Source organism: Rhinoderma darwinii, chromosome 3, assembly GCF_050947455.1.
Source record: "Rhinoderma darwinii isolate aRhiDar2 chromosome 3, aRhiDar2.hap1, whole genome shotgun sequence".
In the NCBI taxonomy this organism is placed as follows: Eukaryota; Metazoa; Chordata; class Amphibia; order Anura; family Rhinodermatidae; genus Rhinoderma; species Rhinoderma darwinii.
In genome coordinates, this window is record NC_134689.1 from 16,249,990 (window position 1) to 16,322,078 (window position 72,089).

General features: G+C 41.7%; 1 protein-coding gene and 2 long non-coding RNA genes across 8 annotated transcripts; all 3 read right to left on the reverse strand.

Moving 5' to 3' along the window:
- Positions 1-4,741: 4,741 nt before the first annotated feature.
- Positions 4,742-10,184, reverse strand: LOC142750857 (uncharacterized). Its single transcript, XR_012882619.1, has 3 exons — positions 10,056-10,184; positions 8,101-8,187; positions 4,742-5,491 (listed from the first exon to the last, which is right to left on the reverse strand). It is a non-coding gene; the product is annotated as an uncharacterized LOC142750857 (long non-coding RNA).
- Positions 10,185-16,060: 5,876 nt separating this feature from the next.
- Positions 16,061-55,815, reverse strand: LOC142750858 (uncharacterized). The gene is made up of 4 exons (XR_012882620.1): positions 55,736-55,815; positions 45,716-45,835; positions 17,323-17,466; positions 16,061-16,336 (listed from the first exon to the last, which is right to left on the reverse strand). It is a non-coding gene; the product is annotated as an uncharacterized LOC142750858 (long non-coding RNA).
- Positions 55,816-62,369: 6,554 nt separating this feature from the next.
- On the reverse strand, positions 62,370-70,397 carry LOC142748776 (potassium voltage-gated channel subfamily A member 1). 6 transcript variants are annotated; one of them, XM_075856022.1, is made up of 3 exons: positions 69,792-70,044; positions 68,100-68,598; positions 62,370-67,844 (listed from the first exon to the last, which is right to left on the reverse strand). In XM_075856022.1, exon 3 carries the CDS (start codon positions 67,382-67,384, stop codon positions 65,915-65,917), a length of 1,470 nt encoding a protein of 489 aa, XP_075712137.1. In that variant the 5' UTR covers positions 67,385-67,844; positions 68,100-68,598; positions 69,792-70,044; the 3' UTR covers positions 62,370-65,914. The 6 variants fall into 6 exon arrangements, with proteins under 6 accessions (XP_075712137.1, XP_075712140.1, XP_075712141.1 ...); XM_075856025.1 differs by lacking the exons at positions 68,100-68,598; positions 69,792-70,044 and adding an exon at positions 70,053-70,397; XM_075856026.1 differs by lacking the exon at positions 68,100-68,598.
- Positions 70,398-72,089: the final 1,692 nt, after the last annotated feature.

Consider the following 72,089-nt stretch of genomic DNA (forward strand, 5'->3'; position numbering starts at 1 on the left):
ACTATTACTGTATATTGTGTATACTATTACTGTATATTGTATATACTATTACTGTATATTGTGTATAATAATAACATTACTGTACATTGCATATAACATTACTGTATATTGTGTATACTATTACTGTATATTGTGTATACTATTACTGTATATTGTGTATACTATTACTGTATAGTGTGTATACTATTACTGTATATTGTGTATACTATTACTGTATATTGTGTATACTAATACTGTATATTGTGTATACTATTACTGTATATTGTGTATACTATTACTGTATATTGTGTATACTATTACTGTATATTGTGTATATTATTACTGTATATTGTGTATACTATTACTGTATATTGTGTATACTAATACTGTATATTGTGTATACTATTACTGTATATTGTGTATACTATTACTGTATATTGTGTATACTATTACTTTATATTGTGTATATTATTACTGTATATTGTGTATACTATTACTGTATATTGTGTATACTATTACTGTATATTGTGTATACTAATAACATTACTGTACATTGTATATAACATTACTGTATATTGTGTATACTATTACTGTATATTGTGTATACTATTACTGTATATTGTGTATACTATTACTGTATAGTGTGTATACTATTACTGTATATTGTGTATACTATTACTGTATATTGTGTATACTATTACTGTATAGTGTGTATACTATTACTGTATATTGTGTATACTATTACTGTATATTGTGTATACTATTACTTTATATTGTGTATATTATTACTGTATATTGTGTATACTATTACTGTATATTGTGTATACTATTACTGTATATTGTGTATACTATTACTGTATATTGTGTATACTATTACTGTATATTGTGTATACTATTACTGTATATTGTGTATACTAATAACATTACTGTATCTATAAATATGATAAAGGTCGAGTTTAAAGTAAATAAAGTATAATAAGCAACCATCATAAAGATTTGTTTTTTTTAAAACGTACTAATATGTATCGTTACAGATCTGCAGGGTTCTTCACTCCGGGCCGGCACCAGGAGATGTAAACAAACAATGCTGTCCAAGAGAGACGTCCATGTATATACATACACGAGGGTGAGTCTCCGGTGGTGGTGCTCTTGTGTGTGTATCTTGTGTTGATGGCGATCACTGTCAACCACACACTATCTATCTATCTATCTATCTATCTATCTATCTATCTATCTATCTATCTATCTATCTATCTATCTATCTATCTATCTATCTATCTATCTATCTATCTCATATCTATCTATCTCATATCTATCTATCTCATATCTATCTATCTATCTATCTATCTCATATCTATCTATCTATCTCATATCTATCTATCTATCTATCTCATATCTATCTATCTATCTATCTATCTATCTCATATCTATCTATCTATCTATCTCATATCTATCTATCTCATATCTATCTATCTATCTATCTATCTATCTATCTATCTATCTATCTATCTATCTATCTATCTATCTATCTATCTATCTATCTATCTCATATCTATCTATCTATCTCATATCTATCTATCTATCTATCTATCTCATATCTATCTATCTCATATCTATCTATCTCATATCTATCTATCTATCTATCTATCTATCTATCTATCTATCTATCTATCTATCTATCTATCTATCTATCTATCTATCTATCTCATATCTATCTATCTCATATCTATCTATCTCATATCTATCTATCTATCTCATATCTATCTATCTATCTATCTATCTATCTATCTATCTATCTATCTATCTATCTATCTATCTATCTATCTATCTATCTATCTATCTATCTCATATCTATCTCATATCTATCTCATATCTATCTCATATCTATCTCATATCTATCTATCTATCTATCTATCTATCTATCTATCTATCTATCTATCTATCTATCTATCTATCTATCTATCTATCTATCTATCTATCTATCTCATATCTATCTATCTATCTATCTATCTCATATCTATCTATCTATCTATCTATCTCATATCTATCTATCTATCTCATATCTATCTATCTATCTCATATCTATCTATCTATCTCATATCTATCTATCTATCTCATATCTATCTATCTATCTCATATCTATCTATCTATCTCATATCTATCTATCTATCTCATATCTATCTATCTATCTCATATCTATCTATCTATCTCATATCTATCTATCTATCTCATATCTATCTATCTATCTATCTATCTATCTATCTATCTATCTATCTATCTATCTATCTATCTATCTATCTATCTATCTATCTATCTATCTATCTATCTATCTCATATCTATCTATCTCATATCTATCTATCTATCTATCTATCTCATATCTATCTATCTATCTATCTCATATCTATCTCATATCTATCTCATATCTATCTCATATCTATCTCATATCTATCTATCTATCTATCTATCTATCTATCTATCTATCTATCTATCTATCTATCTCATATCTATCTCATATCTATCTCATATCTATCTCATCTATCTATCTCATATCTATCTATCTATCTATCTATCTATCTATCTATCTATCTATCTATCTATCTATCTATCTATCTATCTATCTATCTATCTATCTATCTATCTATCTATCTATCTATCATCGACACAATGTACATTGCAGGTTCCCGGTACCTGGATAAAAGAGGTGGGTATGTTACTCAAAGCTCCTAGTCGCCAATGCAAAATCTGTAGTAGGCCCCCACTTACCGTGTGCCACTTCCTTTGGCCCATTCAAGGGACCAGGACCCGGGTGCGACTGCTATCTTTGCACCCCATATGCCACTGAAAATAGGTATGTCCCCGTTAATAATGCTAAATTTGCTGTATCTTCCTGTATGTAAGCTCTGTAATCCCCACTAAAGGTGAACAGTCCATACATTCTCCATGCAGAGGGCCCTGCCTTTCACTCTATTCTAGGCCTTGTATGCCTGGGGAGGTTTTACCACCATTAAAATAGTTTTTATAATCCTGTTTACCCTCAAACACGGAGTTAAAAACAAATCTGTGTTGTTTCCGGTGTCGTAAGTCAGTATCAAATTATGTTATGACTGATGTATTTTTGGAATCAAAGCACCGCTACATAGAACGTGCTGGCAGCCAAATAGAATAGTACAGAATATCTTGTGTTCTAACTGGACAACGGGAAACAGTCTAACATGAATTACATAATTGCCAAAATGACACCAAAAACTTCCAAAAAGACGTAGGAATGGGATCAGACATCACTAGTGGCAAATTTATGTTCTAGTCTGAAAATCCACAAGATATAGGCCACACCTCCAAAATCATATATATATATGTAAATGTTTGTTGGCTGAATAAACCACTTTATTTTCACAAATTTTGAGTGCTGCAAGATTTCTATTTTTATACACTACCTAGTCCTTGGATCTGGACGGCTTGCTTGGCACCTGTACATTTTTTCTGGTGAGTGCTGCTGTTCTCTTTTGCTATATATATATATATATATATAAAATAAAATACAAAATATATCCTGAAATACAGTGCAATGTCCATATGATTTACATTTTTATTTTATCTTAGGCACGTGCACTTAAAATCTATGTGCACCTCCGAAAGCAATTTTTTTTTAAATAAAAAGGTAATTCACTGTGTTTTGTGCAACTCTAATTAGTTATTAAAAAGTATTTTTACTTTTTGAGATACAGCTGCTTTGTATCCTGTATACAGAGCAGCACTCCGTCAGATCCGCAGGACTGACGGGTTCAGTGTCAGCGGGTCCTGCGTGTCTCTGACACGCAGGATCGAGCTGTTACCGATCACATCTAAGTTATGGACTTAGATGTCTTGGATAACAGGTGGATCCTGCGTGTCAGAGACACGCAGGACCCGCTGATACTGAACCCGTCAGTGCCGCGGACCTGATGGTTTCAGATCTTAGCGAACGATACAGCTGCTGTGTATACAGAATACAGAGAAGCTGTATCTAAAAAATTAGAAATAATTTTTAATAAAAAACAATTATAAAGTTGCACAAAACACACTGATTGACCTTTTTATAATACTAATAATAATAATAATTCTAAAAAAATCACTTTCAAAAGCTGTACATAGACTTTAATATTAGCCACACAACTACAATGACTCTTGTATTATAAATATACTACATGGAGTACTCACATAGCTGCCACAAAGTGCCCACATAAGCGCTATACACTGTCCAGAACAATTGTGACATACAGCAGCCAAATAGTGCCATGCAGTGCCTAGATCAGAAGTCTCATTCGGTTTTTATATTAGTGCCATACAGTGCCCAATTAGTGCCATACAGCGACAACATAGTGCCATACAGTACAGAAATGTCGTGTCATAGAGTGCCTATATTAATGCTATACTCTGCCCACAGTAGTGTCATAAAGTGCCTATATCTGTAGTCTTATACAGTGTCTGTATTAGTGCCATACAGTGCCCAAATAGAGCCATACAGCACCCAGATCAGTAGTGCCATGCAGTGCCTATTTTAATGCCATACTATGCCCATAGTAGTGGCATACAGTGCATCGATCAGTAGTACCATGCAGTGCCTAGATCAGTAGTCTCATTCAGTTTTTATATTAGTGCCATACAGTGCCCAATTAGTGCCATACAGTGCCCAATTAGTGCCATACAGCGCTCAAATAAAGCCATACAGCACGAGATCAGTAGTGTCACCCAGTGCAAATTTTAATGCCATACTGTGCCCATAGTAGTTCCATACAGTGCCTAGATCCATAGTCTTATACAGTGTCTGTATTAGTGCCATACAGTGACCAAATGGAGCCATACAGCACCCAGATCAGTAGTGCCATGCAGTGCCTATTTTAATACCATACTGTGCCCATAGTAGTGCCCTGCGTGGCATTTAAAGACCTTTTTCAGCCACGGCAGCTCACAACCAGGCATTGGGCATTTCATACACAGCATCTGGTCTTTGGGCTTTACCTGGCACTGTGGCCCCTTCGTTCTTGACATTGGTAGTGTTCCCAGCAGGTAGACCCCCACCAGCCGGACATGATGGCAAATCATCTGTTAGTTAAGCAAAACCGCAACACAAACTTCTCTTCTGTTCCAGACTCCGGGCTGATACATCGTAGTAAACTACACGAAGTCCCGTATATTAGGAAGCGCCTGAAAGAACTGGGAGGTCTCTGGGAAGAAGTATGAATGCTATACATGCACCTGCTTCAATAAAATAGTGGAGATGTTTGTCGATTTCTTCTAGCGGAGTTGGGCATCCATGGAGGAAGACTTCGCTCTAAGAAGAAGTTGAGTTGAAGTCCATCCTCCTTCCATGTCACTTCACTGTGGTATCTGATGCGGTCTTACCTTTGGGTAGTACGCTTATTATCCTCAGTGTTTGACTGATGTGGGCTGCAGATTATATACATTGTCTATTGTAGCCTGAGGTAGTCTGAAATCCTGCTCTGTCTCTCCACCATGCTTCACACTGCAGCTCTGCTCAATCAATGAAAAAAAAAAACCCAGGAAGAAAAAGTAGATTATCAGGTAATGGCTGCACATATACTGGGACAAATGAGTCTGAATGAGGATGGGATCTAGGGATCCTTCATTCATTAGTTATTACACCTGTTCATATACAGTACTACAAACATTATATATATATATATATATATATATATATATATTGTGGGGAACTATATACTGTCGCTTCAGCTGCATATGATGGCAAGATGGTCCACTGACATGGTGGGGTAAATGCACCCACTGAAATGTCCTCCAATAGCTGATTGCAAAGGAAGGAATCAAAATATTCCCTGCATGACCATGTGTATACATCTGTGCTTATGTGCATACACATGTTGTAACATGTATATACACCTGGGAGGGGGAGGGCACTGTTCTGGGGCAAGAATTTGACATTGCTGGCACCCTAAAGGGGTTATCCCGCAATCATTAATTATCACCTATCCACAAGATAATATCTGTCTGGTGGTGGTCCGCCCACAGGCTTATCTTGCCGTTCCTGGCAGTCCTGGCATGGAGCGGTACTGCGCATGCTCGACCATCGCTCCATTAATTTTTATGGAGTTGTTGAAGATTTTGCTCAGCAGCACCATAGAAATGAATGGAGCGGTGGCCGAGCATGCGCAGTACCGCTCCATTCCTATGGCACTCACAGGAACGGCAAGGTAAGACCGTTCTCGAAATCAGTGGGGGTGTCACCGGTCGGACCCCCACCAATCACATATTTATCACCTATCCTACAGGTAGGTGATAAATCTTGATAATTGGAAAAACCCTTTAAGTGGCCATCTTCCTAGGAAGACAGGCATTGTCTGGCACTTATTAATTAAGATGCGGCTGGCTGTGTTAAGGGGGTTGTGGCAGTAAAATGTAACCCCTTAATACACCACGCCATACATGTATGCCATGGTGATCACACATGCACAGAAGCGGTAGGATGGCAGTGGTTGCCGGCCGGGCTCCCACTGTAACGGCTGGGATCAGAGTAACCTCTGATCCCAGCCGTTTAACCACTTACATGCCACGGTCAATAGTGATTTGAGCATCTATGGTGTAGGACATAGGGAGGGGTGCGGGTTGCCGATGGGTTACCATGGCAGCGGAGCTCCTGACAAGCCCTGAGGTCTGCTTTTGACATCTGCTAACTAGGACACGTGTTACACTGACATTTGACGGGCAGTAATGCTTTCTAATATGATGTATTCCAAAACATTATGTTTTCAATGAAGCGATCGCTGCTTCAAGTCCCCTAAGGGCACAAAAAAACAAAAGGTTTAACAAAATAAACTCTCTAAAAATAAATTTGTAAAAAAGTTCACCATAAAAAAAATGCATATTTGGTGCCAGCAGAACGACCCGTACAATAAGGCCTCAGGCACACTTCCGCCGGCCGTTGTACAGCCGCTAATGACGGTTCTGTCAAACACGGGCCGCACACGGATGGCTTCTGTGGGTTGTCCGTTGTTTTACGGACCAAATTCAATGAAAAGGCCGAGACTGTTCCGTCAAAGACGGGCAGGAGTAGGACTTCCAATATTTTTGACGGAACAGTCGCACGGTTCCGTTAAAACAATGGAAGTGTGTATGGCCCCAATTAAAATGAATGTGTCAGGGTGCTATAAGTTGAAAAAAACGGATAGCACCCTGACGAAAATAACTGAGGTGGGCATGAGGCCTAAAAATACTTATTTTTATTTCTACTACATGGAGCATGATTTGCTGTTTTGTTTCATATCCCCCTTCCCAAATTATTTTTTTTCTCTAAAAATTTGTCAAATAACGTACCCCAAAATGCTAGCAATAGAACCTACAGCCCATCCCGCACAAGAGGTCGAAAAACGTAACAAAAGTGTATTATTTTTACATTTACACCCCAATTTGTTTTCTTATAAAAGCAACAAATTATATATTCCCCATAATAGTGCCAAAGCAAAATATAACTGTTTTTTGCATGACATCATACGGATACACTGACGGAAAGTTAAAAAAAGTTGTGGTTCTTGGAATGCGATGATGAAAAAAACTAAAACCCCAAGATCAAAAATAGCACAAGGGGTTAAGGTGGCTGCAATTTAATACGGCTTTAGGGCTTATTCAGACGAACGTGATATACGTTCGTGCAACGCGCGTGATTTTCACGCGCCCCGCACGGACCTATATTAGTCTATGAGGCCGTGCAGACAGTCCGTGAGTTTCACGCAGCGTGTGTCCGCTGCGTAAAACTCTCGACATGTCCGATATTTGTGCGTTGTTCGCACATCACGCACTCATTGAAGTCAATGGGTGCGTGAAAATCACGCGTACCACACGGAAGCACTTCCGTGTGACGCTCGTGATTCGCGCAACAGCTGTAAAACTATGAATGAAAACAGAAAAGCACCACGTGCTACAAACATACAAACAGAGTGTCATAATGATGGCGGCTGCGCGAAAATCACGCAGCCGCGCATCATACGGGGCTGACACACGGAGCTGTTAAGTACCTTTTGCGGGCGCAAAACGCACACGCTCGTGTAAATCCGGCCTTATTGTGAGGGTACTAACTGTGAGTGAAAGCCATACAAAGTTTCAATACTTACATTTTAGTAGCTCGTCTTATACTTTGACTTTATGTCTAAAATCATAGGGGAGCAGGTAATAGAATTATCTGAAACTGACATTTTTTCCTGTAGAGATAAACAAGTAAAATTAATCAAATCTCTCTTCTGCCCTCTGCTGGGGACTACTGGTATTAATTCAAATCTAATTGACAAACACAATGTAGATTTAAAGGGGAACTCCAGTAAAAGTAAAGCTCCCTATGGCCAGTAAGAGAGGGAAAGTGGCGAACGTCTGAACACATTTATAGCTCAGAGAACTGTTTTTTCGCGTTAGACTGGTCCCGTTTAATCAGATTTAAAGACTGACCTGACAAACTAAGCAGCACTTACTGCATACTGCCCCCTATGGACAAGTATATGGACCTGAATGGTTCAGAGAATTTTCATATCTAAGTTGATTTTGTCCTGTAGTGGGACCTTTATTAGTTTGTTAACAAATCCCTTACCCTTCTTTTTGTACCGTTATGTCTGCCAGCTCTATTGATTTCTAGCAGGAGGAGGAGAAGCTAGCTACTTCCTCCCTCACCGATATAAATAAATTACACATCTTAGCAATCTTTGTGTTTTAAATAAAAATGAAAATTTGTGATCTTATAAGCCATAAGTAGGGGCTAACATTCTCGGTCTGACACTTAAAACCTGAAGGATAAATACCCCTCCTTGGTTCCCTCTGCGTCCTCATCCCCATTTTGTTGCCTCCCTGCTCTTGAGCAGCTGCAATTTCGGCGCAATTTTGTGACATTTAAATCACGTCCCCTTTCTGCTAGACCATGCCCCCTTTTTAACTAAACCACATCCCTTGTCAGGCAAGGCGCAAAAAGTGTCCAAAACAGTTAATAAATGTGGCACATGTACAGAATTCTGAATCAATTTGAGGAGTAAATCTGCCCCTCAGGGTATGTTCACACGGCTTATTTTCAGCCGTTTTGGGGGCGTAAACACCTGGAAAAATGTCTGGAAAAAAAACGGGAGCTGAACGTCTCCAAACACCTGCCCATTGATTTCAATGGGAAAAATTGCATTTCGTTCTGAAGGGGCGTTTTTTATGCAGCCGTTTAAAAAAAAACGGCGCTTAGAAAATGGCCCCGTAAAAAGAAGTGCATGTCACTTATTGAGCTGTGTTTGGAGCCATTTTTCATTGTGTCAATAGAAAAACAGCTCCAAAAACGGCCGCCAAAAACGCCTCAAAAGACGTTTGTGGTTTCAAAAACGGCTGAAAATCAGAGCCGGTTTTCCCTTGAAAACATCTGCGTATTTGACAGCCGTTTTTCGTTTTGCGTGTGAACATATGTACCCTGAGTGTTATTTATGTGCTTTATATAGATTTACTATAGGGTTGACGTTATACTTTTAAATCAGTGGTATTAATCTTGTGACTCTGAACTACAAGTACCAGCATTCCATGACAATCGGCAGCTTTCATGTCATGCAGCAACTTTTACTTTCATAACATCCGCTGAGCCATAAGGCCGGGTTCCCTTGGGACGGATACGCTACATAAAAGCCGCACAGCGTATCCGACCTGGAACCCGCAGTACATTTGGTCCGAAAACCGCACCACGGACAGTAGCGGTAAAAACCGCTCATACTTACGTAGGTCATTGTTATGGCGACGCCAGTGGCGGATTAGGTAGACCATGGGCCCTGGGCTGTTACCCAAACTTGGGCCCCCCTTCCTCACCGCCGCCCTGCCGCGCCGTAACTATTTTTAACACTACCTTTTTGGGCAAGCATTAACAGTGTTACGATTTCCCTTGTCACAGCGCGGTGTCCCTACATACTGACAGGATCACACTGTGCAGGGACACAACCTCCTGACAAGGGGAATTGTCTATCAGTCCTGGACTGCAGAAAGACTTTTTGTTAAATACAAGGATTCCTATAATAAACATGTCAGGAAAGGTGACAGATTCTCTTTAAATCTAGTGACTCACAGGTGACGACGTCTCAGATTCTAGTAGTTTTTTTCCTCTTTTCTTCTCCATCCGGTCCAGCGCTCATGACGACTTCTCCCGGCCATGACTCATTTCTGCAGAATTTGCCACTCAGACGTCTCCTCACTTTTCCAACATTTCCACACCTATAAACGAAAATAAAGTTATCATGGTGTCACATACTGTGCCCCTAAATATAATAGCACCAAACACTGCGTGCCTGAATATAATACCACACACTGTAAAACACCACATACACACAGCCCCCTGTACATAGTGCCACACACAGCCCCTGTAGATATTACACACCCCCATAGATATCGCCATACACAGCCCCCTCTATATATCACACATCCCCCTCGTAGAGAGCGTTACACACAGCCCCCTATAGATAGTGCCGTACAGCCCCCCTGTAGAGAGCGCCACACAGCCCTCCCCCTCTTGTAAATAGCACCAAAAAGCCCCCCCTATAAAGAGCGCCACACACATACCACTGTGGATAGCACTACACAGCCCCCCTTGTATATAGTGCCACACAGCTCTCCCCCTTGTATATAGTGCCACACAGCGCTCCCCCTTGTATATAGTGCCTCACAGCGCTCCCCCTTGTATATAGTGCCTCACAGCGCTCCCCCTTGTATATAGTGCCTCCCAGCGCTCCCACTTGTATATAGTGCCTCACAGCGCTCCTCCTTGTATATAGTACCTCACAGCGCTCACTCTTGTATATAGTGCCTCACAGCGCTCCCCCTTGTATATAGTGCCTCACAGCGCTCCCCCTTGTATATAGTGCCTCCCAGCGCTCCCACTTGTATATAGTGCCTCACAGCGCTCCTCCTTGTATATAGTACCTCACAGCGCTCACTCTTGTATATAGTGCCTCACAGCGCTCCCCCTTGTATATAGTGCCTCACAGCGCTCCCCCTTGTATATAGTGCCACAAGGTTATGTACACATTTAAAAACTTTATATTATAATTATATATATATATATATATATATATATATATATATATATATATATATAGTGTATGTGTGTGTATCAGTGTGATTTATGAAAAAATATTTTTACTTTTTGAGATACAGCTGCTTTGTATCCGTCAGGTCAGCAGGACTGACAGGATCAGTGACACTCAGGATCCACCTCAAATCTATCACATTTAAGATTATAATTTAGCGCAGGGCCCGTTTCACTGATCCCGTCAGTCCTGCTGACCTGACGGATACAGGATAAAAAGCAGCTGTATCTCGAAAAGTTTAAATATTTTTTAATAAAACGTAATTACAAAGTTGCCCCAAACACACATTTTTATTAAAAAAAAATAAAACCGACGTGATTTTTGCGACGTTTTTTCCGTAGATAATGCAGGTTTCGTTTTTTTAGCGTTTTTATACACACCTTTTTTGCTATTTTAGAATTTTTATTCATAAAGTTTGAAAATAATAGTAAAAAAATAAGCTTTTTTACGTTTCAGCTATTTTTTTTTTTGGTAATAACATAGTTTTACCCTAAAATAGACCTTTTATTTGTAATCGTCATTGTCTACCGTAAATTTTAATATATTACATGTCTATATTAGGGTAATTGGGTCAGCGCTAGCGTTACAACAATGATTGGCGGGGGGGGGAGGGCGACGTTTTTATTGGGGTGGGTATTTTATGTGTATTTATTATTACATTTTTTTTTGCACTTTACTTTATTATTTTTTATTACTATGGTCTGTCCCCCAATGGTCAAAAAAGACCTTTGGGGAACTTTATATATTTTTTTTCTTTGTTTTACACCATCTTTTCCACTGTAACTGGAGCTGCACAGCAGCCCCAGTTACAGGGGAAATCAGCCCTCTCATAGTGACGATTGTCACTAATAGGGCTGTGCTGGGTCTAGTAAGACCCAGCAGCAGTCTGTCACTAACGGCACCCGGCGATCATGTGACCAGTCACATGATCACCGGGAGGAATAGAGACAGCGCCGCTGCTGCTGTCTCTATTCCTTTACACAGCGTTCATTGAGCGCTGTGTAAAAGAGATCAGAGAAGACAGAAGCAGCGAAAGCTGCTCCTATCTTCTCCTCAGGGTCCCCGGCAGTCACTGACAGCCGGAGACCCGACATTCAGCTGCCCGATCGCGCGGGCAGCAAGTTAAAACCCGAGCCGTAGAAAGTCTATGGCTCGGGTTTTAAGGACCCGTCCCTGACCGCTGGCCGTAAAAATACAGCCAGCGGTCAGGAACCAGTTGGGCAGGAGGATAAGCCTATACTGACCTCAGCGCCGGTGACCGCCCGCCCGGCTCTTCTCCCTCCTGCTGCTTTGGAGTAACAGAACAGCCGTCCGTCGCTGTTCTGTTACTCAATGGCGGCGGCCCGCACTTGTCAGGGAGGCGTGTCCTACCCCTTTCCCGGCCAATTCCCTGCTCCTCCTCATCTTCGGCACTTAGCAGCGCTAGCGCGCTGAATAGATTTAGCAGATGATGTGCGGTTCGGGCTGCCATGGGCCCCCTGGGAGCCTCGGGCCCCGGGCGGCCGCCCGAAACGCCCATATGATAATCCGCCACTGGGCGACGCGTCCCGCCATCGCAGTCCGGTCCGGCCTTCCCGGATGATGCTGCAGCCCATGTGACCGCTGCAGCCTGTGACTGGCTGCAGCGGCGGTCACATTGGATGCAAAGTTATCCCAGGAGGCCGGACAGACGGAAGAAGGAGAGCATTCTGAGTATGATTTTTTTTTATTTTCCGTAGTTGCGATTTCTGCAGCGTAATAGCTGCGACTACACCGCAAAAGTCGCAACACTTGGCTTTCTGTTGTGGGTTTTGCATCCCCATTGAATTCAATGGGGGAAACCCGCAACGTAAAATAAGCAAAAGCGCAGCATAAATTGACATGCTGCGGAATTAAATTCCACAACGCAGGTCAATTTTTAACGTTTACTCTGCGTTTTTTTACCGCTGCGTGGGCATGAGATTTTTTAAATCTCATCCACTTTGCTGCTACTGTAAATGCTGCAGAATTTTCGCACAAAATTCCGTTGCGGAAATTCCGCAGCGTTTACGCTTCGTGGTAACCCGGCCTCAGCTGCAGACCCCTGATGTCAATGTATACGTCATATACATTCCTACTCATGGTAGAAATCTCTGCTCGGATAGATGGAAGGACTCTTTTACTGATTGGTTGCCAGAGTAAAGGCCCCATTATATGAGCCAATGATCGGGCAAACAAGTTTTCATATGACAGATCCATCCCGATCATTGCCATGTACAACAGGGCAACGATCAGCATTAAAAATAATCGTTGTCGGCAGCACATATTCCTGTGTAAATATGGAGATGTGCCTCCGACATGATGAAAATGTATGAGGACGAGTGATCGGAGTAACAAGGACTCGTCCCCATACATAAAAAAACATTTCTCCTTGTGAAATTAGAAAACGAGTGCCGATCAACATGCTGTCTCATTGATCGGTGCTCGTTTATGCAGCCCGTGTAATAGGACCCTTAGTTATCGAGAGGGAGGAGTGGGGTGAAGCTTTACCTCCAGACACTGACTTAACTAGAAGATAAGATATTTGCCCAATGAGAACTAATATGGATGACAGGAAGAACTGTCCCTTTAAACCTCTTGGAAGCTCAGGGAACTTCGGCTCAGGGAAAGCCTTCTCCTGCGGAGCCCCCCTTAATGCCCAGAAAGAGCAGGAACTAGGCTAGACCACCAGGGATACTGACATTAACCTCTTAACAACCCTAGACCACCAGGGATACTGACATTAACCTCTTAACAACCCTAGACCACCAGGGATACTGACATTAACCTCTTAACAACCCTAGACCACCAGGGATACTGACATTAACCTCTTAACAACCCTAGACCACCAGGGATACTGACATTAACCTCTTAACAACCCTAGACCACCAGGGATACTGACATTAACCTCTTAACAACCCTAGACCACCAGGGATACTGACATTAACCTCTTAACAACCCTAGACCACCAGAGATACTGACATTAACCCCTTACTGCTACAGATCACCATGGATACTGATATTAAGCCTTTCACTACCATAGACTGCCAGGGATACTGACATTAACCCCTTAACAACCCTAGATTACCAGGGATACTGGCATTAACTCCTTCACTGCCCTAAGCCACCAGGAATACTGTCATTAACCTCTTCATTGCCCTAGACCACCAGAGAAGCTGGCATAAATCCCTTTACTGCCATCGAGTCCCAGGTATATTGACATTAACCCCTTCACTTCTCTAGACCACCAGGAATGCTGATATTAACCCGTACACTGCCCTATACCACTAGGGATAATGGCCTTAACCCGTTCACTGTCAGAGACTAGCAAGTATATTGACATTAAGCATTTCACTGCCCTGGACCGCCAGGGATACTGACATTAACCCCTTCACTGCCATAGACTGCCAGGTATATTGACATAAACATCTTCATTGCCCTAGACCACCAGGGATACTGACATTAACCCCTTTACTGCCCCAAAAAAACCACCAGGGAGACTGACATTAAATCCTTCAATGCCTTAAACTACCAGGGATGCAGATAATAGTCTTGAGTGTCCTAGATTTTGACACTGTATAAAACTTTTTACCTGGATGATTTGTGGCTCCATGTATCTGGCTGCTATAGGACTAAAAATTAGGACTCTGTACAGTAATATTTTTTTGATGCTGTTCTGTATCGGCCGTCTTAAAGGGAACAGTGTCCAAGTCCCTAATTGCCCGTCACTAGCCAAATAGGTTCAGATTCCTTTAACACTTTTATGGAAATTTACAGGAATTCTGTGTTCGCGGTGTTTCACCGGATATTTTTCTGTGCCGGTGTTTATTTTTTATTATGTAAAATGTTTTTTTTATACTTGTGGTATCAAACTCAGGAAGGGTACAAGACCTGCTCTGTTTCACATCTCCCATCCCTACCATGTACCGCAAGCTACTGTATTTATACATGTGGACCCAGACTGAAAAAAAGTGATTATGTGTAAAGTTACGGAGCCTTCCAAAATGTTTTCTTTCATGTCTGGCTGCCTCCTGCTCTAATAAATGGGCTCCATTATGTCTAAAGCAGAAGGTCTCAGAAGAGATGTGAAATGTACTTTCCTGCTCTGCGAAACTAAAGGTCATTTATGAAAAAGCAGAATGTGTGAATTCCCTGCTACATAGGCCAGGATATGGTTTTAAAAAGACACTATATTATTTAAAACTATATATATTAGTATTACTAGATTATGGAATTGTTTCAAATAATTACATTTCCCGCTATTATTTTTTATTATGCTGAATGAACTTCATGGAGACAGTCCTTACAAGGACTGCGCCCCACCTTTTCATCACCACAGACATCATTAGCCCTCCTCCGATAACCCTGGCCCCTCATCTGTGGAAAATCTTCCCTTTGTTATTGCTATGTGACAGCTGCTTATCTTGGCTCAGGCAGTATGAAGGAACTGGCTATTTGTTAGTCTCTGGACTATCTTGAAGTTGCTAAAAGAGACAGTCTGGCAGAAAAGACATTGACCCTTCATTTCCTGTCCTACTCAATGCAGATTTATCACATCTGGTTGAAAGGAAATATGGAACAATTGCCCAAGCAACCAATCACATTACTTCTTTAATTTCCAAAGTCGCCTATGAAAATGAGAGCTGGCACCTGATTAGTCTGAGTGGGCAATTACTCTAATTTTACTTTGCACCAGTTTTAATAAATTACCCACAATCCTCGTCTGGAATGTTGGAAGGAGCGGAGTTTAGCGGGCCTAGTCTCCCACTATAGACAGATGTGTGGGTGTAGGATTTTGCCACAGTAAGTTGTCTCTCAGCTAAAGAATACCCCTTTCACCTTATATGTTGGGTCTAGCCCAGGAGAATGGAGACAGTGTAAGGAAGAGAGACAAATGGGGGCCCCATGAAGTGTCCCTTTAAATTTGACTACAATTTTATTTAATCTCATAAAGCAAAACTTTCAGACTTTCTAAGTCGTAGTTTTTCATCTGTGCTGTTTGCTGAGCCATACCTCCCAAGTGTCCCTCTTTTGGAGTTTTGTCCAGACTTTTATGAACCTAAATCATTGTATAATGAAAAATTGAAAATCCATACAGACATAAAAATGCAGGTAAGAGCGATCAGGCTGAAGTCCAGGATGTCTAGCTCATGGAGCTGAATTATACTACACTGCAACAAATTGTAGCTGCATTCAAAGGAATAAGTGGAGGAGGGTCAGCTTCTGGAAGTAACAATGTTTCTGTTCATTGACAGCAAGCAAAGATCTAAAAAAAAATGAGGATTCAAAATTTAAAGTATATTGGAAAATTGCAGAAATTTTCATTATACAATGATTACCGTAAGTCTATGTTCACATCGGAGCCCCCATCGTAAATTCTATCAGATTTGACGGGGAAGAAACCCAATGGATCTCATTATAAGTTAATGTGTTCCACGGTGCGCCGGTGTATTCATTGTAGATGGATCTGGCACTGCATCCGGTTTTCGGTTATAAACATAAATCATGACACTGATGTGAACAGAGCGTAAGCTTTATTTACATAAGACTGGGAAACCCCTTTAATTTCACTATTATTCATTTAACTATGACGTTTTGTTAGTGTCCACTAGAGGGCGGTGATGTATCATTACTATTCAATGACTGCAATGCATCTTTTTCCCAATCTGCTATGGTCACATATTAATTCACATTTACTGTGATTTTTCTTGGACATACAATGTGAACTTGTGCATTCACTGACATATAGACGAAGAGTAACAGAGCTGTGTTTAGAGCATCCACTACTCCATCCCCACAATAAGGTGTCCATATAAACTTTCTTCCCCTCATCGCGATCTTGACCTATCCTTAGGATGTCGGTGGGGGTCCAACTCCAGGCATCTCCACTATCAGCTGATATAAGGGGTCCTCTTCATTGTTTACCAGGAACACTGCCATACATTTGGTAGGGGCTGTGACTGGTACTGCAACTCCGTACAATTAAAGTGAATGGGACTGTGCTGCAATACCAGGTACAACCACTAGCAAATGTACGGCGCTGTGCCTGGTAAACAATGAAGGAGAAGCACTTGAGACCTGGAGCCACTTCATTGGCGGGGGTGCTCCCTCCCCCCCCAATCTGATATTAAAGGCCTATCCTAAGGATATCCATATTACGGATGCCTCTATGGCCGCCTTTCCCACACATGGTTTTCTGTAAGCTTCTGCCCTTCTTATAGCTTCACATGACACAGTACATAAAACACTCACCAGCAGCAGCACATGGAGGAACTCCGCACAGCCCTGGTAATGCCATCCATTTCTTCATCTCTTCCAGTCTTAGCGGCTCAGTATTTGTAGAGCGCAAACCAGACATTCTGTGCGGGGGAATCCTGGGCCTTGGTGACAAATCGCCTGACAGTTTAAACAGATGCCACATCAACACTTGTGATAATATCGCATTTCAAACACAAAATATCGAATGTGATAATCTGGAAACTAAAATACAAAAACATCAAACTGACAGCCTACACAAGAGGAGCAAAGAGGAGATAGATAGATAGATAGATAGATAGATAGATAGATAGATAGATAGATAGATAGATAGATAGATAGATAGATAGATAGATAGATAGATAGATAGATAGATAGATAGATAGATAGATGCTGATATGTGGAGGTTCAGCTGCTGAAATCCCTAGTGATCAGTTATTTTGGTTGTCATGCAGCTTTCATAGAAACAGATATAACTTTGGTCTCATTTTTATCCACCCTTCCTGTGCAGGCCAGATCTCGTTGTTAAAGGATCGGGAAAACCAGTTGTCCAGTGGGTGCAATGGAGCCTTTGACTTCCTGTCCTGCCATTCGCTTTGGAGGCCACAGGTTAATTTATACCCGAGTCCCCAACCTTTCAGGAAAACAGGGCCCCCTGATGGCTGTTCAGCGATCCTGTTCACCCGAGAAGAGTCGGCATGCGGTAAGGGGTCAGATGGGGTCTGTGTCCCTTAAGGGGCAATAAGGTCCCTACCAACATTAATCCAGGACAAGGCTAAAAATGTATCAGGATTCAAGTTTCGGTGTTATATATATATATATATATACTCAGTTATTAACTAACATTCAAAAAATGTACAGTCCACCTAATGTCCTGAATGTTTGCTGGTCAAAATATACGAAATGAAGAGAAGGTTTTCTGCTGAGAGCCTAGGCCGACGGAAAAAAGCCAGCTCTGAGGTAAAAATAATCATGAATAAACCCGTTTGTCAGCGTTGGGCTGCTGGGTGGATGAGTAGATGGCGATCCAGATGTCTTTGATCACAGGCCGGCTCTGTGTTTGTGCAGTTGGGGGATGACAAAAACGCTACTATGAGATCTGATTCATTCTGAGAGCGCTCGTCCACATTTTTTCTCTTGACTCATGAGGTAACGATGAGATAATACTGTGAAAATACTGGAAAGGATGACAGGATATTAGGGCGGCATATGTGCTGAATAAACAAGACCTGCAAAACCGGGGAGCGACGCAGAGAAAAGATGAATATTTGGACAGCGTGACTGCCCCAGAGAAACCTTAAGGCCCCATGTACACGAACGTGCTTTTGCGGCCGCAATTCCCCCGAAAATCCATGGGAGAATTGCGGCCCCATTCATTCCTACGAGGCCATGCACAGACCGTGGTTTTCACGGTCTGTGCATGGCCCCGGAGCCCGGACCGCAGAAAGAACGGGCAAGCCTTATTACGGCCGTGCTCTGCAGTCCGGGTTCGTTGAAAATAATGGCCGCGGCCATGCGCCCAGCCCGCGATTTGCGGGCAGCTCGCGGCTGTCACTCTGTGGCAGGCCGACCCGGAAATCACGGCCGTGCACATGGCTACGGTCGTCAGATGAAACCATGGTGCAATCTGAAACCACCTACTTTTCTTAGTTTTATCTATAAGATAGGGGTGTAGCTAGGGGACAGCTGATGGTGTGCTGGATGCCAGGTAAGGGGGCCACCAAGCCACTCTGCCTTGGCCACAGCGGAGATTGAAGTATCTGTCCCTAGGATCCCTATAAGTCGTACACCCCTCAGAGGGGGGTCTTTACGGAAGAGTATAGTAGTAGTCCATCTCCTGATTTACCTCCATCTTTAACTGGGTGCCTGCAGAAGGGGTGGGGCTTACCTTGTGGGTGGAGTTTAGTTTGCCTGGTCTCCATCGCAGTGGGGGGATTTCTGCTGAAGCAGGCTGCCTCCCAGCTGGGGACCAAGCAGTTTACATCCTTCTCTTCTTCTTCCATATATTGTTACTATGTATTTTACTAATTTAAACAGGACAATCATCTGAATTATAATCTACAGTTGTTTGTTTTGTTCTTTTATTAGTGTCGCTTTAAGAGACATATATGAAGTCATGAGGATGAAGCCCTCCAGTTATGAAAGGGTGAATTATAGCATGCTTGGCAGAAAATATGGATTTGGGGTTGGCAAGCAAGTGCCTATTTACTTTGGGCCATTTGTAAGAGGTGATCTGAATTCTGTGCTGTTTTACCAGGCGATTTACGGGGGAAAGCTGCAAGTGCAAGCAGAAAGTCGCCTTCAAGGTCAATTAAGGTCGGCTCAAAAACTGGATAAAAAAAATGGCGTCTAACATACAAAAACATTGAAACATGAAGACTGCAATGGCAAAAAAGACAGGGCCACCCGGGACTCAACAAATTTACTATAATTTACGCTAGAAATTGGCGGAAATTATAGCGTAAATTTCACCATCTGGCACACGGACATGAAGAAGATGCAAAAGATTTATTTAGAGGCATGCACCTTTTAAGGGATAAGTCACATCTTTTTCCTGCGTGCTTCAGACTAAGGCCCCATGCACACGACAGTGCCCGCAATCACGGCCCGCGATTGCGGGCACGGCCGGCCGCCGACTGACAGCCGCATTTTTGGGCCGTGCTCACATACAAATTATGGGAGCACGGCCCGCAAAATGCAAAAGAACGGACATGTTCCATAATTCCCTGAACATTTTCACGGCACGGACACCCTTCCGTAGTGCTACGGAAAGGTGTCAGCGTTCAATGAAAGTGAATGGCTCCGTTTTTGCGGACCGCAATTATGGTCCGCAAAGACGGACGTTTTTTACGGTCGTGTCACGTGTGCATGGGGCCTAAGACTAGGGTATAAAAAGCCAGTCTTAGTAATGCCAGTTGCACACGACCGGGTGCCACTCGGGCCGTTTTTCACAGCATCCGAATGGCACCCGATAGTTTTCACGGACCCATTCACTTTAGCGCAGGAATCTGGTCAGTGAAAACGGACCTGACTCCCCGATCCGTGGAAAGATAGGACACGTCCTATCTTTCCACGGATCACAGACGTGACTCGGCCGGCGCACAACGCGCGTGTGCATGAGACATAAATCTGCCCGGTTTGTTTTTCCTTCTAATCACTTTTATATCTTAACACATTCCAAGCAGCAAATATGGATTATTCGGCATTTCTCCCACCCCCCTTACCTGCTCTTGTCTTGTATAAACCGGTAGATTACTGTTGTAAAGGAGCTCATGTGTCCGGCATGACTTGTAGGTGGGTTCTTCATATTGTGGATTTCATTATTGTTTTTTACTTTTTTTTTTTTCTATTTTTTAGTATTTTACAACTTCTAATGAGTTATTGACAAGTAAAAAAAAATATATATATAATTGTGCTTGTAGGGTATTGCTCTTCATCTATCTGTATATCCAGACCCGTAACTTTTTTTGTTTTGTGTATGTGTATACTATAATGGATAGCAGTGTCGGACCCCCAGAGGACATGATCTGAGTGCCCACCTTCCATCTATACAGAACACGTACACGTCCACTATTAATTTCATCCTATTCTTTGTTGTTGTCATTGTACACACAGGACGTATCGTTAATAAGGTTTTATTTCTGAATCATTCCATAAGAAATAGACCCTAGTGGCAAGTGATTGACTCCAAACAGCTCCAATGGGGGTTGTCTTCTGCTGGACCGTTGGGGCCCATTATTGTGTCCGATCCTGGACCGACTGTAAAATGCTTTGGGACACTGTTGGGCCAGTCCGACCCTGAAATACTGATGTTTTTTAATTTAGGATCATATGGTTATAAGTACAACTGCTACAATTCTGATACCAAACGGTGAAATTATCAGTTGACGGATATGTGTTCTTAGCTCTCCCTTATGTGTAGGATAGTCAATTTGGGAAGAGTCAATGGGGTATGTACAGTAGAGCTAAGCCCATACAAGTGCCACATGAAGCCTGTAGAAAGACGTATCTTGGTTCAGGTTGCCTTCCCCTTCCTCATGGACAGTATTAACCTGCAGTGGTGGCAAACAGAAGACGGAGAACCGGCCCACAAGGAACGTGAAGGAGGTGAGAGGACAAAATAGGTTGGTGGAATTAACCAGCACCAGTAAGGGGCCCCATTTTAAATTTTGTACTAGACTACCTCTTCTCTACGTACACCCATGGCTCGGGTAGCAACATTTTTAGGTTGTATTCTATGGAGCTCTATGAAAGCACTAAAAAAGTCAAACTGGGTCCTGGAGTAGTTCCATTGGCTCTGAAGGTCTACAGTATATGGGCAAACCCTGTTGTAAGGCGCAGTCGTTGATACAATGGTCTTATATTTTAGTCCAAAATTTCTATTGGATAAATCGGAAAATGATCCAGGTCTTTAGAAAACATTGCACTTTCCAGCCATAGATATCTGTGTAGCAAAAGCTACTGGTATATCCAGCAATCAATGAATCTATACAGCCATTCACACATATATATGAATCAAAATATTGTACATGCATGTACTCATACATATGCCCTTTAGATTTATTTTGTACATTTAACCCCTTAAAAAATTCCACCATGCTGACTTCTCCTTTAAGAGATTATCTCCGAGGGCCCATTTGACCACCGTGTACACATCCCAGACATCTTTTCTTGTTCAATAATACACCTCCAACCTCTCAGCCAGGCAAGATATTAAACAGAGGTTCATCCTAGATGCTTTTATGTAGACATGAAAAATAAACTTCTAATGAACAGATACTGGGTGAGTTGGCTTTGCGGTGCCTGTACAGTTCATTGTAATTGGACAATGCCAAGAAAACACTGGGTGATGATGGCCAGGAGAGGGGGTCTTTAAAAAGAAGGGATCACTAGAAATTTACATATTCATTTAATATTTTATTTTTTTTTCATCTTTTTTAGCTTGTTATTATCCATATAAAAAGAAATCCTGAAATACTGCAGTTTTCCCACTGGCCACTAGGGCATACACAATAAACTGATGTTTCCTGATTTCTGCAGCTCACTTGTCAGCTTTGCTGTATAGACTGGGACAAAATTGAGCAAAGTAATCACATTTTCATTAGAGAGTGGGGGACTTATTAACGTCTCTATTGTACTGTTGGAGGCCTAGATAAGGCAGGAGGGTAACACTATACAATCAGATAATGCTCTGTATGCAGCTCCTCTGTCTATCTCTGGGGTAAGGGCTGTACTCTATTACTTTCTTGAGACCATTTTAGTCTATAGACACTTTTGTCCTTTGACTCCCATTAATTGCGGCTGCCATAAAGCACACACAACCTGCTGCACTGTTCATACGGCTAATATAAAAGGAATGGTTGGTCTCCAATATGGCCGCCCTGAGAATTTTTAAATAAAAATAAAAAAATAGGTACAAGTTTTAAAAAAAACACAACAAACACATTATTCCTCTTCTATAGACCTGCATCTAATGAATGAAGCTAGAATTAAATATATAAGACTTGCCCTTTAAGCCGTTCCTTTTACATTGGGATTGGCCTTGCATCAGTTAACAGGGAGATATTTAGCAAGTGCTGCATTACATTCCTAGCTCGACTACTATTTATTCCGTGTGTTATCTGGGTTTATTGTCAGGAATATAAACACTCTCACTAGGCATGAGTGGCTCCACAGGGATTTGTTTCATGTTTGAAAGCAACTTATCAAGGGTATCAAAAGGATAAAAGAAGCTTTTAATTACATAAATTGCTGCAGAATTTAACATTCTCAATGGCTGGAATTGTTCTACGGTCTGAATTCATCAACGGTTCGAGATGGTTTCACCTTGTATCTGCCATTAAAAAAGTTATGCAAGAAAAGCTGGTCTTAAAAATCCAACTGGAACGATCATTAAGGAGTTGTTCGCTTTTTACCATCCCTTTTTTTTTTAGAAGGGTCTCCCTAAAATAAGGTGATCACGGGGTTTTCTATTGCTGGGACTCCGAGTGATCAGATGTAATCTGTGGGGGACCTGGAAGCAAGTGTTTAATTCCACTGCAGCACCACCACAGGCGAAATGAAGAATTACATGCTGCAAAAATTTTTAACCAGATAATTTCGGGTTTAGAAATATATCTGAATGACATAAAAAATATTGAGTTAAATAATATAATTATGAGCACACACCTTACTCTTTAATGGCGCAGGATGACGGTAGTAGGGTATGTAACGGTGGTCCATGCTAGATTCGGGCATAACTTCAATAGGTTAGGAAGGGCTTATTACTATCCCAGGTTCCGAAAACGGGACAGTGGAAAATCTATTGGAAAATAGTTCTTTTCTTTTTAGTCCTAGGGTCACAAGTCATCCAACCCCCCCCCCCCTCCCCAGCCCATCCGCCCGTTGATTTCAATGGGAAGCAAAGTTTGTTTTATTCCCGGGTGGCTTTTGGCTGTTTGCGGAAAAAAAAAAGCAGTATGGTCTTCCTTCCACCTATGACCTCCCATTAAAATCAATGGGAGGAAGAAAATACCTGCGGCGCTCGTTTCTGAGCATTTTTTTGCAGCGTTTTTTGCCTGTGGTCTCTTTATTACATTCAACAACCGCAGGAAAAAAATGCAGCGAAAAACGTGGACATTTTTTTTTACAACAATTCCTAAAGGAATTTTGAGCCAGATTTATTTTGGGCCCAAAAAACTCTGTGTGGACTACTCCTTTCCATGTCACTATTTCTATTTTTTTTTTTTAAAATAAATATTCCAGTTTTCACACTCATCACTGACGCTCCTATTTTGTAGAAATCATTTTTCAGCTTGTGCTGTGTACACGGAGGGTAGGGTCTGGTTACAATGAAAGGTAAAACCTCTATTGTAAATCTAACGGTAACACAAGATCTCACCATTGACTATAGGTGATGTAGACAGCTCCTCCTCTCTCCTCCCTCTCTTCACGTGACACAGAGCATGCTCACTACACTCTCTCACAGAAGTCAAAAAGGTGTTTTCTTATGTCCCGATGCCTGCAGTAAAGCAAAACTCTGCAACTGCTTTTGAAGGAACTCGGGAAAGATCCCTGCCAACATAATCATGTACACTGTACATGATTGGATACAGTCCTAGACAGGGGCGTAACTAGGAAAGACTTGGCCCCATAGCAAACTTTTGACTGGGGCCCCCCTCCCCTGGGTGTCACACAACCCCCCCTTGTAGATAGTGCCTTTTTTACAGCCCCCCCCCCTGTAGATAGCGCCATACAGCCCCCCCTGTAGATAACGCCATACAGCCCCCTGTAGATAACGCCATACAGCCCCCCCTGTAGATAACGCCATACAGCCCCCTGTAGATAACGCCATACAGCCCCCCCTGTAGATAACGACATACAGCCCCCTGTAGATAACGCCATACAGCCCCCCCTGTAGATAACGACATACAGCCCCCCTGTAGAGAACATCATACAGACCCCCTGTAGAGAACGTCATACAGAGTCCCCCCTGTAGGTAACGCTATACAGCCCCCCTGTAGGCAACGCTATACAGCCCCCTGTAGGTAACGCTATACAGCCCCCCCTGTAGGTAACGCTATACAGCCCCCCTGTAGGTAACGCCATACAGACCCCCTGTAGGTAACGCTAACCAGCCCCCCTGTAGGTAACGCCATGCAGCCCCAACCCCCCAAAAACATCCGACCTATAGTTTGTCCTACAAAAGACATGTATCCCCTATCCACAGGATAGGGGATACATGTGTGATCGCTGGCAGCGATAGGGAGAATGGGGGAACGAAATTCCCCCGAAGTTCTCCATCACAAACCTCGGACTTCCGGCGTCTGTGCAGCTCAATAAAATGAAAGGAGCGCTGGTCACGCATGCGCACAAGCGCGACCGGCGCTCCATTAATTTCTCCGGAGCTGCCGACACAGACCCCGGAAGTCCGAGGTTTGTGATGGAGAACTTCAGGGGACTTTCGGTCCCCCGTTCTCCCTATCGCTGCCAGCGATCACACATGTATCCCCTGTCCTGTGGAGATCCTGTGGATAGGGGATACAAGTCTTTTGTTTAATGGCAGAGCGGGGAGATACCTCCCTGCTCTGCCGTAGCGTTCAGTGGCGTCACGCTGTAGGAGCCGTAGCGGCTGCTAGCGGAGCCTCCGGCCATGGTGGGGGCCCGTGCCGGCGGGCGACACGAGCCCCCTCATGCCGCGGGCCCCATAGCGGCCGCTACGGCTACTACGGCGGTAGTTACGCCACTGGTCCTAGAAGACTTTTGAGAGTCAGACAAGGAAATGGGAGCACTTGCGATTTGCGGCAAATTTCTCTGCATCAAATCGAATTGGGCATCCGATGTTATAGAATCGGCCCCGAAATGAATTTAGTAAAATTTGCTCATCTTTAGTTGTTAACTTTGTGTATGTCACCAAACAGGTAAGAGAACAGAATAATTACGGGTCAATATAAGTCGTAAACACAAGCGTGCCGATCAACAAGACAGCTCGATGATCGGCGCTCGTTTGCTCCTTTCACAAGGAGCAATGATCGGTACGATCTCTCGTCCCCACGCATTTCCATCATGTCGGCAGCACATCGTTTTTTACACAGGAAGATGTTCTCCCGAAAACAATAATATTTATTGCTGAATAAAAGATGCGATCATCTGATGAATCGTTGATCTGTTTACACATGGAAATAATCGGGAACAAGCACTCATATGAACACTGGTTTGCCCGATCACTGGCCCATGTAAGGCTGGGTTCACACGAGCACATTAACGTCCGTAATGGACGGACGTATTTCGGCCGGAAGTCCCGGACCGAACACAGTGCAGGGAGCCGGGCTCCTAGCATGATAGTTATGTACGACGCTAGGAGTCCCTGCCTCGCTGCAGGACAACTGTCCCGTACTGAAAACGTGATTACAGTACGGGACAGTAGTTCCATGGAGAGGCAGGGACTCCTAGCATCGTACATAACTATCATGCTAGGAGCCCGGCTCTCTGCACTGTGTTCGGTCCGGGACTTCCGGCCGAAATACGTTCCGTCCATTACGGACGTTAATGTGCTCGTGTGAACCCAGCCTAAAAGGGCCTTAAATCTGACTACGTTGGTTAGTGCACCCTCTGTAATGAAATTGACATTTGTTCTCCACTCCTGACCCACTTCTTTTTTACTCTTTTCCTATGTTTGTCTCAATGGATTTAACCCGACCCACCTAGACAACTACAACTTCAGTCTCCTACTGGCAATCAATCACTACACCCCACTTTTGTGCCTTGTTTCCACCCATGTTACCTAGAGAATTCGTTACCAGGGAACCCCCTTGCATTTAAAGGAGTTTTTCAGGAATAAAAAAAAAAGGGTCTATTTTTTTCCTGAGAAACAGCGCCACCATTATTGCAGCTCAGTTCCATTTACATGAATGCTGTAATACCAAACACAGCCTATGGATTAGAGTGGCGCTGTTTCTGCAACAAAAAAACCCAAAAAACATTTTCCTAATCCCACAACGCAGGTGTGAACGGAGTCTAAGCACATTGCTTAGTAATGTGCCTCAGACCTCTTAGTGGGGGCTGCCAGCTTTTAGACCCCCACCTATCAGTCCGATATGTTGTAAGATAAATGTGGAGGAACTTTTTAAAGTGACAGTACCCCTAAATTCAGATACACTTTTATGAAACGTGTAAGTGGTCAACATTGCGTGCAGCTGGCAAGCAGCGTGATCTGAGATCTGCTATATATTAATAAAGAAAACAATGCCATCTTAAAAGCTGAGTGCCGGCGTCTTCTAGAATAGCTCCTCCCCCATCTTTACCACTTAAAATGCTTTATAGATCTCACCAAATGTGCTGCACTTTACAAAGTACAGCTGACTTGTATTATTCAGCACAAGCAACTGAGCACTTAGAGAATGAACTGAGGTCAGACAGGAAGACGGAGCCAGAAAATGCTTCCGAATTACTGGAAAAGACTGACAAGACGATGGCTGGACACCAATTACTTTCAATGGACTGCGCAAATTGAAGAACTGAGTGATACAGAGAAGCAGCACAGATTATGCAGGACATTTAGATGCAGGGTAGTGTTCATCTATTAAGAAGGAATCTGCAGTACTCTTCACCTATAGCTTCCTGGTTCATGAATATAATGCTAGAACCACAGTAAAGACTGACACAAAGAGCTAAAATAATGAATCTGACATCTGTATATAAAAACATTTCCATTTGGTATCCCAATTTTATTTTACATTTTAGTTGTTCCCTAGGAAAATGGGGAAATGTATCAAAATAACCCCACACTAGAGAAGGCGGCAATTAAAAAAAAAGCCGAAATGTAAAATGGTCACTTAGTACACATTAAAATTTGAGATATGATCACTTGAAGTTCATCTTTGTACAGTTTTAGCTCACCAGTCACATCAATGTTCACATACCTCCCAACATTTGCGGGACACTTTTAAGGCCTTATTCACACGAACATTGATTACGTCCGTGTGATGGCCGTTAAAACAACAACGTCACACGGACACATGTTTTTCAATGAGGCTGTTAACATGCCCATTGTTTCATCAGACCGCGTGAAGGGTCCATTGAAAAATAGAACATGTCCAATTATCTTCCGTTTTCACAAATCCCTCATAGGCTCAAGTCTATGGGGATCTGTGAAATCGGAACCCGCACGGGGGCACTTCAGACGTGAATAACTTCACATTTTTCTTGTCCGAGTTTCCCCACGCTCGTGTGAATCTGGCCTAAGTCCTACGGCTGATACGCCTAAGAATATACAAATAGGCAAATTTGCATAAACCCGCCCACTTCCTGACATGTTCAAGGAACAATCCCGTGAAAAACAGTCATTGGCAGGTATGTGTTCACACTAAGGCTGGGTTCACAGGAGCAGGTTACGTCCGTAATAGACGGAACATATTTCGGCCACTAATCCCGGACCGAACACACTGCAGGGAGCCGGGCTCCTAGCATCATAGTTTTGTACGACGCTAGGAGTCCCTGCCTCGCTGCGGGACAACTGTCCCGTACTGTAATCATGTTTTCAGTACGGGACAGTAGTTCCACGGAGAGGCAGGGACTCCTAGCGTCGTACAAAACTATGATGCTAGGAGCCCGGCTCCCTGCACTGTGTTCGGTCCGGGATTAGTGGCCGAAATATGTTCCGTCCATTACGGATGTAACATGCTCGTGTGAACCCAGCCTTACACACATATTTGTTGTTGTACAAGCCAGGTAGGATGTGGACATTGATGTGGATCTACACAGGTCTCTATGAGTAGTATATATAGAAGAGAGGAGGCCCCATAGCAAAGGTCGTAATGCAGCACCCTGTTATGGTGCCTGGTTTTGCCACCCAGGACAGAAGGATCTGGATTTTGGAAAAAGAGGCGATCTCCTGGGTACCACTCATACTCATCTTTCCCCGTTTCTCTGCTTCTAGAGCGGCTTCCGGATGTTATCTGTGGTGGCGCTCAGGAGCGGAGGGGTCTATAAACAAAGGGGGTTCTGTCTGGGGGTCTGTAAATGGAGAGGTCTGTCTGTATAAAGGCCTGGGCTGGGGTCTGTGTAAGGCCCTGTTCACACGGCAGAATTTTTGCGGCAAAATCCACCATGGATTCTGCCACGAAATTCCGTTTCCCATCTAATTCAATGTACGTATGACGTTTCTTATTCCCCCTAGCTGATATTTTCCCCCCTAGTTGATATTGCTGAAGGTCGTACTAAATGTCGTAGGTTGAGGGCGCGTCCTATATTCTAAATCCCGTAGGTTGAGGGCGTGTCCTATATAAATAAGCGGGGTATGATTTTGCTGCTCTTTGTTCCCATCTTTAGAATCTCCCTGATGTCTCGTCTCAAAAGTTAGCAAATACGCCTGACATGATCCTTGCACTAATTCCCCACCGCCCTCGCTTGATAACATTGCAGTTCATCTGGAGTCGTGCCACCCAATAGCAGAGGGTGTAATATTACGCTAAAGAGGCTTTTACAAAAGTCTTATGGTCGGTCCCTTTTAAAATCCCAACAAAAAAAAAGCTGCAAAGTGCATATGGGAACCTAATAAATTCCGATTCATTAATACTGCATTAATGTCCACTGCGGTAAAAATCCCAACGCCCTAAAACACCCCCATACCAATCTGCAGCAGTGTGAGCAGTCAAGGGGGAGAATCAGGTTTCAGCCATTCACAATTTATAATCCATTACAGACAGCTTAGTAGCCAATTCATGATTCAATTTCCAGTCATTTTGTTGAATCTGCAAGAGCTAAATAATCAGTTGGGTCCTTTAGATTGTAAGCTCATATGGACAGAGCTGATACTCATCTTATGAGATGATGATAGATAGATGATGGATGGATAGATGGATAGATGGATAGATGGATGGATGGATGGATGGATGGATGGATGGATGGATAGATGGATAGATGGATGGATGGATGGATGGATGGATGGATGGATGGATGGATGGATGGATGGATGGATGGATGGATGGATGGATGGATAGATGGATAGATGGATAGATGGATAGATGGATAGATGGATAGATGGATAGATGGATAGATGGATAGATGGATGGATGGATGGATGGATGGATGGATGGATGGATGGATGGATGGATAGATGGATAGATGGATAGATGGATAGATGGATAGATAGATAGATAGATAGATAGATAGATAGATAGATAGATAGATAGATAGATAGATAGATAGATAGATAGATAGATAGATAGATAGATAGATAGATAGATAGATTAGATAGATAGATTAGTTGATGATGGAATTGCCCTTTAATACTTGCACTCCTATTCCCCCGAACAATAGTCTGAGGTAGTCTCTCTCTGAATTAGTTTTCGAACCATCCGCCTGTCATTATTCAGTAAAATGACCATGGAAGGAAACACTGGCCTCTTCAAGTACTGTCAGCAAAATTGTCATACTGTGAAAATCCACCAGGTGGAGCACTGAGTCAACAGGATGCCATGCTAAAAGCAATTTAAAGGTGTCATTCCCCTTTATTTACCTGCCCAGTTTTATTCTTTTCATTAAAGTTTATATTCCCCATTCAGTAGAATATAAGTAATGATGAAACAATGTAGAATGTAGATAATATAAAACGGCACATATGCCAGTCATAAACATTGGGCAAGCTTCGCCATGCGTAAACAAGCTGTCAGCATGTGTCTTGTCCTGGGATAAGATGGATGAGCTACAACTGTTGGGTGGCAAACCAATATCAGGACAAATTTGAACTCCGTGGAGATCTAGTTCAACAGCAAGAATCCTAAAATTCTTCACCTTTGTGACATGGGAAACTAAACCCTCAGCGTGACCCCTTTCACCCGTAATTGCTGTACTTCCACTTTAAATGTCTCACTATTGCTCACTGCTCAATAATTCACATATCCAACGTCGACTCTTAATACAAAAAACTTTTTCGGCATATGTAAATTCTGAAAAACTCAGCTTTAGGGATAAATACTTTTCAGAGCATATTAGGAAATCCCTTAAAGTGGTTGTCCACCTAGAATAACCCCCTTTTCTAAGGTAACTCCCCCCGAGCTAATCGCAGGGTCCGACTGATGACGGTATGCATATTCTAATAAGTTTGTCTGGGTGGTGGCTAAATAAACTTGAAAGTGACAACTATTTTCTGAGTCAGAAATGTCCTCAGCAGTTGTCACTTGCCCTCCCCCGTTCTTTTTGGCAGTTCTGCCAAAGTGTATTACTCAGCAGGGGGCAGCAGTGAGCACAGGAGAATGCTCCTCTAAGGGTCAATAGAAAATGAAACCTCTGCGCCATCCTGAGGCACTAAGGGAGTCATAGTATGACTAGTATGGCCATCGTAGGGGGATGACAGAACGCCGAGGTGAGGGCAGGGAACCACAACGGTCATCGTTCTGGTGTACGCATTTGGTTCAAAGGTACCATTTGTAGGTGACCAGGCGACCGCTGGATCGAGGTCAGGAGGTCGGGTAGTTTGGAAGCCCGAGTTGCTATGTGCCCCAGGGCTGGTGACCCTGGGGTGCCCTAACTCACTGCGGGTGGGATCCCACTGAGTGATGGCACATTTGCACGCACTCTCTTTCACACTTCTGAGCACGCACCTTTATTCTCCTGGCCTTCTGGCTGGAAGATGAGGAATTTTTATACCTGGCGGATGTCCAGGCTGTATCACAGCGCACATCCACTTATTTCATTTTGTTTTTTCACTGTGTTTGTCGCAGGGATTTTGGGATGCGGTGCCCTTTTGGGACCCTCCTGAGGTCTAGGGGGAAAATGTGTGGCCATTTTCCCCTGCAACCTTGCCTCCCTTCTTCGGAGGGGAGGTGCGACCTTGATGCAGGCTCCTAGGTGGACACCGGGGTGGCAGCCCAGGTAGAAGCCTAGGAGTGTGTTTGGGTCTCCCTAAGCTTCGGCGAGGGGGGATCATCGATCCTCTAGGCCTATGGTTTGGAGGGTTGGGGAATGGTTATGCGGGGCCTCTCTCTTTTAAGAGAAGGGCTGTGATAGACCGCATCCTTGTGCACTTTTTGTGTGACACCCCTGCACTTTTTATGTACTTGGGCGATAGAAATCACGGCTCGGGCTTTAAAAAAAAAAAAAAAGGAGGCACTATGGGAGTTTGGTAACAGATTAAAGGGGTTGTCCAGGCATGGCGTGGGGGGGGGGGGGGGTTCATACTAATGACCTACCCACAGAATAGGTAATCAGTATATGATCGGTGGGGGTCCGACATCTTGACCGCGCACCGATGAACTGTTCCAGCTGCCTTCGGGCATCGGATGTTATGAGGTCGTTGGTGCCGGAAGCAGATTAAAATAAAATATTCACAGGATGGATAGATGATAGATAGATAGATAGATAGATAGATAGATAGATAGATAGATAGATAGATAGATAGATAGATAGATAGATAGATAGATAGATAGATAGATAGATAGATAGATAGATAGAAGAAATATGAGCAGTGGGGGTCCAACACCTATCATAATAGATAAATAAAAGCCTGGACAACCCCTTTAATTGCTCCAATTATCCTTGCATCTATGGCCTGCACTATAGTAGGGGTTGTCATCCAGCTTTCCCAAATTCCTGAATGGAAAATAAGCCCAGATATACTTAACTCTCATACCCCCTTTATTCCAGTATCACTATATGACTAGCAGATATGCTGGGGACAAGCCCTTAAGGGTCTGTAATGGCGGCCATGTCTCCAAAACAGATATACTGTAGCTCAAAATAGTAGAATATAATTTTTACACATAAGGACCCCTTATATAATTCTTAGTATTTTCTATTTTATATTAAGGGTGCTTTTTAATACTGAGCTCCTATATTTTTGACAGTACCGGTAGGCCCCTTGAAAACTCAAAATCTGGTAAAAAAGATCTATTTTGAGCAATCACTATGATCTTTCCGTGCCAATGTTTCTAAAATATCCCCGATGCCTCACACGGGCTCCAAGACGCCTGCTCTTTCATCCTGTTTGGTCGCTGCTATTTCCATTCCAGCTTTACACTGGTTCGAAATGTCAGGGTCATATATCAGATGGAAAGGTTAGAATGGCAAATGTGTGCCCCCCTACAGGTAGTTCACTGTAGTGCAGCCTTTTTTTTTCCATAGTACACAACAGGTTTTGGTCTGTAGTGAGGGAACTGGTCCTGTAGCTCAAAGAGTTCATGCAGTATGATGATCGTAATTACCATTGCAGCAGTTCTAGAAATTTTTTTTTATAGGACTGTTTCTTTTACAAATTATGTTTTCTGGTATGGAGTGTCACACTGCCACAGCTCAATGGTGGCAATTGCCAATAAAAACATTCCCACATTTAGGATCTGATGAGGATTTAGGAAATATCACCAAATTCGCTGACATTTCGCATCCAACGCGAGTGAACTGGGTATATGCAGCGGAAAATAGCGCAAAATAATAAAATCCGCAGCATTTACATTATTGGCCCAGATTCGGCACGGAAAAGCTTCCGATTAGCCCCGATGAATTACAATTCGGACTAATTTGTCCACAGAGTTTTAGCCTCGGATTTCTGCCACGGATTCTTTAAAAAAGTCCATGGCAAGACTACAGCTTACTATGGGCAACAATAGAGACTGTCCCAGAAATAATGTGGTCATGTTCATAAACTAAATTGAAAATGTCTATCATTTTGTGATGGATTCCCAATGCCATGAACTTGATGGGTTAATAAATCTTGTACTAGAGGAGCTCTAGTGACATTATTGGACCGGGCACCCATACTTCTAATGCAATGAATTTCCCAGGAGTCAGAGCATCTACCACTAGACCACCAGGGCTCAGAATACTTTTTGTGATACAACATCAAAAGGGTTAAATGGGTTTTCTAGTTTATAAAACCCATTTTCCTACACCCTATTAGGGAGTCCTGAGTTAATATAGTGGGGGGGGGGGGGTCCTCAGTTCAGGATCCTCATCTCTTTGCCAGAGGGGAGTACGGTTACAAAGAGTGTCACTCGCTCTGGAGGACCTGTATTGTCCTGTATTACACAGACAACTCATTGGTGTGAATGGGCACTGTGTAATATTTAATTTCTCCTGTGGTGGCACTGCAGAGAAACTGAACACTTACTGCCAGGTTTACCCACAGATTACAGCTGATCGCTGGGGGTTCCAGCAGGGGGGCACTTAGTGATCAGTTTATTTTCAAGGGATCCTTCGAACAAGTAGGGATTGTCCAAAACGGAGAACCTTTTTAAAGATCACACTGCTATGAATTGGATTTATACATTTTGTATTATAAATCTACACACAAAAACTCTACTAAGCTCCAATTATACATATTACTTGACCAGACACATATTTATGGGAGTTGTTACGTCATTAGTCCCAGCAAGTTTTGCAAGGAAGGTACCAGGTGCTACCACTATGCTGCCAGGCGCCAGGACACGGTTTGGATTACTTGGCCCTCAGGTAGGGATCAGATAACTATTTGGACCACTAGACCAATAGGGATCAAAACCCCATTTGTACTGCTAGGCCACCAGGTATCGGGACATTGTTTGTACCATTGACCACCAGGAATCCCAGCACTATTTACTACTGCAACTAGATCCGCAGTGTTCAGGGTCAGAACTGGGAACTTATTATACGCAAATGTTTTTCTAAATTGCCTCCAGTGGGATAGCAGCGGGGCGTTACGAAGAGCCTTTACTTAACCAAACAGATGACTTGTTCTGATTGAACATTTCATTCAAAATGACATTACTGTGAATGGGCACAATCCAAACCATTGATGCAGTGAAGGTGCCAGCTCATGTACCACAAGACCACAAGGGATCAGACCACTAGATCACCAGGGTTAAGAACTAGTTTATACTTCTGGATACTAGAACTAAGCACCATATATACTACTGAACAGAAGAAACTTAATATTAATTGTACTACTAACCACCAGGAAATGTGATAGATAGATAGATAGATAGATAGATAGATAGATAGATAGATAGATAGATAGATAGATAGATAGATAGATAGATAGATAGATAGATAGATAGATAGTACAAATCACATAATGTTGTCTCCGTTTCGTTCTGCCACTAAAAAGCAGTGAAATGACAGCGGTGCGAGTTCATCCAGGTGACTCGGATAGGTTTTTGTCCGCTATCTATATCAGGAACTGTCCTGTACGTAAGTCAATACACGGGTGTCCTGCCTCCGACTCATTACTGTCTGTCTTATGTTACACTTCATTTTAGCTAGGTGACAAAACTTCACTTTGAGTGAAAAAAAAGGGTCACATCTGAGAATATCCCATGAGTGCAGAAAGTTCAGAACAACATTGCGGAACATTATCAGCATCTACTACTCTCACTGATAAAGACTTACAACCTAAAATGTCCAACAATCAAAAATTCCATCCAGCCATTTCTTATTTACACCTCTTTTTGAGAAAGCTGGGAGACAACCTATTAGCCACCATTACCGTTCCCACTGGGGTTGTCAGTCCGCTTTCTAAAGACCCTAAATGGAAAATCCAACTAGTTATGCAATGATAGAGAAGTCTAAGATTCTTCTGCTGGAGGGAGGATATTGACTCCCCATATTCCTTGTCAAATGAGTGTTTTTAGAAACAGCGCCACACTTGTCCATGGGTTGTTTCTGGAATTGCAGCTCAGCTCCATTGAAGTGAATGGGAGTGAGCTGCAATACCACACACAACCAGAGGACAAGTATGGAGCTGTTTTAGGAAGAAAGCAGACAAGTTTTTCTAATTTTTGACACCTTTACGGTCTACATTGTGGGCCTGGAATATGAGTTTTTTTTCTATCGGGCCTGACATTTGTTCTTCAGACCAGCCCAAGAATGGTAAAAGTGTAGGTGGTGCTTCCACCTCACCTACCTAAAAAAGTTTTCCCAAAATAAACTTGATGGTACCTCAATTACTTATGCCATGAATGTCTGATCAGTAGGAGATCTCCACCAAAGTTCTACAACAAAGTAGCTGAGATGCCTTCAGCACTGAGATTTGGAAAGCTTGTTGTGGCCGACAATGGTTAGGGTGGAAAAACCCCTTTAAGCCTTCAAGGGGTTTTCCGAGACTTAAATATCGATTTTCCAGGGAACTGCAGGCCACGGGTTGTGCCAGATACAAAATTCTTAGTCCGGTTTCCAGAAATGATAACAGTGTAGTGGCAAGCTCCAAAAATCAGCCCTACGAACGGGGCTGTTCTCTTTTGAAGAGGTGTAATATTGGTTCCTTAGTGTCGCATGGCAAGGAGGCAAACACTGTATATAGATGAAAGTTCTATAATAAAATTAATGGATACAAGCGACGCGTTTCACAGAGATACTGCCTGAGGAAGCAGGCCGGCCCGGCTCCGAAATGCGTGGCTTTTATCCATCTATTTTATTAAAGAACTTTCATCTATATACAGTGTTTGCCTCCTTGATATGCGACACTAAGGAACCAATATTACAACTCTCCCAAAGGGAACAGCGCCGTTCGTAGGGCTTATTTTTGGGAACTTCCCACTACACTGCTATCATAACAAGTCCTATATCAGGATAGACAATGAGGAGTTCTCCTTTAAATACAGGTAGCCGTTCCCCTTTTATTCCTCAGCCCTGGGTATATTACAGCACACTCTCCTCCATTGCTTTGGTTCTTTCTACGTACAGTATGTGAATCACGGCAGATGACTGTGGTGGGATCCAGAGTAGCTTGTGTCTTTTCTATTAATAATGTTCTGTTCCGCTGTTTTTCTGTAACACACATTCTGTCACTTCTGATGGTTACGCAGCCCCTTGGCTGTAAATCTGCACTTCCAAGCTCAGTTATTATGAAAAGGCATTGTCAAAAACCATGGACCATGTGGCTGCCACATCACGGGGCGTTAATTGGTAGTATACGGCCCATAGCTGCTTCTTATAGCATCATGGTCAACGGTCTACACGGAATCGGGGCAAGTAGTCACTGAAATCGGCTTGATCATTACACAGTGGTGTACAGTGTTAGGCCCTGTTCACACGAAGAATTTTGCAGGCAGAAAAAAATGTTTTCTGACCTGCCTGCACTTTCTTGCCGCGGTTTTCACAAGAAATGCTTTCTCTGCCTCCCATGGATTTCAGTGGGAGGTTAGAGGCGGAACCGCGACAAGAGAGAAGATTCCGCTTTTTTTCCCACGAGCAGCTAAAAGCCACCGCAGAAAAAAAATCGCCTCCGCTTCCCACTGCAATCAATGGGAGGCGGTTTCAGCTGTTTATTGGCACTGATTCTGCCGCGGTTTCCACTTCAAAATCAGCATAAAAAAAACTGTGTGAACTGGGCCTTAGATTATAGAAGGGGAAATAGGGAAATTGCCCCTGGGCCTCCACATTGTAGAGGCTCCCATTATCTTGCCTCTCCAGGAAAAGGCTCAAAAGCATCTGACAAAGTGATTAATTTGCATAAGGGGCTTGTACTTTGCCCCCGCTTTGGCAATAATGTCGTTTTGGCCAATAATATGTTGCCTGCTGATGTGGGAACTGTGTGGCACTGCCATTATACAACATTGTATGGCACTGCTTTAAAGGGATTGTACAAGAATCGATAATTACCACCTATCCACAGGATAATTGTCTGATCGCTGGGACCCCCTGTTCCTCCTTACTGCTCTTCCACCATAAGGTGGATATTGAATGGATCATGATCAGTGGGAGTCTTTGCGATGAGGCCCTCTATCTTGTGATAGGTGATAATTGTTGATTTTGGGAATACCCCTTTAAGGTCCTATATAGCAGTAGTATTTGTGCACTGTATGGCACTTTTATTGAACACTATGGATAATGGGAAGATTTGGGAAGGTATTCCCTCATCTGTCTGTACCACCCTACCCATCCTTTCCAATTTGCCAATGACCTATGGCTAGCAGCTGGCATTATCAGAACTTCCCAGGCTACTCTCCAAGGATTCTCTTATTCTGGAACATATTATGCCCCATTTAAATCTCGTTTTTGGCCTCAGTTTCATGTACACACTGGGAAAAGCTCCTGACGTATACGATAAAAACAGGTACCAGTGATTGATGCCATAAAGTGGCATTTGTCCCCCATGTATACGCAGTATACCTCTTTTTACCAGATTCCGTCCTATGGCATAACTGTCTACTACACTATTCCTTATGGGTTTTTTCTGGTACACTCTTTTGACCTCCATCGAGCTCATGCAACCCTATGGACATGTTAAGCTTATACACCGGGGGCTTTCTTGGTGTACACAATAAACGTACATCACAAATGTGATGTGAACAGAGCCTTACCAAATTTTTGTGTCTGGCTACCCTATGGGGCATTTAAAATTGTTTTTAAGAACCAGACAACCCCTTTATAAGTACCGAATCTTTACACGTAACGGTTACGTTTAATTAAACCAAAATATAATGTACTATAAATTACAGAAATTGTCATGTCGTTTGTTAATTTGACAAAAATTCATCATGATCCTAAGCTGTTTATACTCCAATGTGTATACATTATGCGTATTTGCTAGGAGAGATATCTGGCGGTCAAACGAGACAGCTATCTCTTCTTACAACCCCCATAATAATGGACGACGGATTGGCCAATCATGCATGTTTATTTCAATAGACAGAGGGGAATAAGCTGCTGCCAGACCCCCTCATATCCATCATGCCCGATCCGTTGTACCCCTGCACGCAGACATCAAAGGCAGCAATCAGGAGGTATTCCAAAAACACATGGATTCAACAAAAAAATCAAAATCAAAATTACGAAAAATTAAGCAATAGCGCCACCTAGATAGCAGGGAACATGAGCAAGCGCTACTTAAAAAAATGTGTGGGCCGTAAAGTAAAAGTGGAAACCATGTAAACACAATAATAAGAGAAGACAATAGGTGGAAGGATACAGTACAAAAATGAAAAAGGGTTTCCTAATTTTGGGCACTATTGGCCCAACACCACCTTGACCACCAAGATAAATTTTTGAAGACCACTGTGCCCATTTTTGCAAAACCGATGACCTTCTTTAAGTCTATCGTAAGACAACCAGACATTTTATGTAGACTAATCTTGAGGTTAATAGCAGTTGGTCGCATTGGTACCTTTAGAGCTGGCACTAGAGTTGTCGGACTCCCCATCGTCCTCACACCCTAGGGACTATAATATCCATGGAAATATTTTTCACTTGAAAGAAGTTTTCTAAACGTCAGATTGCCATCAAACATCTACGGCCAGCATGAGAAAGAAGGAACCAGCCGTGGAATAATTATCTAGCTATTATTGGTGGACTCCATATAGTTAATAAAAGAATGTTTTTGTTGTCCCCGTGCCAACATTTTTTTTTTTTTTTTAGCTCATACCTCTTTTTTACAGAAGAACAACATTGTGACCACGTTTTATATTTCAGCAAGTGGCGTTTACTATTGGACAAAATTAAACTATAACCCAAAGTTAGAGAATCTCATAAGCCCTCTTAGATTCAATTATGATCTTCATACTTCATTCAGAAGATGAATGTATATACAGAATGTGTTGTACAAACAGTAGTGGGCTGCTAGGCATAAAGACAGAAGTAATTGATAGTGGTATTTTTAACCCTCCACGAATAACATAATAAATTGACCGTGACAGCACATTCCCATTGAAAGGGCACCTAAAGGACTTCAAGACTTGCCCATAACCCTAGAGGAACATAGACAGTACAAGGGAACTAGAGATATTGTGTTACAAGAGGCTACTGGAGACTGTGGGAAAACTTTTCTTGAAGAACTAGATGGCTTCCCCGTCTTTTCATGAAATTTGACGTAGAGATGTCCTCATTTAGTAACTTGGCCAATTCTCAGCCAGTCATTGTAGCTAACTACCATTGTAGAACTGATGACCAGGGACAGAGAAAAACATTTATGTCATAGTAACATAGTTTGTAAGATTGAAAAAAATACATAAATCCATCTATAGTAGTTAAATACTCAAGGAAAATAACCCTCGAGGAGAAAAGCCAATTTTTCCTCATTTTAGAGAAAAAAATTAGTTCCGGACTCCAAATATGACAATCAGAATAAGTCCCTGGATCAACAACCCACATAGAGTAATCTAGTAACCATAACTTGTTATATTATTACACTCAAGAAAGGCATCCAGGGCCTCTTTTTAAACTCTTTCAGGGAATTTACCATGACAACTTCAGTTCCATAATCTCACTGCTCTTACAGTAAAGAATCCACTTCTATGTTGGAGCAGAAACCTATTCTCCAGAGTAGAGGATGCCCCCTTGTTATAGTTACAGTCCTGGGTATAAATAGATCATGAGAGAGATGTCTGTACTTAATTTTGATATATTTATACATAGTTATTAGGTCAGCCCTTAGTACTCTTTTATTTAAACTAAGTAACTAAATTTTTGATAATATTTCTGGGTACTGCAGTCCACCCATTCATTTTATTAATTTGGTTGCACACTTATACACACTTTATAGAGATTTCAAAAGTGGTAGAACTATGTTTTTCATCATGTTTATCTATGCCCCTCGCGAACTTATTTGCCTTTGCAGCAGCTGCCTGACACTAGTTGCCGCAGTTAAGTTTACTGTCGACTAAGATTCCGCATACATTTTCCATGTCAGTTTTACCCAGTGTTTTTCCATTTAGTATGTAATGATGACATTCATTTGCCCTTCCAAAATGCATAACCAGTTATCAGAATAAAACCTCAATTGTCACTTCTCCTCCCAAACCTCCAACTTCTCACGATCCTTTTGTTATAGAATACCGTCGTAATAATCGTTTTTGTTAAATACTTTACGCAGTTTAGTATCATCTGCAAAAATTTATGTTTTAGGCTGGATTCACACGAGCATGTTCGGTCCGTAAAGGACGAAACGTATTTCGGCCGCAAGTCCCGGACCCACTGCTGGGAGCCGGGCTCCAAGAATCATAGTTATGTACGACGCTAGGAGTCCCTGCCTCTCCATGGAACTACTGTCCCGTACTGTAATCACGTTTTCAGTGCGGGACAATTGCCCCGCAGCGAGGCAGGGACTCCTAGCGTCGTACATAACTATGATGCTAGCAGCACGGCTCCCTGCAGTGTGTTCGGTCCGGGACTTGCGGCCGAAATACGTTCCGTCCTTTACGGACCGAACATGTTCGTGTGAATCCAGCCTTACTGTCAGTTCTTTATATTTCTGACCAATCACACATTACACAGATTACAATTGGAAGATGGAACACGAACACGAATAATGAAATCTGCAGGATCGGTTATTGTTTCCCTGTCCAATGTTGATAAAATATTGGTAAATAACACAGGATATCATTTTATGACACAACTTACCAGAATGTTATTTTCTGACAAAAAAAAATTACATTTTGTGGCAAAATTCAATTTTGTGACAAATTATATTTTTGTTACACAGATCATTAGTTTGTGGCACAAACTACTGCTTTGTGACTTTTTCTGACGCAGAACTCATTTTATATATTATGTGTATTTTCTACAAAAATGACAAAAGGAGCTAGATATGAGAGATTTGATTCTAAACTAATCGCATTTAGTCCAAAATTTCCAAAAGTTTGAATTCTGCAAAATCCGAAACTTTTAGGGCGCATGGGACAAAACGACATCATATTAGGAGGCAGCAAGGGACACGTGGCAGCAGCAGTCACATGGGACAAAACTACATCATATTAGGAGGCAGCAAGGGACGCGTGGCAGCAGCGGTCACATGGGACAAAACTACATCATATTAGGAGGCAGCAAGGGACGCGTGGCAGCAGCGGTCACATGGGACAAAACTACATCATATTAGGAGGCAGCAAGGGACGCGTGGCAGCAGCGGTCACATGGGACAAAACTACATCATATTAGGAGGCAGCAAGGGACGCGTGGCAGCAGCGGTCACATGGGACAAAACTACATCATATTAGGAGGCAGCAAGGGACGCGTGGCAGCAGCGGTCACATGGGACAAAACTACATCATATTAGGAGGCAGCAAGGGACGCGTGGCAGCAGCGGTCACATGGGACAAAACTACATCATATTAGGAGGCAGCAAGGGACGTGTGGCAGCAGCGGTCACATGGGACAAAACTACATCATATTAGGAGGCAGCAAGGGACGCGTGGCAGCAGCGGTCACATGGGACAAAACGACATCATATTAGGAGGCAGCAAGGGACGCGTGGCAGCAGCGGTCACATGGGACAAAACGACATCATATTAGGAGGCAGCAAGGGACGCATGGCAGCAGCGGTCACATGGGACAAAACTACATCATATTTGGAGGCTGCCAGTGATGCGTGGCAGCAGCGGTCACATGGGACAAAACAAAGTTTACTCAGGAGACCATAAGGGACACGTCGCTACGAGATACCTGGAAGGTAAGTATGGTATTTTTATTTTATTTTATTTTAGGGGTGGAAACGAAAGTGCACCGATAGTCTTGTTCGACTCTATGATGTCTTCTAGGACTGTATCCAACTTGGATACAGTCCTAGAAAACATCAGAGAGTCAGAAAGGACAATCGGGAAACTTGTATTTCCCAGCAAATTTATTTGGACTGAAGCGTATTGGACAGCCGATTCGACAGCATCGGCCCTGAAATTTCGGGATATTCGCTGATCCCTAGATGAAGCCCCATATCTGTGGTGAAAAACTACTAGGCATGTCAATTACATTTTTAATGTAAACTAATGTTTTATTATTATAGAGTCAAATTCATGCTTGTGGTAAGAAAGATAGAAAAAAATAATCTAGATACGGTTGTCAAGAGGGATGAGCTGGATACACTTGTTTACTGTTCTCACAGTGCAGGTCTGTGACTTGTATATGAGTCAAACATTAGAACAAAATAACAATCCCTGCACGAGTCATAAAGAATAAATCACACTAATGCTACATAAGAGATAGATAGATAGATAGATAGATAGATAGATAGATAGATAGATAGATAGATAGATAGATAGATAGATAGATAGATAGATAGATAGATAGATAGATAGATAGATAGGATAGACACAGTATAGTGTTTATAGGAACAGTCTGACAACCAAACTCACTGGACATTACCAACTTTTGTGTCATATCCATAAAAGTATGATCAATGGGGCCCCCCACCAATCACGAGAACGGGGAGCCTGGTCCCCGGTCATGGAGGAGAAGTGGTTACGCATATGTTGTTACTCTCCATTAAAGTCAATGCCAGATATAGAAACAGCCGAGAATCTAGTGGAAATGCCATAAGAAGGTTTGTCGTGGTAACCCTTTAAAGTCCAGCTCAGTCTCTACATACACATAGCATAATTAGTATTGCATATATAGCTCTCTGTTTGCAGCTTATTCTTAATATCCTGTTTAGTTTAGGTTGCCCGGCCACCACTAGATTTACCGTGTTGGTGACTACCATCGCCCTATATACGGCACTACATGCTACACAGACGCGTTTTAGGCCTCTCCATGTAAGGCAGCAGAAAAAGAATATAAATTAAAAAGCTGCATAAGAAATCACACAAGTTCAGGATCAAAACATACAAGAAGGAATAAGTCAGATTGTAAGTAGTCAGCGCTGCGAGAGGATTCATTGAGTAGTAAACAGAGCGAGGATTTAACCAGTCATGGAATGGAGCTGTTTTTCCAGAAATGGTGTTAAACTTATCAGGAAGGAGACGTATTCTGAGAAAAGTTTAGTATTATTCCTTACTGCTGTAGTCTCAGAAAATGCAGCGGTGAGCAGAATGTGTTTTATAATAGTACGGTGATCAAGCAATTTACTGAGGTCTACAGAGGGTATTCTGCCAAGGCAGCTAGAAAAGATTGCCTTTGGGTATTATTATCCATGCATATCCTTTCCATTACACCGGTGATCAATACTGCTGCATTCACTCCTGAGCGGAGGTCTAGGGCTGCGCCCTGTGCAGTGCTCCTCAACAGGACGAGGGGGGAAGATTGTTTATAGGGATTGACTTGTATATTTACATTATGCAGTATCTCAAATCTATCTATCTATCTATCTCATATCTATCGATCTATCTATCTATCTAATCTATCTATCTCATATCTCCTATCTATCTATCTATCTATCTCATATCTATCTAATCTATCTATCTCATATCTATCTAGTGTATCTGATCATCTATCTATCTATCTACCCATCCATCCATCCACCAACCAACCAATCCATCCATCCATCCATCCACCAATCCATCCATCCACCCATCCATTCCATTATATATCTATCACAAAAATTGAAACCATTTTTGACGCGGTTATGTATTCAGACTGATCCTATAAATACTATATTGTGAGCAATTTATTGTTTAAATTTGAACTTTGAAAGGCTTGTCTCACAACAAGAACCCCTGTCCATATACCCTATTAGGGCATATGGACATCATAGAGGGAGGTCTTAGCTCGAAACGCACCTAGAATGCCAGAACGGAGAGCCGCTCTGTTAGAGGTAAGAGTACCTTTCACATTGGCGAACCCGGCGCATCCATGAAAAACATATATGGCCATCCATTTGAATAACTGGATTGTAATGCTACATTTTCTCTGTAGTGGCCGCTGCAGGGAAAATGTGTGGCTGGTCGTAGATTTCTTCAGTTATAGAAGCTGATCGCCGGGCACAGAGAAACCAGATCCCGCAGCGATCAGCTGATTGCTATGCCAGCTTCTTTTGGAAAGAGGTAGTTTTGATAACACAACCCCTTTAATACATTTTTAAAGATATTAGTCATAGAAATCGGGTGGTTCAATGCAATTATTATGCAGAGTCCAGCTTCACACTGAAATGTGATTTAGCAGACTTATAATTTTGACCCGATTCTGTCTCATCACAGTCCAGAGATGATGGGACGTGATCTGCACATTTTATGAGAGGTAATTTATGTCCACACTTGTTTTATTTATTTTTTAAAAAGAGCAAACTGAAGAGGTTGTGTTATAAGAGAATATTGCAAGGCAACTCGAGTCCTCTAATGCAAATTTAACCTGACAATTTGAATGTCCGATTCTATATTTGTGGAGCCCAGGAGAGCTCTGATTAAGTATGGAAGGAACATAGAGACTCCAGGTCAGATTAAGCGTTCATGTACGGGGTCGTATTACTGATTTGGGTGGTACAGACCTTTAATATAGGGCCCATAGCCTGCTGTACCTCTGTGTTACTCAGATTTTATAAGGAGACATACCAAGAACTTTCTAAGAAATTCCGTATGAATCCATGAGAAAAAAATAGTTGTGAACTTTATCACATTCCATATTACACAAATATTGTCCCTTAAAAGTATTAAAAGATGAATAAGGTGCCTGATGTAGACACCATACAGTGGTATACAGTCAGTATTATGGGCACCACTCAGGACCTCAGTGCTGCAATGTTGCCACCGTACTGCCACTTTGACTCAACCACGACTTGCGGTGTACAACCCTTGCATTGCTATAAAGTTGTACATCAGTTACACAATACAAACTCCCATTGAATTGCACTTTATATGCAAGAAATGCAGTGATTGCACCTTGGAGCAACCTTGTTGACACCACCGTCATGCAACATTTTCACTCAATAGAAGTGAAAGTTGAGCGACTTTATTGACACTTCTATGACCGAAGGCTGTGAATGACTGGACTACACATACACAAAAATTGGAGGATCTGTACAAAAGGCATACATGCCAACAGTCCTGTGAAACGAACTGCAAAAGGGGGCGGGGTTTATGCTAATCTGCATTAAAGGGGGTGTTTCCAGATGGAACAGGGACAGGTTTAAAATGAGATTTGGAGTTAAAATGTTGGTAAATATGCATTTATTAGCAGACCAGATAAGAAGGATTTTTTTTTTTTTTTAAATGGCCCCTAATTCTAATTGCAGCCGTGTATAAACATGTCCTACTTTCCCTTTAAGAGAGCGGAGATAGAATTTCATATTAACAATAATTTTTACCTTCATATCTGAAAATGTTCCTTTTCCCGGTTTAGTCATCCTTCAAGCTTTCTCCTGTCAATCTCCTGTCATACGTTCCTTTCACGGCAGCTCCTGTTCTTCTCGCTAATAGAGATTTGTCTATATATAAAGAGGAACATTTATAATCACCTATCATTACTGGTAAGCACAATAGCATGAGCCATCTTCTTCTTCAAGAATCCTGCACAATTCCGCTCTTAAATCATTGTGTGCCTATATAAAATAAATAACTAATAAAAGTAAAAATCCCATAAGGGTTGACAATCGGCTATCCAAGAATCCTGAACAGCAAGCGTGCCATGTAATGCATCAATGGACATATATTACTATACAACAGCCCAGTTTGGGAAACCTGGGTGACAACCCCGGTGGAATATATCATGGCGGCCATATTGGTTGTCATTCAGCTTTCCCGGAATACTCTGAAACTCTATGCGTATAAAGTATACTTACCAATAGTATATACCAACCCTTGTGAACAGTTACAATCTTCAACCAGTCGGCACCCAACCCTTTGTCGATGTGGGTAATTCTTGCCTGCCACTCGTTTCCTTGGAAAGAAGGGTTGGGGGTTAACTTTGCTTACTTAGGCCCCATGCACACGACCATAGATTTCATCCATCCGTTGATACGGATCCATAGTCATTGATAGTTATCCGTAAATCCCCCGCATATACGGAACGGTGTCCATAAATACGGTCCGTAGTGCATCCGTAATGAAAGAAGAAAACCACAAATGATATGCAACATCTGAAAACCTGGCGTCGCCAAGCAACGCTTCCGTAATTGCGGTTGGTTACGGCTGCACATCTATGGGGAGTCCGTGGCGTAATTACGGACAAAAAAGAGGACATGTTCTCTCATTTCTACGGCACGGACACCCATCCGTAAAAATACGGAAAGGTGTCCGTAGCCCATAAAAATGAATGGGTCCGTAATTAGGCCCCATGCACACGACCGTGTTTTCATCCATCCGTAAATACTGTCCGTAAGTATGGATCCGTAGTCATCCGCAACTTATCCGCATATATACAGAACAGTATCTGCAAATGCGATCCATATGTACTGCGTAATGCATCCATATGTACAGATCCGCAACAAGAAGAAAACCACAAATGACGTGCAACACCTGCAAACCTGGCATCGCTTCCGTAATTACGGACGGCTACAGGTGCACATAATTGCAGGCACGGCCGACCGCCAACTGCCGCCCGCATTTTTTGGGCCGTGCTCCCATACAGAGTTAAGAACAACGATCTAATTATGGTAAAAAGATAATTAGGTAAGTGCCAAAATACAACAGGAGAACAAGGGTCCTCTGATCTACGATCCGCCTAGTGATTTGCCGCCGGTGGAGATTGAATGGAGAGATGGCTGCGCCTGTCCGAGGTTTTCCCCAATCTAGTCTAGTTTTGTTTTACAAAAAACATCTGAGTAAGCTGGTAATGGGGCACTGTTATAGGGGCAATGTAACTGGCATTTATAGAGTACTTCAACTGTTATGGGGGCACCAAAGCTAGTTCTGGTGTTTGTTTTTTTTTTCATTGTTGGAGTAATATTAATATAACAATAAAATTGTAGGTTCATAATTACAAATATACATTTTCCGCTATGCTCCGGTTGGGTTTTGGCCATGATAACTTTGCATCACTCGCTAATACGTAGCCTTCCCTGTTTGCAGACACATGCACAGCATCAAACTGCAGACTCTTTCCAAGGACTGTCTTAATGTTTCCCTTCCTCTTAAATTTTTAATTACGCCATTTGTTAGGCCAGATTTTTCACTTTAATATCTCCTGAAGACAGACGACGTATTCCATAGCTTCCTGCCCATCTATCAAACGTTTGAGAAAGCTGCAGAACACGTCTCACCCATCATTTCTAGGTTACATTTTTGTCTTATTTTGCCCCTTTACTTTCACATTTCTCTATTATATGTTTACAATACAACCAACTATAATGGCTGTGGTGATACTTGTAGTGCATTTAAGGACAGCGACAGACCAACCATTGGCACATTGGGGCAGTGACCAAGGGCCCATGGCCTGTAGAGGCCCACCATTTTTTAATCAGTTACAGCTCTTCTTAAAGGGATATTCCAACAATAGACCTTTATGTCATATCCATAAAATAGGCCCTAAATGTCCTAGGTAAAGGACCAGCTTTTGAGAACTGCATACGGGAGGAAAGCTGTGCTGAGCTTACACTCTCTATTATCCTTTATAATGCAACCTGTTTACAGAGCCCAAGTGTATCGTATCGCTCTAGGGGTTGGTAATGGGCCAATAATTTTTTATTTTTTATTAACTTATCAAGTCAAAAGCAAAAAATTATTACTATCATCAAAATACCTTCCTACCCACCCTCATAGAGGAAGAGGCAGCACGAGAGGAGAGAAACACTCACCACAAAAAATTATCTCTAATGCCCGCGGTTCAGACCTTTAATAATCAGCCATACTTGCCTTGTTGGCTTGCGTATAGATGCCCTAAGCTGGCATATAATATGACTGGGATGCTGTTGAGTTGTACAGAATTGTATCGTATGGCAGCTGGGGGCATCGATAGGCCTGGGGAAATCTCAATGATGCCAAATGCCGGGCTAGTTTTAGGAGGTGGCAAACTGGGCAATCGCCCAGGGCCTCCATCTTCTAGAGACCCTCCACCTCAAAGATAATAGTCCCAGAAGCCAACAGAATTTACGATTGACCCCTTTCATGCCTTAGACCACCGAGGAACTTTTAATGAACCCTTTCATTGCCACAGGCCACCAGATATTTTGGTAATTACAAGAAAAAACGAACTAGAAATGAAACGCAAGGGAGCCCTGCTTTGCTCGTTGCCCAGGGGCACATTTTCTATAGAACCAGCCCCCCCGCATATCAGCTCCCCATACAGTATAATGCCCCCGCGCCATATCAGCCCCCCCATACAGTACAAAGCCCCCTCCATATCAGCCCCCCCCATACAGTATAATCCCCCCGACATATCAAACCCCCATACAGTATAATGCCCCCCGCCTTATCAGCCGTCCATACAGTATAATGCCCCCCCCCCCGCCATATCGGCCCCCCATAGAGTATAATGCCCCCCGCCATATCGGCCCCCTTACAGTATAATCCCCCCGCCATATCAGCCCCCATATAGTGGGACTAAAATTAAAAAAACATTAAAAAAAAATAAAGTTAAAAAACCAAAAACACCTTTCTCCATTCATTATGTAAAATAATATAAACAATAAAAATAAACATAATTAATATTGTCACGTTCGTAATGATCTGAATTTTTAAAATTGTATGTTATTTATCCTGCGGCAAAGAACGGGAAACAAAAAAAAAGCCAGATTTGCTCTTTTTTGGTCACATTGCCCTCCCCAAAAAAATGGAATAAAAAGTTGTATGTACCCCAAAATGACACCAATAAAAACTACAGCCCACCCCGCGAACAAAATAGCCCTCACAACACTCCATCGATGGAAAAATAAAAATGTTATAGGTCTCCGAATACAAAAACACAAAAAAAAAATGTCAACTGTTTTTGATTTGTAAAAGTAGTAAGACATAAAAAAAAATATATAAATTTGGTATCGCCGTAATCGTACAGACCCACAGAATAAAGATAACATGTCACTTCCACCGCACAGTGAACACCTTAAAAACAAAACCCCAAAAGAACAATGTTTTTTTCCATTCCACTCCACAAAATTTTCTTTAACGTTTTTCAATACATTCTACATTTAAAATAAAACTCGTCCGCAATAAAAAATAAAAAAAAATGCCCTCATACGGATATGTAAATGGAAAAATAAAAATGTTATGGCTCTTAGAAGAAGGAGGATGAAAAAACGAAATTGAAAACCCGAAAAATGGCTGCAAAGGGAAAGGGTTAAAATATGGATGGCTAAGAAAGTCCCTTACACTAACTTTCTAAATATAAACTTGTCAAGCAGAGCTCTCTGTTACCTCCGTGCCCGATGTGTGTTAAATGTTGTGTCAAGTGTGAATTGTGTTCTTGTGTTCCACATTTGTACAGCAAATTATAACATGCAGAGCCCTTGTGCTGCTGTTTGCGGTTACATTGTACTTTCTGATACCTGATACCTGTCCAGCAACTTTCGAGTGACATAAGATACACAGTGTCTGGTCTCCTTCCCTTATTTATATAGCACATAATAAGCGGGATACAATGTCACATGCTGACAACAGGCAAAAAGTTCTATGAAACGATCATGACCGTAGTGACTGAACCGAGCCGATCATATCTGATCAGAGGGCCGAACATCCAACATGACGATACATATTATCATTGCGTTCCGATTCAGGTGTATTTACAGGGTAAGTTCCATATAAGGAAATTGTTTAAAGGGAGTCCCCAACTTTTATCATCATGCCAGGGGAAATGTAGTATTACATGATGGCCATTCAGATACTGCTCGAGTCTGCCAGAAGGGGAGCTGGTCTTTCTGGCTCATAGCGGGGGACCTCCCTCTATGATGTCCATATGCCCTTACAGGACATATGGACAGGTGTTATCTTAATGAGATAACTCCTTTAATATATTTTTATAGCATCGGAGCTCCATTTGTCTAGTACAGAGCTCATAGACATAAATTCAAATAACAACATTCTGGCAGCTGCCACTAGAGGGAGTACAGGATACAGTATGCAGTAAGCTCATAAGCTCCCCCTAGTGGTGACTGCAGATAATCCCTTTTTGTTAAACGGGTCCACAATAATAGGCTGATCACAGAATGTTCTGCTGCTGGGTCCCTAGTGATCAGCTGTAATCTGCGGGAAACCTAAAAGCAAGTGTTTAATTCCCCTGCAGCGCCACCACAGGGAAGATAAGGCATTACATGGTGCCCATTAAAGTCAATAGGCTGTCTAAATAATGGATGAACATGCTGGGGCAGAGACAGAGACACTCTCTGCAATGGAAACCTTGAGACCCCAGCACTAGAACCAAGCTTCAAGGTCGACTGTGCACTCCATGGTCATCCATTAGCAAGATTGGGTACCTAATAGACCAGTTAACGATTTAAGTTCTGGATGAACTTTTTAATATAGTTTAACATTTTACAATTCAGTTAGCATGCTTGTTTATGGTTTCCACGTAGCAACATCTTTCAAAGTAAGAGTATATTACAGATAAGATTTAGTGATGATGAAGACATTGCTAAAAATGGGTTGTCCCGGATTAGGAAAACCTGGCTGTTTTTTTTCCCCAAAACAGCGCCACACCTGTCTACAGGTTGTATGTGGTTTTGCAGCTCAGCTCCATTCACGGTGGAGCTGTTTTTGGAAGAAAGTAGTCAGGTTTTAATTAAAGGTGAAACTTCCCTTTGCCTAAATGAATAATAATGTAGAGCCGCGTCATTTTTAGATGCTGTAATATCACACACAACACTCATTATAAACCAGTTCAGCCGCTAAATGTCCCTGGAAATTGTTTAAAAATGTTGGCAAGTGCCATTCAGTATCTGGCATATGACAATGATTTTATATAAAATTCGTGAAAACTTTTTCATAGCTCCGCAATATTAAATAGTGAGATTTATACAATATAGAAATTTTACAATCTAGAAAATGAGATTTTTTTGTAGGGTGGGGGAGTTGATAAAAATGTAAATAACTTCACCAACATCTTAGAAAACAAATGGTAAAAAGAAATGAATTTGCCCACGTGAAATTCTAACAAATATTAATTGGCAGAAATAGACAAGCTAAAATCCTTCGAATATCACACAGCACACAATCTGCTCCTGTATTCCTGATTTACCGGAGAGAGGCGCAGGGGGAGGCGGGGGGAGCTCTTTCCTCATAACTCTGAGTCCGCTATATTCTTGACAGCTCCTATTAGATAAACTGCACCATTTTTTTTTTGTGCCATTAGGAGAGCGGACCTGTCCTCACACCATACCACTCAAGTGTCCCTCTTTTGGAGAAACAGTCCCTACTTTTGACTCAGATCCTTCTGTTCCTCTTTTTAACCTGATAACTAGATTTATATGAACACATTTACTATATTCCTCCTGGTTCCTTACAGAATATTAGACCCCAACTAGTACATTATTTTATTTTATTTGATGCAATTCAGACCATAAAAATGTTCTATTCAGACAATTTTCTGCTGAACCATGGGTCCCTCTTTGACCATCCAAAAAGTTTAGGGGTATACCTCCTATTTTGCTTACATAGGGCATCATAGTCTGATGACAGATCCGCTTTAGGGCTCTTGCACACGACCGTGTGTGCCGCCCAAGTCCCGTCCGTGATCCGTGAAAAGATAGGACATGTTCTATCTTTCCACGGATCAGAGAGTCGGGTCGGTTTTCATGGACCCGATTTACCTACTGAAGTGAATTGCTCCGTGAAAACTATCGGGCGCCACTCGGATGCAAAGAAAAATGGCCCAAGTGGCACTCGTCGCGTGCAAGAGGCTTTAAACAGTGAAATACAGTACTATACTAAACAGTACAATACTGTACTAAATAATACTAAACTATACAATACCATACTAATATATATATAAAACAGTACAATACTGTACTAAATAATACTAAACTATACAATACCAATATATATTAAACAGTACAATACTAAACGGTGCTATACAATACAATATTATACTAAACAATACTAATATATAATATACATTTACATAGAATACTAAACAGCACTATACTATACTATACAATGCTATGCTATACTTAATAGTACAATACTATACTATATTATACTAAACAATTCTATATAATGCCATACTACAATACTAAAATATATTAAACAGTATTATAAACTATGATAAACTAAAGAGTACTTTACTATACAATACTATACAATACTATAAAATACTAAACTACATTAAACTGTACTATGCAATGATAAACAGTAATATACCATACAATGCTTTACTATACTAAACAGTACAATACAATACTATACAATACTTTACAATAATATACTATATTAAATAGTACTATGCAATACTATGCTATACTAAACTAAACAGTACAATACTATATTAAACAAACAATACTATAGTATACTACTAGAAGAGAGTAAAGGACCTTCTAACACCCTTTATCATATTAGTGACACAAATATGTAATCTTTCGGTGGTCACTAAGGGGCCTTAGGAATTTTGAGACAGATTTTGTCCTTGGTGCACGCAGTCTGCCGCATTTTTCGTGGCGGTTTTCGCCCGCGGCCATTGAGCGCCGCGGGCAAAAAACACAGCGAAATACGTTTTCTCTGCCTCCCATTGATGTCAATGGGAGGTCAGAGATGTAAACGCCCAAAGATAGGGCATGTCCCTTCTTTTTCCCGCAAGCCGTTTTTTTGCTCACGGGAAAAAAACGCCTCCGCCTCCCATTGAAATCAAAGGGAAGCATTTTCGGCAGTTTTTTGGTGCATTTTCCGACGCGGTTTCCGCATAAAAAAACGCGTAAAAAAACTCAGTGTAAACTGGCCCTTAGGGTATGTTCACATGCTTACTATAGAAAAGCGTCTGAAAATACGGAGCTGTTTCCAAGGGAAAACAGCTCTTGATTTTTAGATGTTTTTTAAGCAAACTCGTGTTTTTCGCTGCGTTTATTACGTCCGTTTTTGGAGCTGTTTTTCTATAGAGTCAATGAAAAACGGCTCAAGAAATGACATGCACTTCTTTTTCATGGACGTCTTTTTACGCACCGTTTTTCGAAAATGAGGTGTAAAGAAACGCCCCGTCGGAACAGAACGCCGTATTTCCCATTGAAATAAACGGGCAGATGTTTGGTGGCGTTCTGCTTCCGATTTTTCAGCCATTTTTCGGGACGTTTACAGCTCGAAAAACAGCCGAAAACAGGTCGTGTGCTCATACCCTTATTCTATAGCATCATGTTTTTACATCACTCGAGAATAACGGCTGCATGGAAGATCGGCATGGGTGGGGTGCCCAGCTGTCTGAGACAACCCACACAAAAAACGCAGAAACTCTGCTTTTACAGTTTCTATCTTCTCGATCGGTACATAGAGAGCGCAGTGTATACAATGGAGGCAGTGTCTGCTGGTGATATACAGACTCTGGTTGTATAGCTCTGACTTTAATAGTTTTCACATTATCAGCGCTCTATAAAATAATCAATTCCTTCAAAAGGTCATGAAGTCCTAAAAACATGAAAAAAAAAGTTAAAATAAAATAATAAAATAAACTTGAGTAAATATTGCAAAAATAAAGGTAACCCCCCTGTAACCAAACATATTCAAAGCACTACCATGATGCAGTCACCGTAACTAGGCCTTGGCCCAAGAGTCATAGAAAAAGAATGTAGCGGGAAACAAACACCGATCCCTTCTGTCCTGGTGGTAAAACAGGCAAATATTGGGGGTCTATTTCTAAATCCTGCCCTCTCTGTCCATAGGCATGTATAGAGATCTCCTTTGGACACCAATCAATTTTTTGATCAATATCTCGGATCAAATAAAATCAAGCATTTCTGCAGCACAATATCCGTTCTAGTCCTTTATTCCTATGAATGTTGAAATTTATATCATGTCACCAACATCTCTGAAAGCAAATGTTACATTGAAATTAGTCTGCCCACATGAAATTCTAGCGCCATATTTGTTGGCAGACATAGACAAGCAAGAAGAAATTTGGAAAGATCACGCACATCTTACAACTGTTACAGTAAAATGAAGCTGCCTACAACACAATAGTCCTTGGCAGAAATAGCGGGACATAGTAAGATGTCTCACTTCCCTGCTGATATCTCTTTTACTAATTTTTGGAACTTTTTTACACCTGTACTTATAACCTAAACATCCTTATCAAAAACAAAATGGACGGCTATTGCCATACAAACAAAATTTAGGGTCAAACTCATCAACCACCAAGTGCGTTACTACCAGAATGCCAAACATAGCAGCTGCTAAGCGGCCCTTCTGCTGAGGGTCCATCATCACTGTTAAAGGGGCCTCAGAGGTGAGGGTCAGTCAGTGATCAACTAGAAAACGGGAGGAATCTGGATCATGTAAAGGGAGAGCGAAATTGAGTGTGCGGAAGAAAAAGCCAAGAGGCAATGGATATAAGAATGTGGAGTTACGAGAGGCCAAGGATAGGAGAAGACACAGGTGACAAAGTAAAGACTATAATAATAATAATAATCATAAGCTTTTGATTTCTTAAGTTCACCCCGGTTGTTGATGGTGGTGGTCATATCTGAGTGGGACCCCATTCCAAGCCCTTATGGTCACTCTTGCCTATCTGGGCTGGATTGGTCCTCCAGACGATCTTCTGGTGAGACCAGATTCTGACACATTAAAGTAGTCCAGCCACAATAAGGCTGTTAGGGTTTAGCAGAGGACAACCCGACTAGTGGATTCCTTTCTGCCTATTTTTGGAACCCTAAGGAGTTGATAGTCACCAATCATTTTTGACCCTGCAGAGTACCATTTTACTAGTCAATTAGAAATATATACTGTCGACTACCAGCGCTCCATTGTGAGGCCCTGCAAAACATCTTCACCTCTAGGCTTCCTGAACCCTTGTGAGTGACACACGGTGGGTAGCGTAGGATACAGGGGACACCAGATATTTTTGTTTTTTTTTGGACTTAATAAAATTTATTTAGAAAACCCATATTAAAATACCCTATTAGGAAATTCTGAGTTAATACAGGGGAGTTCCACCATTCAGAACCCTCATCTATTAACCAGAGCAGGGAGCGGCTACAAAGAGTGTCCCTCATTCTGGAGGACCCGACACGTCCATGCGTTACACAGACAATTCATTAATTTCAACAGGAACTGCGTAATGCTTAATGTCTCCTGCGGTGGCGCTACAGAGAAACTGAACACTTGCTGCCTGGTTCACCCACAGATTACAGCTGATCACTGAAGTCCCAGCATCAAGACACCTGCCAATCAGTTTACGATCGATGCCCATGAACCATTCTATTGAACAAAAATTGTCCAACCAATCATTGTAAAGTGCAAATAGCACCGACACGGATACATACATGACATTGAACGTGACAGAGGCCTAGGTAGCCATGACTAATCTATTAAAAGATTTTGAGAGATTAATATAAAGCAAGTACATTGGAAAAGTGAAGCAGTTGCCCATAGTAACCAATCAGATTGCTGCTTTCATTTTCCAAAGGACCTCTGAGAAATAAGAGCTGGAAGCTGATTGGTTGAAAGGGCATCTGCTCTACTTCTCCCATGCACAAGCTTTGATAAATCTCCCCAGTAAATGTAAATATACAACTCTGTCCCGAAAACTATTGTCCCCAAAATATCCTCTCAGGGACCGAATTACTGCGGGAAATGCATCACCAGCCATGAACCATTCATCTACTTGCTTCAACTAACTTTATTTATAAAAATGCGGAGAACCACTGTAATATCCTTGGTCCGGCTGCAAATTGGATGCCTTCACTGACTATATGTATGTGAAAAATAAAAAACATGGAAATTTTAAGCGTGACGACTGCTGTTTCTCCTCATCGATGACATGAATTGTACGCAGTTCCAGGACAGACAATATATGTCTTATAGACTAAAAGCTGTCAAATCAGTGAAAGGGAATTCCTAGTCATTTGTGTAATGCTGATAGAAAAAACATATATATATATCCATGTAATGGAAACCATTTGTTGATGCAAACATCTGCTGAACAATGGAAATGACCCGTATACTTAGTACATAGGGTATGTTCACACAGCTTATTTTCCGCCGTTTTTCAGGCCGTAAATGGCTGAAAAATCGGCAGCAGAACGCCTCCAAACATCTGCCCATTGATTTCAATGGGAAAAACGGTGTTCTGTTCCGATGGGGCGTTTTTCAAAACAGCCACATAAAACAACGCCCGCGAAAAAGAAGTGCATGTCACTTCTTGAGCCGTTTCTGGAGCCGTTTTTCATTGACGCTATAGAAAAACAGCTCCAAAAACGGCCGAAAAAAACGGCGCAAAAAACACGAGTTGCTAAAAAAAAAAAAACGGCTGAAAATCAGGAGCTATTTTCCCTTGAAAACAGCTCCGTATTTTCAGATGTTTTTTGTTAAGCGTGTGAACTTACTCTTATAGGGAAAATAGACCCAGTGATATAAATTATTAGTAGGAGTCAGTGATTTAATCCCATAAGGGGACGTGGACCCCTTCAGGAAAAGTGGAAATCTCTAACATGTCTTATACTACTGTGGCATTACAATTTAACCCTATTAAAGAGGGGGCTCACTGTCACAGTTCAGAAGATAATTTAAAGGGGACCCATCAGATCTTCTGACATGACTGTTTTAGTGAATAGTTGTATTTTCTATGAAATATGAATTCTGGAAAATATTTTCTTAGAACTCTGTGTTGTGCCGTTCATATGTTAATCCTCATCGAAATGACAACTGGGGGTCACCATTTCCCCTGCCAATGGGGCGTGTCCCTACACTGTGACACTGTGAGCACTGATTGGACAGTGTCAGTCTGTGTAGAGACACACCCCCAACTGGTAACACCCAGTTGCCAATTTATTCATACATTTCTAAAAGGAATAACAGAGGAACCTCACAACATAGACGGCTAAGAAAATATGTTCCTGAATGGTCATATCATGGGGAATGCAATGTTTTACTAAAACAGACAGGTCAGGAGAGGTGACAAGTCCCCTTTAAGGATAGACTTCCCCTTTAAAAAAGGAGAGGCTCCATATATTGTTATAGACTGCTATACAGATACAACATTTGCTGCACAGTTTAAAACACTATGTGAATGAAATTTATATTTCTGATCATCCTGATCTTCCTGCTTCATGAATAAAACTACAATGAAGACAGATCCTGACACAGTTACAACAGTAGTAGAGATGATGCAAAAGGGAATGTAGAAACAATAGAAGACAGTATTTATAGGAACTCTATTGGCGGACATTACCGGTTGTGACCTAGGGTCCATCGCCCATTTAGGAGACAGAGAGAATTCAGAAATAGCTTAACAGACTATGAGAAGACTAATAGCTTTGTAAGTAACCACGTAGCATTACTGGATAAGGATATGGATAGACAAAGACCATGATGACCCATGGGCATAAGCAAACCAAGCCGATGGGCAATAGGACAGTGTATGAGGGTCAGCCGATGAGGCAGCGTACATGCCACCATTCTGACCCTTCGTAAACAATGAGGCACAGGGCGGACTCTCTTTAGTTATGCATTGTTCTTCCTCTCCGATAGAATCACGGACCCCAAGAATTGGCCACTCTATGAAGTACAGCAGGCATAAATTATTGATAAAGTGCATTAGTGATGCCATTCACTAGTGTTAAAACACCATACGACCATAGCTTGGAGTGACCCTGCATTATCAAAGTGCTGGAACAGCTGGGTAGAGATAAGGCTAAGTTCACATCTGGTTGGTACTGTACGTCTGACGTGCACGTTTTGACATGAGAAAACCGTGTCAAAACGCGTACCACAGCGCGCACATGTAGTCTTCTACGCTTTTTAGTACTTTTCAAAAACATACACGTTTTTATTTGTATTGAAGTCAATGGTGACGTATGGACAACATATGCAATATTAAAAGCTACTTTTGCATACGTAAAACGTATACGTTTTTGTCACCATATATGGAAATCTTGAGTTTACAAAGTTTGATTTAGCTAAAGAATAAAAAAAAAGTATGCGTTTTTATAGGAAAGCACAGAAACTTATAAAAACGTATACGACGTATGCTACAAAAGAACGTAAGCATATGTTACAAATGCATAAGTTTTTGTAACTTTAAAAACTTATATGTCATCGTATATCACAAACGTGTGCACAAAACGAAATGTGAACCTAAATAAAGCTAGTAAAAAAGAAGCAATCATCAGCTTTTTCCAGGAGGGCCACTTTGAAGGTGTCAAATTGATTGGTAAGGAGCAATGTAATAAACACAGCATAAAAATAACATAGGAAAACATACTACTAAGAGTAGTAGAATCATTTCCGAGCAATGCTCTTTGGTAAGCAACAGTTCGCTGCTTATCGGTGGATAGGTCATCAGTCGACAGAAGGTGGAATACCCCTTTAATTGGTCCATAAGATCATATAGCCACAAAACAACTTAACTAAGCCTATGTCTAGATAGAAAATAAAATACTGTTGAAAAACTTTAATTATCCACAATAGTTACATCCTTTTCTGGCATAAAAACCCAAGGTGTTCATGAAGAACCACAGGTAGTCCAACACTTTTAGTTATTTGTCTACGGCAGTGGTTTCCAACCTGTGACTCTCCAAGAGTTGCGAAGGCCGCAGGCCATCATGGCATGGTGGGAGTTGTAATATCGTAACCGCTAGAGAGACCAGTGATCACTGGTGACACTGGTCTACAGTATGTTAATAATGTAACGTTTTAATACTCCTACCCCACAACCCACACTTTGTGTCGTAAACCATCCAGCTAAGGTTGGCACCATGAACAGGCCCAAGTTTTCCGCATTGTTTCTTCATTTGTTGCATTCAAATGTTATACCAGAGGTGGACAAAATATAGAAAACTCTGGGGGCTTGATAGACTATTTCAGGTACCAGCTTGACTATTATAGTGGCTAAGCAATAAAAATTCTATAAACAACCATAGAAAACAACCCAAAAATTTTGGCATCAGCAGAACTTGTGCAGGTGCATTGGCTGGAATTTGTCCAGGACACTATGCAGAGCAGGTACAACAGACTACAACAGTTATGGTTATTTTCCACAGCTCTTTGTAGATGTGAAAGCCGGATAATAAAGAAAACACAAAAAAAAATGCCCAAACCCTAATATCCTTAACCCTAACAAGGGTTATACTGGCCCATCCAGAATACCAGAAGATCCTCCAGGATCTGACACAATAAAATCCAACACTATTTGGAGCCAATCACTTACTAATCTGGTTTATTTTTATGGAATATTTCACAAATAATAGTCCTTTGTGTAGAGAGATAACAGCAAAGTGTACAACACAATTAAAAATTTACATCATTGAACATACTATGTATAGAGGTGGCCCTCAAAATTATATCCTGATTGACCCAAGGATTCCCAGTCCAACAATGACCCCGATCCTAAAGATCTTATCGGAAATCAAGCTTCAACAAATGACCAGACTGAAACATTGTCTTAATTTGGACACGTTATTATGAGATGACAAAATTAATATTACACTTGGAAAACTTGAATGGAAAAGAGGAAGAAGAAGACGACGATCAGCAAAAAGATGGATGGAGACAGTCACACAAATCATGAACACTCCAATGCGTAACATAAAGACCCCAAACAGAAGCAACACGTTCTCGAAAAGCACTACTCAAAGTCGAAATGGACTAAAACCACACACTTTCCGTACTCACGTTAATCATAGACTAAAACCAACACAAAAATCAGTTCTGACCACGTGTTGACCTCAACGATACTAGTCTATCGTACGTCCAATTTTAAACATATCATTACAAAAATATATATAAAGAGCATAATAAATATATAACATTTTAATGATCAGTAATAACATTTTTAAATATTCTGTTCACGTGGTCCCCATGAATAATTCCGAGCCTTTTCTTTCAAAAAATTGACAGACATTGGACCCATGCTCACAGTGGGGTATATCTCCAAAAATTTGTGAAAAGCGTGAATTTGCCCATGGCAACAATCATATCCCGGCTGTAATTTTTGATTGGTTGTTATAATTCTCGCCTGTGAACACAAAAGGTACGACACATCAAATACACACATTAAAGGCAGCCATTGTGTTGATCAAAATAATATTCCAGATAATAGCCAGAGGCAATACCAGATATAGTCCATGGACAACAGTGGCGTTGTTTCTGGGGGAAAAAGATAGAATTGTTTTTTTCTATTCTCAAGCAACCCCGTTAAATGTTTGAAACTTTTTTTTATTAGTAAAAAAAAATTCAAAAACTATAAAGGTACAAACAGACCTGAGCTTTCAAAGTACTGCAGTGCTGCTATGGATTGCTATCGGTAAAACCCCTCCGTTATGTCTGCACCAGTTTTTTTTTTATACATAATGCTCGCTATCCTTGTTTTTTTTGTAACAATTGCCGAAAAATACCTTGTCTTAACACAATAAGGCCCTGTTCACACTGAGTTTTTTTTTGCAGGTTGAATAATCTGCCTCAAATTTCCTTCAGGAATTTTGAGGCAGATTTTGACCTGCCTGCACACTGTTTGCCGCATTTTTCGGAGCGTTTTTTGGCCACAGCCATTGAGCGCAGCGCTATAAAAACGCAGAGAAAAAAAGCTTTCCCTGCCTCCCATTGCTGTCAATGGGAGGTCGGAAACGCCCGAAGATAGGGCATGTCGCTTCTTTTCCCTCTGCCTCCCATTGAAAGCCCCAGTTCACACAGTTTTATTGCAGGTGGAAAAGATTTTGACCTGCCGGCAGAACATTTGCGTCTTTTTCCGCCCGCGGTGGTTGAACGCCTTGGGCAAAAACCGCCGCAAAAAACTCGATCTCTGACTACAATTGATGTTAATGGGAAGTCAGAGACGGAAACGCCCAAAGAAAGGCCATATCGCTTATTTTTCCCACGAGCGGATTTTACCACTCGCAGGAAAAAACTACCTCTACCTTCCATTGAAAGCAATTGGAGGCGATTTTGGGCGTTTCTTGGCGTGGTTTCCGCGTCAAAAACAGCGCCAAAATACTCAGTGTGAACGAGCCCAAGTCAATGGAAGACGTATTCGGCCTCACCCCCTAAAGGAAACATAAATCTTCAAGTCCAACTCAACATTATATTCTATTCCATATTCTTAGTGTTGGTAATAATAACAATTCTAATAACATTATACGCTCGATGACAAAAATATATATATGCATACAATAATTTTAATAACGTTTTTAAAAAATGTCTCCATACATTATGTATTCATAAATTAAAGGGGAAAAAATGTTTATATACTGTTTTTTTTTTTTTATTAAATGTTTTTGTTGTTGGTTGTATCAACAGATTTCTCTGTAAATAGAACTGTACGGTGGAGAGTGGAGCAGATCTATGTCATACCCAAAAGGAATTTAAAAAAAAGTTTTTGAATTCAACTTTTCTTTGTTTTTAATGTTATTCGAGCAGAACTAACGATAAAGAAACCTCCTAGTAGCCACAATCTTCAACATTTCTGCCTGACATATACCAGTTCACACATTGCATGAAAGCATTCTCAAAAATCCACATATTAAGGCCAGATTTACAAGAAAGAGTGCAAACTCGGACGTGAAAAACTGCTTTTTTGACGTCTGAGTTGCATCCGTGCGGGTCCCGTTTTCACGGATCCCCATAGTCTTGAGTCTTTGGAGGGATCTGTGAAAACGGAAGAAAATAGGACATGTTCTATTTTTCAACGGACCCTTCACAGGGTCCGTTGAAACGGCCCCATTGAAGTATATACGTCCGTGTGACGGCCGTTGTTTTAACAGACATCACATGGACGTAGACTCCGGGCGTCTGAAATCGGCCTAAGTAGAAGTTGCAAAAAGTTCAGGCAATTTCGGTGTTTTTGATTCATTGAAAAATACAACAAAATTATTTTGCACAGATTCATAAAAACAAAGTCAGAAGTGAACAATATTTGTAAAAAAAATTATATTTATTTATTATTTTTTTTTAAATAACAAGCAATTTGTCAAGTGCACGTTCAGGTCTACAAAGACATTTGAGCGCATTTGAAAAAAGTTAAGAGATTCGTCAGACTTTTAATTTTGCAGATCTGCATGCCTAGGCTGTGAGACTTTATCCCTGTACTTCAAACATAGGATTATCCAAATGGGCTGAGTTACAATGAGAAAAGCATCATTCACACATCCCAGACTGCACCCCGAGTAATGTACCCCTAACCTTTAAAAAAATAAAAAATTATAATAATAAATGTAAAAAAATCAATTCATGCAGCACTTTTCATGTAGCAATTTTTTGTACTCATGCAGAAATATTAAGTCCTTAAAACAAATTTATGGGAACCCCCAAATCCTATAAACCAAGTTGCCAATTGAGCCTTTGTCTGATGTTTTTTTTAAACCACCTTTTTCAGCTTCACACCAAGAACATTTTATTGCAACTTTACTGAATGCAGCATTATGTGATTTGAAAAAATAAATAAGAAATAAAAAAAAGTAAATGAAAAAAACCTTGGTGTCATATTATGGAAAAGGCAAGCAATATTTTTATTTGCGCTTTTTGCATTGCATTATATTTGGAAGTTTAACGCTTTGTCATGATTTCATTTTTTGGTTTCTGTTGAATTTTTTGGAAATGAAAAAATAGTCCATTCATGAATGTAACTTTGTCCAAAGACTCTCATCTTAGACAGTTACCAGGTCTTTGTTTTTTTCCTTTTTTTTTTACAGGATCATTTGCAGCTGAAAATTTTACCAAAATTTTTTCTTTTTCCGTTTGCAGCTAAAGATTTTATTCCATTTTTATTTGAATATTTTTGCCTTTCTTAATGTTGCAGGAATCCTGTACTTTGAGGTCTGTTGTAATGAGTGCCTATAGTAAGTGCAGAAATGTTCTCTACCTATCCTTCAGGCCTAGGATTGAAATTATAATTTTTTTTTATTATGGCAATAAAAATAAAAAAAATACCTTCCAAGGATAATTTCTCACCTCAGGTCCAAGATGGATTTAAATATTTATAATATCTAGCTAAATCGGATTTCAAAGCTGAATTATCGTAAAGAGCTTGGACTAAGATCCGTTCCGTATTTTACATCCTCTGATAAAGTGGCCGGATCATTTGCCCTCTTTGTAAGAATGACTGGAGGGGATGGGGGAGGGTAAGGGGTTGTACTGAGGGGTAGAAGCCTTTCATGAACCATATATTAGTGGCCCACCATCTCTGGAATACATCATCCTGAGTCTCTTATTTTTATATTATAATGGATACAAAAACTTTTTTCAAAAATATTGGCAGTGGGCATATAAATCATAGATTTTTGCAGCATAGCATTGCATATGTATTGGTGGATATTGGAACAAGGGTAGAAGCTCAACTAAGGAATGACTTAATAGAAAAAAAAATGAATGGTGGCTTGTTAAGTGCATAACTTTTCCTTTTTCAGGTAAAAGTTAAAAAATTTACCTTACAGCACATTCATAATATAAAACGGTTTTGTATCTCATTGCTAAACAAATAAAAAGCAATATAATACAAATGGTCTTCCAAGATAATAAACATCCAAGCATTTACTGCCCCTTTTGCTTCATACATCATTGATTTCCTTTATGTATTTGAACACAAGGAGATAGCACGCCCCCTAGGGATTTGTATTGGTACTGTCAAGTCAACTAGACATTTTTTGTAAAAATTTTTTTTCTTTTTTACTCTACAGTTCCTGTCCATTTTAGCTCTATTCACAGAGGCACTTTCAGCAAGTCAGTGAAGAAAGAATAAAGGCACTAGCAACTACCCAGATCGTTCTGTTCTCTAGAGTACTCATAGTAAATTCTAGAGGAATACAAAAAAAAGTCTATGGACGTCAAATGAGAAAAGCTAAGGAGATGTCTGCAATTTTTGTTTAACGCATACGGTTAATGGTAAATTACATTCTGAGGCTGTAGCAATATACATGCATCGGCACCAATTCAGTAAGTCTATGCTTTGCTTTTAATTTCTTCGGTATCAATACATACTGTTCATTTTGACTTTTATGAAGTCGTATAGTTACCCTAGGATTTTATTATTATTATTATTATTTTTTTTTTTTAAGAATTATGCCTGGAGATAAATTAGCATATTCCCCTGAGATAAAACTACAGGAAAAAAAAAAATCAGTAGGCCCTTAAATTCCATCTGGCTCCTAATCCAAAAAGAACATTGACTTTTTAAATTATTATTTTTTTTTTTTTTTCTATAATACTGATATCATGCATAAATTACTTCAGATTACACCTTTAGTCAAATAGGCCATAATGCTGAATACTTTAACATGCGTGGTCTTCAGTCAAGGTTATTGTCTCCGTTTGGACTTACTATGCATTTACATACAGTACTGTAAATTACTAATTTAAAATTTGTATTTATTTTTATTTTTTTTTGTATTTTTATTTTTCTGAAATTAGGAGTGCACTTTTGGTGAATGCAAATAATAGCAATTAAAAAAAAAAGGCAGAAATAAAAAAAAATGAATCATGTTCTTCTTTAAACGGGTAAAGGCTGCGGCGTCTTGCGCCGCGAGCCCGTTGCATTTCACACGAAAAGCCAAAGGGTTTAAAGGAGACGCGCAAAAAAAAAAATGTAAAAAAAAATTTTTGGAAAAGAAAACTTATCCCCCACATTGGTTGAGGTAACATTTCAGGCATGCTAGATTACCAAATAAATACAATAGGTATCAAATTGAAAAAACATGCTAATGATTAATACCATTGTGCTGTATTGCAACAAGAATGGGGGGGGGAGGGGGAGAAGGGCGACAGGGTAAAAAGATTAGGGGGTTGCATCCAAGTTTTGTGAACCAAATAGAAATAAAAATCAGGTTGATATCATCTGCATATAAGAAAGAAAACTCTAGCAGCAATTGCAGATGTATGTCTTTTTTTCCATTTAAATGACTTAGTATTGTATAAGTCCCTGTCCCTTTAAGATGAAGCAAAGTCATGAATTGATTCCTAAGGTGCTTTATGAATCAGTAGGTCATCAGTAAGTGCATATTATTTCATTGGATAGTAATACACTTCTTCAGATCAAAGTGTTTTTGCATACTTCATTGTTAACCCCTTCCTTTAGATGCACTTCCTCGGATGCTCTACGTAGTTGTCTTTGAAAATCTACTGTAAATCCATGCATATCTCTTTAAATCAATGGTCGCCATTTGAAATTTTAAGATTGACAAGCAAGAAGGGAGAGGGGGGGGGTTTGAAAGTGTTAATTACTTGCTGTCCTGGCGGTTGTTTTTTTTTTTTTAACCCTTTCACTATTACAACTGGTTAGGAGATACTTCCCCCAAGATCCAGTTAGAAGAAGAAGAGACAAAAAAATATCCCATTTAAAAATAAATGATTACTAGTTATCTTTCACGGATCCTGAAAGCTTCTTTTTGATTCGCTGAGCACAATTTCGCAATGCAACAATGCATTAACGATGAAAAGGTAAAGCATTCAAAGACTAGTTTTAAAGCATCTACAGAAAGTGGCAGAGCCATTGACCTCCTGCAGGTGCGGACCTTCATCTACACATCTGTTAGTAGCTTGTTTTTGTTAACACAGTTCTGATTGGCTACGGTGCAGTTGCCAGTTCTGAGATTTGCCTCTCTAAAATTATCTATGCTATTATTCAGATCCTCTTCGATCTCCATGTACTCAGATTTGCTCATAGTAGAAGAACTGCGTCGACTCATGTCACTCTCAGAGGCTAAATTGGGGCAACTAACATGAAGTAACTGAGCCTGTTCCTCCCCTTCAGTTTCTCGGTGGTAGAAGTAGTTGAAGTTGGACACAATGACAGGTACAGGAAGGGCAATTGTCAGGACACCAGCAATGGCACACAAGGAGCCCACGATTTTGCCTCCAATTGTCACAGGGTACATGTCACCATAGCCCACAGTGGTCATGGATACCACCGCCCACCAGAAAGCATCAGGGATACTTGTAAAATGAGAGTCATCCTCTTCTGCTTCAGCAAAGTACACTGCGCTGGAGAACAAGATGACCCCAATGAATAGAAAAAAGATTAGCAACCCTAGTTCTCTCATGCTAGCTTTCAAGGTTTGTCCCAAAATCTGGAGGCCCTTAGAATGTCTGGAGAGTTTGAAGATTCTAAAGACTCTTACCAGTCTGATGACCCTCAGGATGGCCAAAGATGTTGCCTGCTCCCCTTTTTGGGGACCATCTTGCTCGGCCATTTCAGTCCCCAAGGTGATAAAGTATGGGATGATGGCCACTATGTCAATAAAGTTCATGATGTTCTTAAAGAACTCCGGTTTGCTGGGACAAGCAAAGAACCTTACCACCAATTCAAAGGAGAACCAGATGATGCAGAGGGTTTCCACCACAAAGAAGGGATCCGTGAAGATGTTGGATTTGAAGAAAACTGTACTGTTGTCCACCTTTCGACTGAAGATCCGGTCTTCCTTCAACTCTGGCAAAGTCTCCAAGCAAAAAATAACAATAGAGATGAGGATTACCATGACTGAAATGATGGCAATGATCCTGGCTGGTCCTGAGCTCTCAGGGTACTCAAACAAAAGCCACACCTGACGCTGGAACTCTCTTTCTGGCAAAGGGCGCTCCTCTTCCTTTATAAAGCCCTCATCCTCACGAAATTTCTCCATCGCTTCTTCCCCTAGTTCATAAAACTTGATCTCTTCTGAAAACATATCCAGGGGTACATTGACTGGCCTGCGGAGCCTGCCCCCAGACTGGTAGTAATACAATATGGCGTCAAAACTTGGCCTGTTGCGATCAAAAAAGTACTCGTTCCTAAGAGGGTCAAAATAGCGCATCCTCTTTTTGGGGTTCCCAAGCAAAGTATTAGGGAATTGGGCTAGGGTCTTTAACTGGGTCTCAAAGCGTAACCCAGCCACATTGATGACCACCCTCTCGCAGCACTCATGATCCTCATGGTCTGGCTGGTAGCTGTCTTGAGGGTGCCCAGGTAGGGCTGAGGTCTCGTCCATGTTCTCCCCAGCAATCACGGTCATTTTTCTGCAGGGGAGGAGGGGTGGGGGAGGAGGAGCTGCTAGGAATAACCACTTTGATGCTGCAGCACCCTCCTTCTACCCCTTGACTTTGTTCTGTGTAGACTGCCAGGTCCCTCAGGGTCTTCAAAGCAACAGAAACAGTATAGGGGATGCAGATCTTTTGCGCCCCCGTTAACTCTATCACAGAAGCCAGCACCCCCCGAACTGTCCTAGCGGAAATGATTGCGGGAAAAAAAAAAGCAATATAAGATCCTTACTGTTTTTCCTCTATTGCAGCAGGTCAGTTCTCCTATCTGAATCTACCATTGCTGTAATGCAGCCACAGCTCCCCAAACATGAAATGCTGTAGAATAGATGCTACGGTCTTTGCCAACTCAGCAGATTTTCCTCTTGCTTTCCCCTCCTTTTTGTATTCACCGTTAGGTAAACCAGAAGATCACGCCAGTGCGGTAGAAGAATGCTGCAGGGGAATATAAAAAATAAAAAAAAGTACTAAAAAGGCAGTAAAGACATAACAAATAGGCAAAAAGCAAAACACAAAAAAGATGTATAAAAAACATGCAGAGTGCCCGCCGCAGGCAATAAAAGCTCTATGCACATTCCTTTACTAGGCACTAAGTTAAGTTCACAACACAAACAGCAGACAAATCACATTGCTGCAGTGCATAGATTGCAGGGGGGAAGGGGGAGGTGAAGCCGATGCTGTTGCCCTTACCTTATGTGGGTGCTGCTGCAGCAAGATGAGAAGTAATAGGAGGCTGGGAATGCGTCAAGCCTTGCAGTATACAGGGAGGCACATGCAAAGGCAAGCTCCTGTGCCCCTTACAATAAAGCCCATGTTAGTCCTGCTGCGCTGCCCCTTCTGCATGCTATGGAAGCAAACGTAGCCGCATAGAGTCATCCGGAGAAACAAATGATGCATTAATCCTCACTCCTTGGCGTTGTTTATTCCGTACGGTAGAGATGAACGGTAGACCGGTCCCAGGGATATGCAGACCAGCTGCATCATAGGAGCATCAGCCCTCTCTATAGCAGTAATGAGCCTGGTATGGCTAAGTCTGAATACATTAAGAGGGAATAGCAAACTCTAACCATTTATTGACGTTGCAGTATCAGCAGAAACATGAGAGCTGTTTGGTGCAGGCAGGAACAGATCCTCCCTGGGTATCACAAGTCCAGCCATTCAAAATACTACATCCTATAGGCTTGTACTGCTAAGAGACAGGGAAAAACAAGGCAGTGTTTTTTGTTTTGTTTTTTTCTAAGGGGATTCACATTGAGACGCAATGCAGGCAGCATGCAATGCAAGCAACAAACCCCCCCCCCCCTCCTCCATGTGGGCATCCAGCAAATGATCTATTAGCCATGATCACCCCCCGACAATGTGAACATGATGTGGGAGGAGAGAGATGGCTTCACGTGTATAAGCACAACCGGCAAGCAGTCCACAAGAACTAGTGCCCGGTGCCAGGTGGCAGCTGCGGAATCCTAACCCCCTTACATGCAAGTGTCAATCCAATTCATCATAGTGTAGCCTTACCGGTGCGCACTCATCCATGCACTGCGCACTTGCTGGCCAAGTCTATCTGCCCCTTAGGATCAAGATCAATACCAATACCACCGCTGCCTACAAAAAAATGAAAACTGCAATGCCAATGTAAAACCCCTTCATCTAGGGGGAGCAGCTCTTAATTTGACCAGTCACGTGCAATGATGGCAAAATATTCCCAGGCTTGGTCAATAATAATAATAATCATCAGGGCATCTATTCTACTCTACCAGTCATCCAATGCCCAGTCTGCAATACAGGCAAGTGGTTCCCAGGCTCGGTCCTCCACCTGCAATTGGGTGCAGCTCAGAATCAATTATCAGAGCACCCCTCAACTCCACCAGTATCAATACCAAGCCTGCAATAAAGCCAACTTAGATCTCAATGATCAGAAATATAACTACTCCACCAAGCATCCGATGCACCCCTTCACTCCACAAGTATCAATAACAAGCCTGCAATAGGGCCAACTTAGCTTTCAATGCCAATGATCGGTAAGTAACTACTCCACCAAGCATCTGGTGCACCCCTTCACACCACCAGTATCAATACCAAGTCTGTAGAAGGGCCAACTTAGCTCTCAATGCCAATGATCGGTAAATAACTACTCCACCAGACATCCGGTGCACCTCATTACTCCACCAGTTTCAATACCAAGTCTGTAAGAGCCAACTCCAGTAGAGAACTCTCCTCCACCAGTCACCCAGTGCACCCCCTTACTCAACCAGTCACCCCATACACATAATGATCACAGCAACCCCTTCACCCCTCAACTCAATGCAAGTCCAATGACCAATGAACCAAGAAATCACCCCCCACAACTGCTATCAGTGCGCCCCAAAAACCATCTCATCCAACCTGCAATATAGACCAGTCATTGCCAGGCTCAGTCATCTTCTGCTGCTGCTCAATGCCAATGATCAGGGCATCCCCTTACTTGCAGGCAGTGCCCCCCTCTACTCCGCCAGTTATCCAGTTATCCAATGTACTGTCTGCAATACAGGCAAGCAATTCCCAGGCTCAGTCCTCCCCCAGAATACTAGGTGCTGCTGCAGTCACGACACAGCCTCTGCTTGCCTGACAAATGATTTTTAGGTTAGTAGATCAAGAGGAACATACCATGGTCCATGATCATGCCCAGTCACTGGAGTCAGGCATTACATGATGGGCTTCTGGCTGTCAGCTGCTGGGGGGTTTCCTTCCTTCCAAATTGCAATGCAGTACAATGGAGCAAGATGCCAGCACAGTGCCTGCTGCCTGCTGCTGCCTGCTGACTGCTGCTGCCTCTCTCATTCCCCCTTCCAGTTTGCTCTGCAGCACTTTCCACAAGCTGCATACTCTTCTCTAGCTGGATTCCCAGCTGTGGCTATAAAATGCTAATGACCTGGCTGCGAAGACTGCACACAGGGTGGGCTCCGGTACAGAGCAGTCATGCCTGCAGCCTGTGCGCTGTGTCAGGGATTGTCATGGAGGTGGCTGCACTGCTCATCATGATTCTTGTCACAGTGTCACCACAGTCTGCAGAGCTCAGGGCTAAAAAGCAAGATCTGGTTTATTTCACTTGCATCTTGGACACATGATCAGTTTCAGAGTCACAGCTGCTGCAGAAACTCTTGAAATATCAGATTATTTATATTTTAAAAAAAATATGGATTATTTAAAATTTTTATCAGCTGTTTCAGTGTTCTGGGAAAATTGGGTGACACAAAAAATATGGCTTTCATAGGGGTGTCATTAAAGGGGATGTAGCATGTGCTGTTCAGTAGTCTGGGGCAAGCTGTATTATTAAATTGACGTGAGATTGGAAAATAAAGGGTCTGGTTTGGTTTTTTTCAGTAACAGCGCCTTTCTTGGCCGCAGGCTGTGTCTGGTATTGCAGCTCAGAAACAAAGTGAAGGGGGCTGAGTTAACGCCATACAGCCCCCCTTGTAGAGAACGCCATACAGCCCTCCCTGTAGATAACGCCATACAGCCCCCCTGTAGATAATGCCATACAGCCCACCCTGTAGATAACGCCATACAGCCCCCCCTGTAGATAACGCCATACAGCCCCCCCTGTAGATAACGCCATACAGCCCCCCCTGTAGATAACGCCATACAGCCCCCCCCCTGTAGGGAACGCCATACACCCCCCCCCCTGTAGGGAACACCATACACCCCCCCCCCCGTAGGGAACGCCATACATGTGTGTGTGATCGCTGGCAGCGATAGGGAGAACGGGGGACTGAAAGTCCCCCCAAGTTCTCCATGACTAACCTCGGACTTCCGGAGTCTGCGCAGCTCACTAAAAATGAAAGGAGCGCTGGTCACGCATGCGCACAAGCGCGACCGGCGCTCCATTCATTTCTACGGAGCTGCCGACACAGACCCCGGAAGTCCGAGGTTTGTCATGAAGAACTTCAGGGGACTTTCAGTCCCCCGTTCTCCCTATCGCTGCCAGCAATCACACATGTATCCCCTATCCTGTGGATATCCTGTGGATAGGGGATACATGTATTTTGCTTAATGGCAGAGCGCGGAGATACCTCCCTGCTCTGCCGTAGTGTTCAGTGGCGTCCCGCTGTAGCAGCCATAGCGGCAGCTAGCGGAGCCTCCGGCCATGGTGGGGGCCCGTGCTGGCGGGCGACACGGGCCCCCTCATGCCGCGGGCCCCGTAGCAGCCGCTACGGCGGTAGTTACGCCACTGGATCGGGCCATATTATGCTCGACTAAAAGTGGCCATCGTTCTGATGTTTATGAAGGATATAAAGGTCTTTTCCATATGGACACTATATGATCTCTATAGACATATCCCACATATCTGCCCTCAGGACGATCCTTAAAATGAACGTCCACTCTTGAATGATATTTCGTTTTCTTAATCTAAATAGGTAAAAAATAATGTGCTGATTCATTTCTTAATAAATCTTTGGTGGTCCAAGCTCTGTTTTTGTGATACAGAGCTTTAAATCCCCTTCTTCCCTTGCCACAGTCTTAGGCCCCCTGCACAGTCCGTGATTACAGGCACGGACGGCCGCGGACTGTCATCCACATTTGCGGGCCATGCTCCCATTATAAAGTATAGGAGCACGATCCGCAAATTAAAAAAATAGGACATGTCCTATTTTTTGAGGGTCATTTCTATGGCCTGGACACCTTCCTGTAAATATACGGGAA

Coding starts and splice junctions, on each gene's coding strand:
- LOC142748776 (XM_075856025.1), bottom strand. CDS start 67,384: ATGACCGTGATTGCTGGGGAGAACATGGACGAGACCTCAGCCCTACCT.